Source organism: Rhinoderma darwinii, chromosome 4, assembly GCF_050947455.1.
Source record: "Rhinoderma darwinii isolate aRhiDar2 chromosome 4, aRhiDar2.hap1, whole genome shotgun sequence".
Taxonomy (NCBI): Eukaryota; Metazoa; Chordata; class Amphibia; order Anura; family Rhinodermatidae; genus Rhinoderma; species Rhinoderma darwinii.
The window spans coordinates 276,583,562-276,655,650 of NC_134690.1; the positions used below are offsets into that span (position 1 = coordinate 276,583,562).

A 72,089-nucleotide genomic window follows, 5' to 3' on the forward strand; every position below is an offset into this window, starting at 1 on the left:
CCTCTCTCTTCAGTATAAATTTCTTTAGTATCACCTTATATATTCACTATTACGGTCATTGTATACCCTCAAAGGTGTTGTTACGTATATGTGCAACTGTTTTTTGCACTATCATACCGTTAGGCCAGGATCCCCCCCACAATTTTGATTCCGTTTTTGGCTCTGATTTTTGAGCCAAAGCCAGAAGTGGATCCAAACGGACGACGTGTGCTGGCCGTGTTTCACGCATCAAATACATTGAAAAGCAGAGAAATACAATTTTTTTTTTAAAAACGGAAGTACTTGCATGAATGTGAAAAATACATGCCACACACAAAGCAGTGCTGAATGAAGCTAGGGCAGCCACTGATGTTTCTTCATTAGTGACAGTTTTCATGCGTCCACATTTGGGCAAATCCAACACTGAACCAGTTTCACAAAACTTGGCAAGCAGTTTGCAAACTGTAGCATGGGAGATGGGTGGTCTCGTAGGGTGTCTTGCATTGAAATCTGCTGCAATGACCCGGGTACTGCGTTCACCAGACATCAACACAATTTCTATCCGGTCCTCACGTGTTAACCTCTGCGACATGTCAATGGCTGTAAACAAAGAGAAGCTTGTAAATAACTCATGAAAGAATAAAGTAACGTTAAAACCAAACACACAATTGTTTTTCTTGTAAAATTCTCGATAAGTTTGAGGTGTCACATGACCCTCTTCCCATTGAAAAAACTAGTTGGATACAAAATGGCCGACTTCAAAATGGCCACCACCCAGCTTGAAAAGTTTCCTTCTCCCCTCCCATATACTAATGTGCCACAAACAGGAAGTTAATATCACCAACCATTCCCATTTTATTTAGGTGTATCCATATAAATGGCCCACCCTGTATATTAGTCTCATATGCGAGCAACTCACAAATGTATTTCATGGGGGCCCTACTTTGCTAAAAAGATTGTGGCACGATCCATTGGATGTCATATCACGGATCAATGCTTCTAGGTGGGAATAACCCAGTTAGGCCTCACGCCCACTTGTAATTTTCTTCTTGGCGCTGTTTTTTTTTAACGAATAGCATTAATTTCAATGGCGCCACGCACACTTCCGTTGTTTTAACGGAACCGTGTGGCCGCTCCGATAAAAACAGGACAGGTCCTACTCCTGCCCGTTTTTGACGGACCAGTCTTTTTCATCAATTTGGTCTGTGAAACAATGGATTGCACACGGAAGCCATCTGTGTGCGGTCCGTCCGTCATTAGCGGCCATGCGACGGAAGTGTGCATGAGGCCTTATACAGTGCGGCAGAGAAACATGGCAGCACATGGAATCCCTAGGGTTCCTTAGTGCGGAGCTGCACACAGCTCGAAGGCATGTATGAGGCCTTATCTGAGGGGAAATGATGCTCTGCTACATGAGGCTCTTGTCCCTTTGATATTTCAGACAGGTTTTACAGCATTGTGAGTAAAACTATAATTTCCTTGTCTGTACAGAACATAAAGTAACATTTGCAGTGTGTGGAAAGCCAGCTGCAGCGCTCTGTGCTTTTGACCTCTCTTCTTTCCTGCTAACGCAAGCGCCTTTGGCGAAGTGATTCAGCAGCATTATACAAGAGCACAGGAGGGGGGAGTATCAACACGAGGAGATTTTCCAAGCCATGACAGAGAACGCCTGAAATAATAGCTGGGGAGCGCTAGAAAAAAGCAGCACGTAACAGTAACGTCCTGTGGGAGAGGGCGGGCCCTGCCTGTGTGTGCAGAGCAGCAGAGACATTTCTGGAAGGATTTGGCTTTCCTCGACGCATTTGACTAATTATTAACCCCTTCTGGTTTCCATTCACAGTGAGAGAACGGTGACCCACCCTAACCTTCACACACTAGTACACAGACATGGACTAAGTATTGTAGAGGGAAATGAACGACCACCTCCATGCCTGGGCACCTCGTGCAACACTAGTGGACGGAACTAGCCTTCAGCTCTTCGCTGACATACGTAACATGGCCGCCATCAGCGGTTCATACAGTAGAAATAATAGCTGCAACCCCCAGTAATATAGAGGTAAGGTCACATATAGCGGTCCCACATTATACGAAAGAGAAAATGTGCTTGCATCACAAACACAAAGTCCTCGCCGCCCTCCCCCAACTCTTGCAACAGGGCATAGTAACTGAGTCAGTGGATCTCCTGCAGCAGCAGCTCTTGTTTGTTGTCTTGGCAGCAGTTCAAAGAACGAGGGGGAGGGAGAGCAGGCGAGGAAGCGTGGGCGTGCATGCCCAGTGACAGCTACTGCGCTTGCGCGAGGAGGCGGTGGCGGCTGGACGGGGACTGTCGAAGAATCAAGTAAATAGAGAACTTGGAATCACAACGGGTGTGACGTCATCGGCTTTGCCAGGGAGCTTGTGACGAGAGGCGGGAAGCCGTCGTACGGAGAGAGCAGTCGGTTGTAACGAGCTGCGGGAAGCATTAGATGGTACTAGTCGGCGCATATCGATGTTGTGCCAGGACTAGCCCAGCTTGCCACAGGAAAGGGTTAAGGCTGGAGTTGTTGTGAGCTTTTGGCAGTCTAGAGAGGGGGGCTCCTCTGGTGACTGAGGCCGCAGCCAATCGCCAGGTTCCTTCCCTTCCCCCCTTTCCTCTCCCTCCTCCCCCTTCCAGGAGCTGTGCAGCTGAGGAAGGCGAGAGAAGGAGCGCTTCACAGAATAATTTCTCCCCCTCCTTATCCCGGGATCCTGGGCGTAGTGTGCATGTCTCAAGCCGGACTTCGCATCAGCCAAGGCGGAGGGCGCCGCCGCCCAGCTCCCCGAGGCTGAGTACCCTCTGCTCACTCTCCCCCCTTGGAACACGGTTTTTCCTCGGACGTTATCTCCGCGCCTCTCCATTGGATTTGAGTGGCTTGATCTTTATTGCTATGTCATCCGCCACGGTGGCCGCCTCCCGGAGACAGTCGTGTTACCTGTGTGACCTGCCTCGCATGCCATGGGCCATGATCTGGGACTTCACGGAGCCGGTGTGCAGGGGCTGCGTCAACTACGAAGGGGCAGATCGCATCGAGTTTGTTATCGAGACAGCCCGACATTTAAAGCGGGCGCACGGCTTCCAGGACGGCAGGTCCCCGGGGCCGCCGACCTCTTCATCCTCCTCGTCCTCCGTTAAGCCGCAGCTTACCGCCAAGGAGATGGCGCAGATTGGACACACAGTGGGGGGCCCTGAAGGCGTCTCAAGGGCCTCGCAGCAGCCCCCTCCACCGCAATGTCTGGACCGCTACCCGCTGGTCTCGGAGAGGCCGCCGCCCCGCCTGGGCTCGGATTATGGCGTTGGGCGGCAGGTAAATGGTATCCTTCTCCCTAACGGTTTTTCCAAACCCGATGAACCGCCTGAACTGAACCGCCAGAGCCCCAACCCGCGCAGGACTAGCGCTGTGCCCTCTTCTCTGGGTGCTCTGATGAACGGATCGCCCATGGGCGGACGGGGTCCTCCTCTAGGGATCTCCGCGGCCTCTTTGGTAGCTGCCGCCACGACCTCTGCGGATATGGGCAGCAAGCGACCTGGCTCGGTTTCCAGCAGCGAGCACGATGTCAAGGAGAAACACCGGGCGGATAGCTACTCTGAGCTGGGAGATAACCACAAGGGGAGGGCGGAGGAATGGATCAACAAGCCTAAGACCGTCAGGGACACGCTGATGGCCATGCAGCACAATCACTCGCCATTTGACGCCAAATTCAAGAAGGATCCGGGCACAGGGAGGGTTCTTGGCTTTGAAGCCAGCAACCCGGCTTCAAAATCGGGTATGATCATTTTCACCGTATGCATGGCCATCGTCATACTGATGTAGCGCCGTAATGGTGCTGATGAGGAAGCGGGGTACTCTCTAGAGGGTGGGAGGATAAGGAGCGGGCTCCATGTGCTGATTATGGCTGCTCTGGGTGAAAACCAGCAACGTGTTATTGTGCTGATGCAGCAATTCCTGGCCGCGAGTGTAGTCCCTTGTGTACACAGCACAGGCGTTTATTTGTTACAGCCTGTGCTTTTTACCCTGTGTCTGAACTAATCTCTATGGCTGCTAGAGATATATACGTAGCTATGTAAGGGATTAGACGGATGTCTTCTGCTGACTCTCCTGTAGGCTTCTGAGTCCACTCCGGCCCTCACGAAGTTGAACTGTTAATGGCTGACAACTCTGTACAGTGGGCGGAGCTTGTGGCGAATAATGCTGTCATGGCGCAACTGCTTTCACTTTTGCACATTGCAGAGTAGTATATGGTGTGTCTGGGAGCGCGGGTGTGGACCTGCATTGTACTAAGGGGTCATATTGGAGAATTGTTATTTACATGTCCCCCTGGCCCTAGTGATGCTAGAGTTGGCTATGTATTTCCTGACGTGATGCTCTGATTTTAACCCTATACTTACACTGTCCTCAGCTTATTGATGTTTAGGTGGTCTAGTCTTTCCTCATTATATAGATATAGCTATAGAAGTTTTTTTTCCTACTATAAGGTGAGGTAAAGTACATGGCGGTATTTTTTTTTTTTTTTTTAAAGTGTTTTGGGTGTTTTTCTTGGTGGTGTCAGCAGCTGCAGACTTGGGGAATTTCCATGAATGTGATTTGGCGCTTCTGCTCTTTAATTAGAAACAACAGCTGTAGGCGGCTGAAGTGCAGATTCTAAAGTCTGATAAGCAAGGCCTCATTCACACACTGCAGGTTTTACCAGTATTTTAAAGCCGTAACCAGGACTGGACAAATAATTGGTGACATTCACCTCTGACTAAATCTGCAATGTGTGAATGAGGCCTAATAGCTTGTGCCAGGCCTGTAGCTTTTCTTCTCTCATGTAGATAAATATTGCCGCCTGATGAATTTCTCCTTCTTACCATTAAGGTTTAATTTGTTCTGTATTTCTTTTAATTGTTTTTTTTTTGCTACACTTGAGGTAATGTAATTGGTAGATGCAGAAACGTTTGCACGTTTATTAGGGTTTTCGCTTTGCAGCATCGGTGTCCTGGGTATGAATCGGACCAAGGACCACTCCTGCCTGAAGTGTATGTTGGCGCTGGTTTACCAGGTTTCCTCCCACTCCACCAACATGCTGATAGGTTAATTGGCTTCCTATGAAATTGGCCTGTGTGCGTCTGAGTCATGGCAATTAAATTGAGCCCCATTGGACTAATGTGCTTGATGACAATTCATGTACAGGACTGCAGAGTATATATAAGCAACACGTATAAATACATTAGGACTTGTATAGGGATTCCATTACCCCGAGTGATCCTTGCACAACACATTTGATAGTGGTAACGATCTGGTTTTATGGTCGGTATGTCGTGTAGAAAGGTCCGCAGTCGCACAATATGGTGTCTGGCAATAATACAGTTCTGATATTTCATCACCTTGTCTAATCCTTCCTAAGGCTCCATTATGTAGACTTCTTGTTTCATTCCACCTCCTCTACCTGCAGTGCTGCTGTTACACGCTTTTTGTTTTTAATTTGTATCTCTACTTATATTCTTTTTAGGGTGCTTAATTAGAACAGGTTTTTTTTTTTTTGTGTTAACTACAGAAGATTGGGGGGGAAGGGTAGTTTTCATTTGTTTGGTGTTTTCGCTACTATCACACATGCCTTGTTATAAGGTAAATGAAGCTCTTGGCTGTATCACATGGAACAACCTCAGGATTAAAGATGTTTGGCCCGTGGCTGTTGTATGCAATTACCGGCTACTGCAGCAACTGCTGTTGCCAGATCCTGATAGTAAGGGCTGCTGCTGCCATGGGCAGGCACAGCTTTCTGATATCAGTGGTCTGCTTAATCCTTAGGTTTCCTATGCAGTGCCTGAGAAGATCTAGATGTGTATGTATGTTGAGCATAAGCCCTGGGGGCATTCGAAGTGTAAAAGTAAGGCAGATGTGTTCTTTTAGTCGCCTGTCCAAGAATGTTTGTTTTCCTCTGTCTGTTTACGTACATATCCTGTTCTAATGGCATCTAGGGCTGGAAAGTGCAGTGTCAGCGGCTGATTCGACTTGCTGTATGATTGTAGCTTCGTTGCATTATTGTGACATGGTAGGCATGGGATATATTTCTCTTTGATATACCATTTCAAGTGCAGTGTTTTTTTTTTTTGTTTTTTTTTAGAACCTCGATTAAGCTGTTGTCAGAATACAGACTGCTGATTAATTTCATGTGCCAGACGGCAGTTTCAAATGCAGCTCTGGAGTTGAGGGCAACATTTCATACAAGTCCTGTACAATATAAAGGCGTTTCAGTACATGTGTAAATTTGAAAAAAAAAAGTTAGGGAAATTTGTTCTTGTATACATACATTCTAATCCAGAATGAAGAACCAATGGTTGTGATCGTAACATGACCAAGATAGAATACCAATCTATGGAAGCAAACCATAAGAATTCCCAGGGTGGATTAATCACGGATCAGAATCATGTAATGAAGCTTGATCATTCAAAAACAATAAAATATATTGTTAAATTCTATGTTGTAGGTTAGATGGGGAGTACACAAATATTTAAAGGGGTCATCGGGGAAATGGTGGTTGTTTTTTTTTCCAGAAGGGGCTGCATTTGAAAAAAAAACCAAATGCGATATCTACCTATCCTTGCCTCCGGTGATCCAGCAATGTCTCAATACGGCACTCCCGGTGGTTGCCATATTTGGAGTCGGGGAGGAATCTTTCCCCTAATGAGGTAATTCTCATGGGGTTTTTGCCTTCCTCTGGATGAACACGGTAGGATTATAGGTTGGACTTGATAGACATGTGTTTTTTTTTGTTTTTTTTTTCTACCTTATCAACTATGTAACTGCTGCATCCAATCAGAGGGGCTCACTGTTGACTAATCGTATTTCTGGAATAATGGCAGAAATACAACATGGCCGCTGAGCATTCTACATGCTTATAAACAACCGGAGCCTCCGCACTGGATCGCTGGGGGCACGTATAGGTAAGTATTGCTTTTTTGGATAAATTCTTATGCAGCTCCTAAAAAAAAATAAAAGGAAAAAAAAATCACTTCCCGGATAACCCATTTATAAACTGTGCTCTTTTACCAGCTTTTAAATAGTAACTGACCTGATCTTGCCTTCATGATTTACTTGTATAATAGAAGTCGTTGTTTTTTAAGTATAGTATTGCACTTGCCTTTTTAGAGTACATTTACATGGGGTGCTAATGGTGCAACAAAGAGCCATGCCTCAAACACACTACAACAAAACCACATGGAAATGCATTCAGTCTTATTGTGGTTTCACTACTAGCGTGATCACAATTGTGGTAAAACATGGCAAAATAAACCCCAAAAACAGCCCCTCGGCCACTACATTAGAGAAAAGACAAAAGTCCTTAGCACCAATCCATTCAAATTCCACTCCATTGGGGTAAATCCACATGTAGCAGACTCTTCCCTCTCTGGATTTGTTGGGCTAACGACGTGACTTTTTTGCAATGGTTTTTTCCGTAGACATTGCAGGTTTCTTTTTTTTGTAATCCGTTTTTATATACATCCTTTTTGCTATTTTAGAATTTTTATTCTTAAAGTTTGAAAATAATACTAAAAAAAATAAGCTTTTTTACGTTTCAGCTATTTTTTTTTATAACGGAGTTTTACCCTAAAATAGACCTTTAATTTGTGATCTTCATTGTCTACCGTAAATTTTAATATATTACATGTCTATATTAGGGTAATTGCGTCCGGGCTAGCGTTACGACAATGATTGGCGGGGGGGGGGGGGGGAAACGTTTTTTTTGCGGTGGGTATTTTATGTGTATTTATCATTACATTTTTTATTTTTTTGTACTTTACTTTTATTTTTGTATTACTATGGTCTGTCCCTCAAAGGTCAAAAAAGACCTTTGGGGAACTTTATATATTTTTTTCTTTCTTTTACACCACCTTTTCCACTGTAACTGGAGCTGCTCAGGGGAAATCGACCCTCTCATAGTGACGATTGTCACTAATAGGGCTGTGCTGGGTCTAGTAAGACCCAGCAGCAGCCTGCCACTAACGGCACCCGGCGAACATGTGACCAGTCACATGATCACCGGGAGGAATAGAGACAGCGGCGCAGCACTGTCTACAAGGGGGAGGTGGGGGCTGTGTAAAAGACATCGGAGAAGACGGAAGCAGTGACAGCTGCTTCTGTCCTCTCCTCAGGGACCCCGGCAGTCACTGACAGCCGGAGACCCGACATTCAGCTGCCCGATTGCTCGGGCAGCAAGTTAAAACCAGAGCCGTAAAAAGTCTATGGCTCGGGTTTTAAGGACCCTGACCGCTGGCCGTAAAAACACAGCCAGCGGTCGGGAGCCGGTTAAATAATGAACCTGATGGAATTTAAAAATTCTTTATTGACTTATGTATTTAATTTTAGTTTAATTTTGATTTAAGTTTTATAGAGAAGTCTCTTTTGGTTGTTTTTTTTAAAATTCTTATCAAACCTTCCATGAGGCCGGCCATATTGGAGACGCGCTAACTTCCTATGTAGTGTATACAGCAGGTTGTGTGTGCTTTATGGCAGACGATGTATGGGAGTAAATTTTCCGTTTTATTTTAGTCTCCAGGAAGTGATGGCGTACGGCCCCTTCTGCAGAGACCAGGGGAGATGCATTCCGAGCTTTATCTGTGTATATAGTGTTGCTATGCTACTCTATCTAGGCCTTCAGTAATACAATAGAGCTGTTATTAATTTGACCACCCCCATATGATCGTGAGATGATTCTCCTCATCCCGTGCCTGTATATACAGCAAAGCTGACAAGTGCGCTACAGAGGCCAGGACATATCCGCTTATTGTGACTGCTTTAGTGGCCAAAGTTTAAGCTGTAATTAAAAAAATAAAAACAAAATTGTGGATAGACACCTAAAATAAAAAATTCTGTATGATAAAAATTCTGATTTAATCTGTCCTCTTCTGACGATACATTAGTTTCAACATAAATATTCTTGCTCTGTCCCTCTACTGTTGTCAGAAGGCTGCAGTGAGGCACGGTCCTGTAGTCCCATGAGTCGGTAATAACACAGGACCACTGGCGATCGTTAAGAGAGAATGCGTTTTAACAGTATGTATACTAGACAGTCTCTCGTATGTAAATAAATAACTGCCAAATTTATTTTTTATCTTTTTTTCAATTATGAGAAGTCAATTTACTAAAACAGGCTTATATGCGGAATGACACGATTGCCAAGTAGCGTTTTCCTCTTTCATTGCACATAGCGTAGTGCAAATCCAGCTTTGAGATTAACGGAACCTTTTGAGACTGGTTGCTATGGTTACATGACATTACCACCTTTCTTTTTTACATGGGATTGTCAGTTGGTGTGTCCTGAGCAAATAGCTTGGTAGTAAGTCAAATAGTGTGAAAACATATGGTAGGGAAGAGACAAGGATTTGGTCACTCACATGGTCATCCTATTTTTGTAAAAATACACTAGCTGGTTCCACCACTCTCAGGCCTTATTCACACGGACGTGCTGGTTTTGCGTGCGCAAAAAAACGCTCAGTTTTGCGCGCGCCAAAGGTCCGTGTGGCATCGGCATATGGTGCGTGGCTGCATGATTTTCGCGCAGCCGGCATCATTATGACACTGTTTTTATGTTTATTATTGTTACTACTGTTGCGCGAATCACACGCGGTACCCGAAAGTGCTTCCGTGTGCGATTTGCATGCACCCATTGACTTCAATGGGTGCGTGCTGCGCGAAACCACGGGCAAGTATAGGACATGTCGTGAGTTTTACGCAGCGCACATACGCTGCGTGAAAATCACTGACAGTCTGAACGGTCCCATTCACTTTAGGGATGCACGATGCATCGAAACTTTGATACTGTTTCATGTATTTCGATACTTGGCTGTGCGTCCGCACAGCTCAGTATAGTAATACATGAATGTACGAGAGCGGGGCTGCGGCTGTGTAATACAGTCATTGCCCCGCTCCGGAGTCCTGATAAGTGCGTGCCGTCAGGATGATGCGATGCGGCCAGCGCTACACTAATGAGCGGCGGCACTGAAGACAGAACATGGCGGGCGCACTACAAAACACCCCCCTGTTCTGTCCTTATTATAGTGCAGCGCCGGCCGCATCACCTCATGCTGACCGCGCGCGCACTTCCAGTCAGGAGCGGGGCAATGGCTGTATTACACAGCCGCAGCCCCACTCCATAGCGGCGGAGATCAGAGAAACCTCTCATCTCCGCCGCTATTCCCTGAATGCTACGATCAAAGCAGACTGCAGCGTTCAAGAGGAAGTGAGTAGGGGGGATGCCCCTTGGATTGCGTCACAGAAATTCCCTGTGACGCGATTGAGGGACATACCATATATGGGCAGACAGCCCAGGGTCCATTGAGGGCATACTTCGGTATGTCCCAATAACTGCCTGTGTACTATCCGTACACAGGCTAATGTACTGGAATATAGATATATGCCTGTGTACTATCTGTATATAGATATATGCCAGTACATTAAGGCTATGTTCACACGGAGTATTTTGGGGGAGGAATATCTGCCTCAAAATTCCGTTTGGAACTTTGAGGCAGATATTCCTCTCCCTGCACGCCGATTTTCTCGGCAATTATCGCGCCGTTTTTCGCCCGCGGCCATTGAGCGCCGCGGGCATAAAACAGCGAGAAATACGCTTTCTCCTGCCTCCCATTGAAGTCAATGGGAGGTCAGAGGCGGAAGCGCCTGAAGATAGGGCATGTCGCTTCTTTTTCCCGCGAGGCAGTTTTACTGCTCGCGGGAAAAAGACGCTGACGCCTCCCATTGAAATCAATGGGAGGCGTTCTCGGGCCGTTTCTGCCGAGTTTTGCGACGCGGTTTCCGCGTCAAAAAACTCGGCAAAAGACCCCGTGTGAACATAGCCTAAAGTTTAAAAATAAAGTAAAAACAAAGTAATGTTAAATAAAAAAAAATACATACACCTTTTTTACAATAAACATTAAAATAAGTCTCAATACATAAAATATTCACATATTGGGTATTGGCGCGGCCGTAATAACCTGCGCAACAATTTTTTTGCGTCATTTATGATGTGTGTGCTGTAAAAAAAAAACTGCTTTCTATCAGTTATTGTGCGGCACGAGGTGCGATGAATTTAACCTCCATGTGCCTCACATTAAGGCTATGTTCACACGGAGTATTTTGGGGGAGGAATATCTGCCTCAAAGCTCCAAACGGAATTTTGAGGCAGATATTCCTCCCCCAAAATACTCCGTGTGAATAGCAATTATCGCGCCGTTTTTCGCCCGCGGCCATTGAGCGCCGCGGGCATAAAACACGCTTTCTCCTGCCTCCCATTGAAGTCAATGGGAGGTCGGACGCGGAAGCGCCCGAAGATAGGGCATGTCGCTTCTTTTTCCCGCGAGGCAGTTTTACTGCTCGCGGGAAAAAGACGCCGACGCCTCCCATTGAAATCAATGGGAGGCGTTCTCGGGCCGTTTCTGCCGAGTTTTGCGACGCGGTTTCCGCGTCAAAAAACTCGGCAAAAGACCCCGTGTGAACATAGCCTAGTAGTAATTAACCCCATCATGTACCTCACACATTAACCCATTATGACTGAGAAACATGATGGGATTAATTACTATTAGGCCTGGTTTACACGAGCGTGTGCGTTTTGCGTGCGCAAAAGGCACTTAACAGCTCCGTGTGTCATCCCCATATGATGCGCGGCTGCGTGATTTTCGCGCAGCCGCCATCATGACACTCCGTTTGGATGTTTGTAAACAGAAAAGCACGTGGTGCTTTTCTGTTTTCATTCATCCTTTTCAGTGCTGTTGCGCGAATCACGCTTGTGCCACGGAAGTGCTTCCGTGTGACATGCGTGTTTTCCACGCACCCGTTGACTTCATTGGGTGCGTGATGCGCGAACAACGCACAAATATAGGACATGTCGTGCGTTTTTGGCAGCGGACTCACACTGCGCAAAACTCACGGACTGTCTGCACTGCCCTATAGACTAACATAGGTCCGTACAACACGAGTGAAAATCACGCGCGTTGCACGGACAAATATCACGCTCGTGTAAACGAGCCCTTAATGTGAGGCACATTCAAAATTCATTAGATAAATGCTCATAACTTTGAAAGTAATAAACGTTTTTGAAAACAAATCACACTAGTTATCAGCCATTAGGTTAGTTATGAGATAGGGAATTGAAAAACTGGTGACCGATTATCTTTACACGACTGGACATGCTAAATTTATACAGACCATGCCAGCTAGACCAATACCAGGAGCCAATGAGCTTAAATATTTTGATACTGGTGTCTTAATTTTTAGGCTGGGTTCACATGGAGATTTTTGCAGGCAGAAAATCTGCCTCAAAGATTTTGCTCTGCCTGCACGCTGATTTTCGCTGCGTTTTTCGCCCGTGGCCATTGAGCGCCGCAGGCAAAAAAAACGCAGCGAAATACGCTTTCTCTCTGCCTCCCGTTGATGTCAATGGGAGGTCAGAGATGTAAATGTCCGAAGATAGGGCATGTCGCTTTTTCCCGCAAGACGGTTTTTCCACTCGCGTGAAAAAAAACTCTGCCTCACATTGAAATCAATGGGAGGCATTTTCGGCCGTTTCTTTGCGCAGTTTCCGTGTCAAACGTAAAAAAAGAACTCTGTGTGAACTTGCCCTTAGGCCGGATTCACACGAGCGTGTGCGTTTTGCGCGCGCAAAAGGTCCGTGTCATCAGCATATGATGCCTGGCTGCGTGATTTTCGAGCAGCCGCCATCATTATGACACTCTCTTTTTATGTTTGTAAACAGAAAAGCATGTGGTGCTTTTCGGTTTTCATTCATAGTTTTGACTACTGCAGCACACGGAAGTGCTTCCGTGTGCCGTGCGTGATTTTCACGCACCCATTGACTTCAATGGGTGCGTGATGCGCGAAAAACGGGCAAGTATAGGACACGTCGTGAGTTTTACGCAGCGGACATACGCTGCGTGAAAATAACGGACTGTCTGAACGGCCCCATGGACTAACATAGGTCCGTGAAAATCACGCGTGTAGCACGGACGTATTATACGTTCGTCTGAATAAGCCCTTTGTTTTTCTATTGGTGTCAATAGTTTTTATTGCTGACCACTAACTAAAAAAAGTTTGGCTCCTGGGGTGGTATAATGGTCTCCTTACTTATATGGCCACAGGTGGACTTTTGTCCACCTGTGGCCGTATAAGTAAGATTATGCTTGTTGGATAGCTCTAAGGGCTTATTCCGACGAAAGTCTAATACGTCCGTGCTACGCGCGTGATTTTCATGCGCGTCACCCGGACCTATATTATTCAGACAGTTTGTGATTTTCACGCAGCGTATGTTCGCTGCGTGAAACGCACGACATGTCCTATATTTGGCTGTGTTTCGCGCTGCACGCACACATTGAAGTCAATGGGTGCGTGAAAACCGGGCACGTCACGGACGCACTTCCGTGTGATGCACGCTACAGTAGTCTAAACTATGAATGAAAACAAAAGCACCACGTGCTTTTCTGTTTACAAACATAAAAACAGAGTGTTGTAATGATGGCGGCTGCGCGAAAATCACGCAGCAACGCATCATATGCTGCTGACACACTGAGCTTTTATGGACCTTTTGCGCGCGCAAAACGCACAGGCTCGTGTGAATCAGGCCTAAGAGTAGGGGAGAGGAAGACAAGTTGCTGTCAAGACTCCACCAATAGGGCCTTCTCTCAGCAGAACAAAGGATCTGTTTGTGTAAGTCTTCCTGGATGACTGTTCGGCTAGGTTTACATGTCGCACTCAACCGCAACTTTTTGCCTGAGATTTTAGCAAAACGCTGCGATGTGGTCGCGGCAAAAAAAACACATTTTGATGGCGACGTGAGAACCCAGGTTTAAAGGGCCTTTTCAATCCCATAGAAATAATTCAGGTTGCTGTGGTCCTGTGTAGTGTACAACACATCTTAACGCTAAGGGTGTTAACAAGATGTGGCAAGGGTCGCCTGCACTGGCATGGAGCAGCCACGGCCTAGAGTCAACAAGTTTGTGAGAAACTTGTAGTAGAAATCAGGTTTGTACTGCAATATGAGGCCAAAGCAGACCTACGATATTAAGGTAGGATTTGACGGGACTATGTAAATTTGAATATTTTTTTTCTGTGGTATTTTCTATATGTAGTTACTGCTAAATACCACTGGTGCCATTTATTACAAGGGGAACAAAAGATACTCTTGGCCAAAGGTCTGGCATAGACTGGTGGCGGATGAGGTAAAATTGGCCGGTTTCACCGACCAAAATCCGGTCCTGTTTTAGTTTTCTGATCCAGTATAGAATTCCTCTTTAAGGCTATGTTCACACGGAGTATTTTGCAGGAGGAATATCTGCCTCAAAATTCAGTTTGGACGTTTGAGGCAGATTTTCCTCTCCCTGCATGCCGAATTTCGCGAAGTTTTACGCGGCGTTTTTCGCCCGCGGCCATTGAGCGCCGCGGGCATAAAACACAGTGAAATACGCTTTCTCTGCCTCCCATTGAAGTCAATGGGAGGTCAGAGGCGGAAACGCCCGAAGATGGGACATGTCGCTTCTCTTTCCCGCGAGGCAGTTTTACTGCTCTCGGGAAAAAGACGCCGACGCCTTCCATTGAAATCAATGGGAGGCATTTTCGGGCTGGTTTTGCGACGCGGTTTCCGCGTCAAAAAACTCTGCAAAATACTCCGTGTGAACCCAGCCTTATAATCGCTAGATGTCAGGGCTTTGAGGCAGCAAAGCATCCCTACACCATCACATTACCACAGCCATGTTTAACTATTGCTGTAATGTTTTCTGCTGGGATCTGAATTCATTTTTTACTTGTGGGAACATTATCTGAAAGAATTTGGGTTTGAGACTTCGTAATCACTGGAATCCTTTCCAGGTATAAATGTCAGTTTTTCTTCATATCTTCTGGCGTTGTACTTGATAATGCCATATTGTTTCTGGACATTACTTTCTTGTTAACGTTTATTTGACTATCGTAAAATAACCTCTGACCCCCTAACTGCTTTTGTCGTGCAGATTTGGGTCCGTTTCCACGCCACACTCTTGGCAATGCTTTCCGCAGAGGGCTTGTACCGTGGAACGCGTATTATGGACCCGTAGCCACTCTGTGCCGTTATGGTGTTTCCATGAGCAGACGTATTCTCATTTAGTAGCAATACTACTAGGGGAAAATGCTGCTAATATCTCATAATTCCTTGTGGATTCTCAGTCGGTGACACATGGAGATACAGCATATGCACAGAGAATTCTATGGCTGCCATATTACGGATCTGTAAATTGTCTACAGCTCCTCTTTAGAACATTGTCTATGGTAATAGACTACAAATCAACCCTGTAGTCCGATTTCTTCAGCCATACTTCCTTCCGTCTTAGACTATGTTCACACGGCATATGTTCTGGCGTATTTCGGACCGTAAAACGTCCGTATTATGCTTTGAAGTGCACCTGCAAACAGCTTCCCATTAATTTCAATAGGTAATACAAGATGCAGTTTTGCGCTGCTAATTTAGAAATGCCTTGTAAAAATGCGCTGCTTACAAAAGTGACCTGTCTCACCTTGAAGAGTTTACAAGCTAATTTTCCCCAATGACACTTCAAAAAATACTTTAAAAATAAGCTGCAATAGGCCTGGATTTTAGAGGCTGTTTTCTCTTGAAATCAGCCTCGTATTTTTCAGTATGAAAATGCCATGTGAACAAAGCCGTACTGTCCTATTTTTGGTAGGTGAGCAAGTAGTAGGGGACGAATGTATGGCAATATGACTGCAGGAACAGACTGCACAGGGTTTGTTTGTAGTCTGTTACCATGGACACACGTAGGTCTCCATAGAACTGCAGACCTAAAACAATAGTCTTTAGGCCCCATGCACACGAATGTGCTTTTGCGGCCGCAAATCCCCCGAAAATCCATGGGAGAATTGCGGCCCCATTCATTTCTATGGGGCCATGCACACGACAGTAGCTTTTACGGTTCGTGCATGGCCCGGGAGCCCGCACCGCAGAAAGAACGGACATGTCTTATTACGGCCGTCTTCTGCGGTCCGGGCTCATTGAAAATAATCGCCGCGGCCATTTGCATTGCCCGGGATTTGCTTGCGGCTGACAGTCTGCTGCCGGTCGACCCAAAAATCACGGGCGTGCTACGGTCGTGTGCATGAGGCCTAAAACTTTGCAAAGTTGTTCTAGTTTTAAAATGAACAATAAGAAATTGGATGCAAATGTGGATTTACCCTTTAAGTTCAGTCTTACTGAATTTAGCTGCATACAGTATAAATTCTACCGCTTTTTTTTTTTTATTTAATTTTTTTTTAATAAACTTTTAAGGTGAACACTTGGTGTTCGTTTGACAGTCTGTTGCCATTTAGCTGCATACCAAAATACCTTGGATTTTTACATGTCCACAATTGTAACAATTATTTGAGACCATGGGGTTATTGTCTGTCTGATTACATGACTACAGTGGTTCATTGTACCTCATTTTTAGTAGATCATCTCATGTAAATAAGCCCTAAAACATGGCAAACATATTAGGGATCCTAAATGATAGTTTCCCTCTTCAGTTTGTGTTTTTTTTTTTTTATAGAACAGTAGTAGTAATTGTTTTTGTTTTATAACTTATGTAGTAGCCTTCTTCTGCGTATTAAGCTGGGGATGACATTTTGATTTTGAAGTTACCGTGTTTAATAGAATATGCGCTGTGTTGCACTAGCGTGTGCTATGTGTTGGGAATTTTCAATGACTGAAAAGTCCAAAGAATTTTGAACACTGCAAAGTGAAGTAGCTACTTGTTTGGGGATCTGAGCTCTCAACCTGCCCCGAGGAGGGTAAACTGACTTGCAGCTACTCATAGATGCTTGGCAGATCAAGCAGTCAACAAATCTTGGCTGCAATATCGAATGTTTAACCCCACCCTACACCAAGCTACTTTTAGGCCTAGTTCACTGTTTTTTGCAGGCTGAAAAAAATCTGAATTGCCAGTATTTTGATTCAACGCACAGCACACGGACGAGCATCACGCTTGTCTGAATGAGCCCTTAAACGGAAGGTGTTGAAAAACGATTTTACTGCTGGCTATGGACTGAAACCGTTTTGTCGGCTATAAGGCCCTGTTCACTTTTTTTTTTTTTTTTTTTTCCATTTCTTGCAGGCAGAGAAAAAAATCTGCAATTTTTGACCTGCCTGCACTATCTTGCCGTGGTTGTCGCGGCGTTTTTCACCCGAGGCCATTGAGTTCCAATAGGAGGCAGTTTCAGCAGTGTTTTGGCGCTGATACCATCGTGGTATCCACGTCAAAATCTGCACCGTAAAACTGTGAACTGGCCCTAAGGGTTCATAGTTTTTGTTCACCCTTGCACCTTGGTGAAAGGAGGATTGCCTGGACATTCTCCAACTAATCAAGTGAGTGACTGGAGAACCAGGCAAATATCACGCAAGTTCTGGGTGTACCTTTTTTTTTTTTTTTTTTTTTTTCTCTTTGCTACCTTTAGGACTCTTATAATGTCATGTCTTTGTAGTTGCAAACTTGTAGACCGCAAATTATATGGCTACTATGTGTGTTTTTATAAATTGATAGTGTATTAGGCTACGTTCACATCTGCGTCAGGGCTACGTTCCGTCTGAGCTTTCCGTCGTAACGGAGCCCTGACAGACCGGAAACCTTTGGTTTTAATTTGTGTCAGTCAGGGCTCCGTTCTGACAGAAAGCTCAGACGGAACGGAGCCCTGACGCAGATGTGAACGAAGCCTTAGTCTAGTTTTTTTTAAATGCAGTTTGGATTGGTTCTTCTAAAGGCAAACTACTTTATGTAAAGATATATTGTTACTACAGTGTGTGGCATAACATATATTTTATTTTTTAATTTTTTTGGGAAGATTTGCCCTGAAGCGGTTACTTTTGAAGATCTGACCTCTACGACCCCCACAATCTCTTGAACAAACATTTTTCTTTTTTTGTTGCAACTGCTACCCCCGATTTACCATAAATTTTGTTACGGTGTAAAACACTTCTAGACAGGCATATGGCCTTACTGGGGAACCAGACTAAAGGCCCTTTTACACTGGTCAATTATCGGGCAGACAAGCGTTCATAGAACACTCATTCTCGATAATTGCCCTGTGTAAACAGGGCAGCAATCGGCGGATGAACGAGCAAACGCTCAATCTGCTGATCGTATCATTTAAAAAAAGTAAAATATCGTTGTCGGCAGCACATCTCTGTGTAAACAGGGAGATGCGCTGCCGACATGATAATGTATGGGGACGAGAGATCAGCGTAACGACTGCTCATCCCCATCCATAGCTCCGTGTGACAGGAGCAAACGAGCGCCGATCAACGATGTCTCATTGATCACCGTTCGCTGCACCAGCCTAATATCGGCAGGTGTAAAAGGCCCTTTAGTGTGCTTGGTTGTCCCATGATTTAAAGCCAAAGATGGGTCTGATCTAAGGTTTGTGAACAGGTGGGCAGAGGAAATGGAGGATCTTCTGGGATACATAAGGGAGCACGCCAAACTGCTTGAGAAAGGGGTATATTTGGTTTCGCCCTCTTTATCCTAACCTTGCTACGTAACGGATTACCACTTCACAAGCCTTACCTCTATATTGCCATGGTTTCCATTTGTTGCACTGATGAAGGCCAATAAGGCCTTATTCATGTTGGCATAAACGGCTCCGTACTTCTGCTCGATCTGTGTACCGGGTGATCTGGATGCAGTGTTTGCCACGAGGGGCAGAAACTAACCATTTACATGACTTTGGAAGTGATTGCGTTTTGTTTTACAGGGGTTTCCTGAGTTATTAAAAAAAAATGGCATAGCTGCAGCGATGACGTGCTTGTATACCCACAAGATCACTGCAGCCAATTACTGGTCTCTGTAGGTATACGGCACAGGATCGCTGAGGCCAGTGATTGGCTGCAGGGATCACTTGAGAAAGACTAACTTGGATCTGCTGCAGTTTAAATTGCAATATGAGACAGGCAATGAATTGCTAGGATTTCATTCTATTTTTTTCCCCCTGTAATTTCTATATATTTAGCCCCAATATAAGGCCCCATGCGCGCAATTTTTATCCGCAATAATGGATCCGTAATTGCGGCTAAAAATACTAATCCATTCATTTCTATGGCTCACAGACACCTTCCCGCATATTTACAGGTAAGTGTCCGGGCCGTAGAAATGACCTGCAAAAAATGACATGTCCTATATGTTTTATTTTTTTTTAATTTACGGACCATGCTCCTATAATTTATAATGGGAGCACAGCCCGCAATTACGGGTGACAATCCACGGCTGTCCATGCCCGTAGTCACGGACCGTGTGCACGAGGCCTAACACAGTTGACAAATTGTAGTTAATTTCGGTTTGTGGTTCTTAAACTAGGCCGTGGAATTGGTAGTTAATGTACATACGTATGGTTGAGGATTCAATTCTCTTACTTTTTTCAGTGTTTCGTCGAGGTGTTTTCCTTACTCGTGAATTGGTTTAAGGGGTTTATCTAAAAGAGTTGAAACTCAGGAGTCCAGTGAGGGCTTTCTTCTGAAGTGAACATGCGGTCAATGAAAGGCCTGTCCGCATATAAAGGAGGTCACTAAATTATGTCGTTTTAGGAGGGTTGGACAAGGAATAAATCATGAGCAGCCGTCTTGATTCAGAGAAATTCTGGAATATTAGTGTTGTAAGTAAGGGCCTGTTCACATCAGCATTGGCTTTCCGTTGAGCGCTTCCGTCTGAGCTTTACGCTGAACGCCTCAACGGAAAGTCAAACTGAAACCTTCGCTTCCGTTTGCATCACCCTTGATATCAATGGTGACGGAAACCTTGCTAATGGTTTCCGTCTGTCACTGTTCCGTCAGGTTTCCGTTTTTTTGACGGAATCAATAGCGCAGTCGACTGTGCCCCTGAACTGAAAGCGAACGCTGATGTGAACCGGCCCGAACCCACCCATAGTGTAGAATGTATTCCAAACAGCTATCGTTTTGGTGCCATATGCTCTTTACTGTTTTCTGATATGTCATGAAGCTACGCAGCGGCTTATATTTTGAGTTACATGTGTTTTCAAAAATGTGTTAATTTAATAATGTTCTAGGTCTCTAATACTTTGCCAGTTGAAAGGACCAAATTAATGCAAAGGTGCTGGTAGTCCAGCAGCAGAAATTCTGCACTAAATATGCAAAGCTCCAGCAAATCTGGCTGGCTGTTTAGTCGGTCGTCTTATGTAAACTGTCAGTTTGCCCTGCCAGTAGGATTGACGAGATGCCATGTGATTTGTCCAATAAAAGATCTACCGAGCTGTCCATCTCACTGCACGGCAATGGCATGCATGAGATTACATGAGGCAGAGGTTATGTTATGATGCGATGTAGCGGCTTGTCTGGTGAGAAGATTCTGCAGAATCTTGTTTAAACTTTGTATATTTGGTGTGAAATGTAATTAAATGCATAATTTAGTAGATTTCATATTTACTAAAGCCTTCTATCGTTCTGTTTATTTTCCATAGGTGCCCGTGCATCTCGTAAGAGGAAACCTTCTCCAGAGCCGGAAGGGGAAGGCGGTTCTGTTAAGATAAATGGTGATGGACAGTCATGGATGCCAGCAGCTGACGGTCTTAAAATTTCTCCAATGACTAGTAGTACTTTTATATCTCCCCCTTCTACTGTCTCTCCTCATTCCAACCGTACCACACCACCAGAAGCCGCACATAATGGCCAGTCGCCAATGGCTGCTTTAATATTGGCGGCAGATAATGCTGGTGGCAATCATGCTTCAAAGGATGCTAACCAGGTTCATTCTACAACGAGGCGAAACAGTAACAGTCCACCATCCCCTTCCTCTATGAACCAAAGAAGAATGGCTGCAAGGGACGTGCCAAGCCAACTTTCTAGTGGAGGAACCTCATCCCATGCAGGAATGGAACAGGTGCACCCCCCAAGCATTCCTGATTCTTCCATACCAAACAGTATACCATTGTGCTGCACTCTTTGTCATGAGCGTCTCGAGGACACGCACTTTGTTCAGTGCCCTTCAGTACCTACTCACAAATTTTGTTTCCCATGTTCAAGGCAAAGTATTAAACAGCAAGGATCATCTGGAGAAGTGTATTGCCCAAGTGGGGAAAAATGTCCCCTGGTGGGATCAAATGTACCATGGGCCTTCATGCAGGGAGAAATTGCTACAATTCTTGCCGGGGATGTAAAAGTGAAGAAGGAGAGAGACTCTTGACTTTTTTTGTAATTTTTTTTTGCTTCGTAGCCACCATAATCTCTTACTAAACTTCTTACAGTGGGGATGCGCGTGTGTGTGTGTGTGTGTGAGATACATTGAAAATATATATAATATATATACACACACACAGGATAAATGTAGACTGCATAAACATGGCTGTATAATTTTTAATTTTTGAATACATTGTGTTTCTATTTTTGAAGACAAAGGTATGTACTGATCAGAAAGGTATTCTTTGTTATTGTTCTTTGCAAGTATTTGTTCCTATCCAGTGACAGTTACTGTTCAGTGTAGGCTGTGACTTGAGATGCTTTTTAGAGCACTTGGAAAACAGAAATGCTTCTAGCTGTATTTGTATGCACTTGTTAAAAATGCCAAATACATTTTATGACATTGTTAATTGTCTCTGGTTACTCATTTTATTTGAGATTAAGCTTTTTTTAATTGTAAAATTTATTGATGTAATTTGAACCACTGGGTGATGTTTATTAAAAAAAAAAAATCTTGTTCACCAAAGCAATATTTTGAGTACGACAATTATTTAGTTGATCAATACATATTGTTTATAATCAATCATTGCATATTAGAAGTCAACGTAAAGTTGTAGTAAAGAGATTCTACTGATTGCATTTGTCTGTATGCATTACACTTTTGATCCAAAGTTTAATAAAGCCGTATATTGTGAAAGCATTCTGGGAGGAGGGGGGTGATATAGTTTAATTCTTTATAATATACAGTCTTTTTAAATTGTGCAACTTGCAAATCTGTGTGGCAACGTACATAACATTAGAAGGTCTGACCATTGCGGATCTATTTTTGTTTCTTTAAACTACAGTGTGAACTTTACGCTTCTCGATCTTCAGTTCTGATGTGTCAACTTTTTTTTTTTTTTTTTTTTTCTGGACTAAACCGCTAATTTTGTACTTTTTATTTTAAATGAGTTGTATGAGACAAAAAAAACGGGGCCCCACTTGTTAAAAAAAACAAAAAAAAAACTCTCTGATATTGCAGCTCAACACCATTCCAGACACAGTCCTTGGAGAAGGATGGCACAGTTTCTGGGGGGGGGGGGGCGGGGGGGAGCAGTCCGTTCTCACTGACCTTAAACATTCACCGCTATATAACACTTTTGAAGAATTAACTGAACAGATGTATGAGGGGGGGGGGGGTCTCAAGTTGTCGCCCACTCTTAGAGTTATAACCTAATAGATAAGGGTTGTATATGTTAAGGTATGAACATTATTGTACAGAATTGTGGGAATCGGTGGCACTTCTAACAGTCTTGTGTTTTTGCTCTTATTGTTGGCTGAATCTATTCTCTGTGGGAATTAAAGCTAATGTATGCATTTGATGCAGATCTACAACATTTTTTCTATTTTGTGTGATATCCACTTCAGTTTTACATGTCATCATAACGTGTTGCCTTTTATTGCTCAGTCAGTGACTTATTGTAACCACGTGTAATTACATGTTTTTCATAGTCCCTTGTACTCCAAATGACATTTGTATCCTTCTGGCTCTGCTATACTGTGTTCGTGTCTCCACCCTAGAGGGGTGCTTCTTTTATGTTTTTTGTTTCTCCAGTATTTTTCAAAATAAAATTATATAATGGAAGATTTATAGTGTAGAAGCCTAAATAGTTATACACATAAATTTCTACGGAAACAATGCTGTGAGTTTTCCAATCAATTTTCAATAAATCAGTCAACATTACGACAGGCTTAATTGTGATCTCTTGAATGCATAACTTGTTTTGTTTTTTTAGCAGAGTAAAAAAAAATATTTTATATTTAGAATTTTATACATGATGTAAGTTTCTACCGATCAATTTACTTTGGTAAATTAGAATCTTATCAGGTCTATTCACTTGTATCCAAATCTCCCCTGGGTGGTCTCCTCTTTGGTGTTCTCTATTAGGTGCTTGGATTGGAGAGAGGAAACCTGATAGGATGCTTCTTGGCGCTGTATAAAATGAATCCTTTAAAAGAACCAACTACTTTACAAAAAATATATTTGGACATGACTGTCCATTTTAAAATAGAGCAACTTATCAGTCCTGAAACAAGACGGCTTAACTATACATAAAGTAATTGCTTATGGTAACCAGTCAGATCGCTGCTTTCATTTTTCAAAGCGCCTTTGGAAACTAAGTGAAATTTGACTGGTTGCCATGGGCAACTACTCCACTCTTCTTTTGCCTTAGTTTTCCTACTTCTCCCCTATTGCTTTTTAACAGCATTGAGGCAACCCTATTAAATGTCAATTAGCTGGCACCATTGAACTTACTAAATGGCTCACAGAAGTGTGAAGATGTGAACCCCATTCTAGTTTGTTGAACTAAACCTGAAAATTGATGACTATAATCTGTAGGTATTTTCTGCGGAAAATACATTACATGTATAATGCAATTGGGTCCTGTGTTTACAATGCCTACCATGTGTACGCAGAATTGATGTATAAGGTGGATTCTTAGTTGCATTAACTGGCCATGATGTGAATGATCGTGACGTGCAGGGTACCTTCTGTCTTAAAGGAGTTATGCAGCACATAGCCTTTGAATCTATATACACGTTTTGAAATATATGGGTTGTTCTTTTTCTTTTTTTTTTTTTTTTTTGTAAATCTGTTTTGTGCAACTTTCTAAATACTTATTTATTAATGCATTTTTACTTTGATACAGCTGCTTTTGTATCCTGTATACAGAACAGCAGTATCTTGCGCTGAGACCTGAATCGATCAGCAGTATCTAAAAGTTAAAACAATTTTTAGTAAGTATTTAGAAAGTTGCACAAAACAGCTTATTTTTTTTATTTTTTATAAAAGTGTACATAGCCTTTAACCTTGCAACCTCTGCCGACTTCAACGATATCAAATGTATGTGCATTTATTACACGCTGGGCGCAAGGTGGCGCTTACAATGAATGGTGCGCAAACTGGTTTTTAGAGAGAATTTCCAATACTGGTTCGCTGACACCATACGAACATTACAGATGTTGTGACGTTTCCAGTCCACAAAAACTGATGCCCTATCCTCAGGATAGTATCTGATCGGTCAGGGTCCGACACCTGGCACCCCCGTCGATCGGCTGTTTTGAAGGGGCTACAGTGCTCGTACGAGCGTTGCTTCCCCTTTATTTCCATTACTGCTCACATTGTGAATCACGGACACACTTGTAACGGTGGTTCAGTTTTACGGCCTTCTCCCATTCAAGTGTGTACTGTAATACTGTGAACCGCCGCTACAAGTGTCCGAGATTTACAGTGTGAGCCGTAAAGGAAATTAAGGGGAAGCGACGATCGTACGAGCATTGAGGCCCCTTCAAAATAGCTGATCTGTGGGGAGACGGGCCACCACCGATCAAATATTGATGGCTTATCCTGAGGATAGGCTATCAATTTTTGTGGACTGGAAAACCCATTTGACACCCCCAAAATATGATTATTTTATGGAAAGTAGACCCCAAGGTATTTAACGACTGATCAAAGACTTGAAAATCTGCCGTGTAAAATGTCCGCAGCATGCAGATGAGTTTTGTAAAATTTCATCTACTTTCCTTGTACTGTAATCCGCTGCAGACATTGCCTGTGCAATGCCACAGGTAAAAATTACAGTGAATCTGCCACATCTAACGTCACCCTAAGGCTCAGTTCACAGGTTTTTGGCACTGATTTTAATGTGGAAACCGCATCTGAATCAGTGCCAATATATGGCCGAAATTGTTTTTTTTCCCCCCGGGAGGCAGAAAAGGCATTTTACACCCGTGGTCCTCAATGGCCTCGGCCAAAAAACACAGCAAAAAAGTGCAGGCAGGTCAAAATCTGCCTGAAAATTCCTTCAGGAATTTTCAGGCAGACTTTTTTCTTCCTGCAAAATACTCCGTGTGAGTTACATGGTGATTTTGGCTACGACACAAGTCGTCGGACCAAAGATCATTATGTCCCATAGCCTACCCCGCAAGTGATGAAAGTCAATGTGGTTGCGTTGCGACCTGCAAGTAACTGCGACACGACAGTCCTGGGATTTCTTGCAACTGTCATGGCAACTTACGTGTTGCGACACAACCACATTGACTTTTACTAAATGCAATGTAGGCTACGGGACGTAGCGATCTTCGGCTGGTCGACCTGTCGTGCGTGGCCAAAGTAGCTGTGTAGGAGGTAGACAAATGTATAGAGAATTAGACCGTTTTCATACATGATGTCCGGTACTGGGCATTTGTTAAACCTAAATCTTTTAAGTGTATTTGGTTTTCTGATTTAATTCCTTTATACTTTCTGAAAGTTACCCAAGCGCTACTCCAGAGATTTCTAATCCATTGAGACTCACAAGCCTGGATAAGATATGCCAGTGTGAATTGATGGCTGCATCAGCTTTTGAGTGAAGCCGTATGGTATTTGCATACATTAGAACGGTTTCAGGTTAATGTCTTGCTCAATAATATGATTTAATCACTGCATAATATGGAAAGGTAACGGTTTCTGCTTCATTATTCCTTAACATTCCCCTGTCTACTTACTAGCGCCATACAACTAGATTTCCTCAGCCACTCCTCCAGCATCCCTCTTTTTCCCCTCCACATTTCTGTTGCAGCTTTGCCCAAACGTCACAATCTTGGAGGTTATTCAAATCTCCATAATATGGCTTAGTGCAGGCCCCAAATATTTATTGTGTTAGATGTTTATTTTTGGAGGAACACTCGGGTGAATTTTAATCCTCTTATTGGGTGCTTTGTTGCCAAACTTTCACCTCCTTTATCGGCTGTGGTTATGTCACGTGACTGCCCGATTCCTACAACTCCTCCTGTGTGGTCAGGAAATTGCTTTCAATGTGCATTCCTACGAATCTCACATTGAGCATCTCATGTGAAAGTGACATCCGGTCCACACAGCAGACGCTGTTGGAATTGACTAGTCACATGACATAATAGCGGCCGGAATCGGAGGAGATGGTTTAAGAAAGCGCCCACTGATAAGACTGTTAGCTGCCCTACTGTTTATTGGGTGTCCTTTCTAAATGGGGCCATGATAAAAAAATTATAATAATCATGGAGTGCTGTTTTAAGATCTTCCCTCCCCGCCACTCAATACAGATCCCTCACTTCAGTCTTTTCAGTTTACTAGTTTCAAATATGGTCTCTATTTCCTCAGCAACTCTGCTGGGTAGGCTAGTATCCCTGAAACGTTTTATTGTTGCAGATGACAGTGGTATGTGGAAATCACTATTTTTAATTTTTACCATTTTTGAAGAGTATTGTAAAACTTATGTTCAGATCTCGCAGATATTTTGCACTTGGGATGTACAGTAAATTGACGATAGAAAATATTTGTGGCATTGGCATGCTGTAAAATAACTGAAGTATTTTTTTCTAGTTGCCCTCCGTGACTGCATTGTTGGAGGTTGTCTCCATGCCTTAAAATCCTAATAAAAGTCTCTTCACCCACTTCCTCCAGTGCTTTTCAGTCCCTACTGGGACATGGCAGAGTTATCGTGGTCGGTGGTGGGATCTTGCCAATGTTCATCAGTGCTGCTTCCCGGTCCGTCGTCACAGCGCCCAGGCCTCATTACAGCTCTCCGGTGCTTCCTAGGGTGTTGCGCTGAGCAGTATGCTTGGCAATTTTGAACATCTCAGTTTACAGCGGCTTGATGCTCTGCAAGGGAGCTTGCAGGCGCAGTGGGGGCACATCCTCCCATGTGACCGAGCAAGTTTGGGCAGGTTCAGGTGGCAATGTTTAATTGCCATACTTGAAGGTATGAAGGAAATTCTCCTTTATCCTTGTGGTCTGGATAGTGTGAATATACCTGGAGTAAAAGATCTGGCATATTGCTCGGATCTGCAGAGCACAGTGTAAATCCCAGCCTAGTTACTGGTTGTTTTTGTTTGTTTTTTTTATTATTGAGGTCTATTGTAAAAATTTATTTACTGCCCGTAAGAATCCACTGTCAAGCTTGTACAGCAAAAATCCTTGAACAGCAATCTCCTTTAATATATAATATTAATACCAAGGTAAAGCAAAAATTTCAGTCTACAGAATCTCCCCGAGTCGTCCTCTAGAATAACACCACAGGAGAGAAGATACATTGGCCCTAATAGAGACTGGAAGCACAGATTGGTGAAAAAGCCCCTCCACCCCTAGTGTCGTTCCCTAGCTGCTTCCTCAAAACCAGAAGTCGCAACCACCTTGGGAGAGGTGTCGGACAGAGACAATTAGTCTCATCTTGCAAGATTTATACCAGGAATATGTATCTCTCAACAACCCCAGTGCTACATTCAGAAACGTGCTGATCTGAGGTCTGGAGAAGCAGGATCGTGGCACATCGTGGTGCTATTTGTGAATGCCCTACTCTAAGGTCTGCCATAAAGCTATGAGATTTTTGGGGGAAACGCTGCTTCTGTGTTTCTGGTAACCTCACTGCCAAACTAGAGGGACAGTCTGCTTCACGCTCTGAATCTGCAGGCTTAGTAACCATACTGAAAAGTTATGTATGTGTCTGGTTTACTTTTCGGTTTACGTTTCTGTTCACTACTACTTAGGCTCTGTTCACATCTGCGTTTGGGTTTTCCATCGGTTTGTTCTTTCATAGGACCAGAACAGCGAAAAACCAGTGCCGTCAGATCCGTTTCATGATGGAAACCAATGGCGCCTTACCAAACCCATTGACTAATTCCGTTGGGTGTCTGTCGTTTTGCTGTACACAATCGCTATTTTGTCCGGCAGAAAATTACGACATCTACGATGGAGGCCCCTAACGGAGCCTCTGACGCAGATGTGAATAGAGCCTTTCACACATGAGGTACACTTAGGTCCTTCTTTTCCCTCAAAACCCTCATGTGAAAAAGTGCCATTTGTAGTAAAAAGTCATCTACATCTTACAATAAGCCATTACGTATATCCTGTACATGTAATGTGTTAAAGAAAACGGTAATTCCAATTGAGGACTTTACTCAATTTAGAGATCTGATGGATAGAAATGGAGGGTGTCACATATTTGGGTAAACGAGCTAAAACCTCTAGGGATCAGATCCTGGTATTCATTCTGTTATTATAGAAGGCAACTGTGTTTATGGCTAATGCCTTTGTGGAATCAGTCCGGATAACAGGAAAGATCAGCAGTTTGGGCATTATGGTTGAAGTCTTTGTCTGCAGATACAGTGTCTAAATCCAAACTTTTCCATTCCCTCTGAGGGTCAATATGTGTTTAATCAGGCCCTTAATGAGATATGAGAAAAGGCTGCGGACAAAAAAAAACAAACCCTGAAACTATAAACTTTAGTGGTCATGTCACAGAATCAGGACTTTAAAAGTTAAGGCAAGTCAGGGAAGTGAAGCTGAATATAAAGTTCAACCCCAATAATAATACCCAAGCAAGGTAAACAGTGATGCCATGTAAGTGGGGGGCAGACTGAAAGATTATGTGGAAGACTAGAAGAGAGTCACTTCAAATCCATGGATCATCAAAACCATAGGAGGTTTTGATGATCCATGATGATACTATTTTTAAATCAGATTTATAATTACCTCTGTAATCCACCACCATTTAAAAAGAGCTGGAAAAGATGGGTTTATAGTAATTAAAAATGGATGTAATTAGCCCTGCACCCAGAGAAGAACTAGAGAGGACATTATTCACTCTGGTTTCTGGTTAGAAAGCCCAATGGGAACTACAGGATGACCATAAACCTAAAGTTTTTAAACAAATTTGTGAAATACCACAGGTTCAAGATGAAATAGGGGTCTAATGTCACCCATCACAGAGTTTCTCTTTACTAATGGAAACATGGATCTGATCTATGATGTCTACTACTACCTTCTATCTATCTATCTATCTATCTATCTATCTATCTATCTATCTATCTATCTATCTATCTATCTATCTATCTATCTATCTATCCTTCTAACAGAAGATCTTTTGGGGGATTCTAGTGGACTTGGAACATCAGCTCTTTATATTCCCCAAATACAAGATTGAGTTGGCCCTTCAAAAGATATATTCCTTTAAAAAAAGAGTAAGGTGTTTCATAAGACTTGCCTTGTCCATCCTGGGGACTATGACCTCTTTTATCCTAGCGGTACCATGGAGCCATGCACATTCAAGACCACTTCAGAGGATGATCCTAACTGCTTGGAACAGGAAAGTGTGTTCTTTATATACGAAGATCCTTCTATCCCTAAGGGTATGTTCACACGCACTAATTACGGATGTAATTCGGGCGTTTTTGCCCCGAATTACGTCCGAAAATAGCGCCTCAGTAGCGCTGACAAACATCTGCCCATTGAAAGCAATGGGCAGACGTTTGTCTGTTCACACGAGGCGTAATTTACGCGCCGCTGTCAAATGACGGCGCGTAAATAGACACCCGCGTCAAAGAAGTGACCCGTCACTTCTTTGGCCGTAATTGGAGCCGTTATTCATTGATTCCAATGAATAGCAGCGCCAATTACGTCCGTAATGGACGCGGCGTTCAAGCGCCTGCACATGCCGTTACGGCTGAAATTACGGGGATGTTTTCAGGCTGAAACATCCCCGTAATTTCAGCCGTTACGGACGCCCTCGTGTGAACATACCCTTAGGGTAAAATAATCTTTCAACTGGTGGAAAGACCGAATAAACCTGAAAAAACGAATTCAGTGGGTGCCGTCACTCTTGAAAATGATATCAACAGACGCCAGTGGTTCAGAATGTGGAGCCACGATTCTTCACTCAGTTCTACAAGGAGCTTGTCACAGTGAATAAAGACTTAGTCTTTAAATTTTAGGGAACTAACAGCTGTAAAACATACCCTAAAGGATCAAAAAGTTAGATTTAACCCCTTAGGGACCAACAATACGCCTTTTCACGTTCATCACTAAGGGGCCTTAGGCTAGGCTGACGCCTTTTCACGTGAGCCTAGTCTAAGTCCTGCACGGGTCGAAGTTTACTTAGATCGCGGCCGTTTAACCCGTTAAATACCGCCGTCAATAGCGACCGCGGCATTTAACTTGTTTACAGAGGGAGTGAGCTTCCTCTGTCACCCATCGGCGGCCCCCAAATGCAATCGCGGAGTGTCATAATGATGGCGGCTGCGAGAAAATCTCGCAGCCGCGCATCATACGCTGATGACACACGGAGCTGTTAAGTGCCTTTTGTGCACGCAAAACGCCGCGTTTTTTGCGTGTGCACGCTCGTGTAAATCAGGCCTTACACTGACAGGCAATAATGCTCTGGTATACGAAGTATACCAAAGCATTATAGCAGCGATCTGAAGATCGCACAGTAAAGTCCCCTAGTGGGACTAATGAAATAAATAATACATGTGAAATAAAGATTTAATAAAAATTACAGTAAAAAAATAAATAAAACCATTTTTTTCCATAAAAGTAAAAGTAAAAGTATAAAAAAATAAATAAAAGTAACATATATGGTATCGCCGCGACCGTAATGACTCCATTAATAAAGTTAATATGTCATTTAAACCGCAAGGTGAACACCGTAAAAAAAAAACACAAAAAACAATGGCGAAATTGCAATTTTTTTCCATTTCCCCCCATAAAAGTCATAATAAAAATGAATCAATAAGTGCCATGCACCCCAAATCAGTACCAATCAAAACTACGTCTCGTCCCGCAGAAAACAAGCCCAAAAAATCGCTACATTGATGGAAAAATAAAAAAGTTACGGCTCTTGGAAAGCGACGATGCAAAAACAAATAATTTTAGTTCAAAAGTGTTTTTATTGTGCAAAAGTCGTAAAACATAAAAAAAACTCTACATATGTGGTATCGCCGTAATCGTACCGACCCATAGAATAAAGGTAATGTGTTATTTACGCCGCACAGTGAACGGCGTCAATTTAAAAACGCATAGAACAATGATGGAATTTCAGTTTTTTTTATAATCCCCCCAAAAAAAGTTAATAAAAGTTAATAAAAAATGTATATGTACCCTAAAATGGTGCTATTAAAAAGTACAACTAAGCCTGCAAAAAAACAAGTCCTCATACAGCTATTTAGATGAAAAAATAAAAAAGTTATAGCTCTTTGAATGCGACTATAGAAAAACGAATAAAATAGCTTGGTCATTAGGGCCTAAAATGGGCTGGTAACTAAGGGGTTAACCCCTTCGCGCCATTTCACGTGCAGTTACGTCAGGGGAGATGGCCTTTTCCCGCATCTCCACGTAACTGTACGTGAAGGAGATGGAGCTGGCTCAGGAGCTGAGCCAGCGACATCACCGCCGGGTGACAGCTGTATGTTACAGCTGGCACCCTGAGGTATCGGCCAGGACCGGAGCTAGCCTCCGATCCGACCGATTAACCCCTCACATGCTGCGTTCAATAGAGATCGCAGCATGTGAGGAGTTTATAGCCACCGGCGCCCCAGCAACTTGATCGCTGGGTTGCCAGTGGCTGCAAAGGCGATCTGAGGGCTAATACTTACCTCCCGGTCCGCCAGTACCGGAATCCTCCTATGCCCCGTTGTCGGCGGGGCCCAGGAGGCTTCCGGTACCATCGGCAAGATGGCACCGGCTCAGCTTCCGGCTCAGAAGCTGAGCCGGCGTCATCAGCAGTGGGTGTCCGCTGTATGTTACAGCGGACATCCCGATCTATTGGCAGGAACCGGAGCTAGCTGCGATTCCTGATATTAACCCCTTCAATGCAGCGATTCAATGCAATCGCTGCATCAAAGTGGTTTGTATGCAATCGGCAGCCTTGCCATGCGATGGCAAGGCTGGCTACTATGGCAACATGATGCCTAACAATGGCTTCCTATCTGCCATTACGTTAGCCGATTAGGCCCCGCCCAGAGGCAGAGCCGCATCGGCTTGCTGTCAGTGAACAACTGACAGTTCTAATACATTGCACTACATAGGTAGTGCAATGTATTAGAACATCAAACAAACAGTTGGACCTTCAAGTCCCCTAGTGGGACTAAAGAAAAGTGTAAAAAAAGTAAAAATAAAAGTTGTAAAAAATACAATAAAAGTTTCAAATAATAACACAAAACACAATCGCCCTTTTTCCCTTATCAAGTCATTTATTATTGAAAAACATAATAAAGCCATACATATTTGGTATCGCTGCGACCGTAACGACCTTAACTATAAAAATATTATGTTATTTATTCCGCACAGTGAACGCCGTAAAAAAAACCCTAAAAAATACTGACATAATTGCTATTTTTTGGTCACTTTGTATTCCAAAAATTGAAATAAAAAGTGATCAAAAAGTCGCATGTACCTAAAAATGGTACCTATAAAAACTATAACTCGTCTCGCTAAAAACAAGCCCTCATACAGCTCAGTCGACGAAAAATGTAAAACCGTTATGGCTTTCACAACTTGGCGACAGAAAAAATCCATTCTCTTTACAAAAGTTATTTTATTGTGCAAAAAGTTGTAAAACATAAAAAGTGCTATAGATTAGGTATTACCGGAATCGGACTGAGCCGCAGAATAAGGGCAAAGCCACACGTGGCGGAATTGCTCTTGAATTCCGCTGCGGACACTCCGCAGCGTTAATCCGCAGCGGAGCCGTTTCTCCATTGACTTCCACTTCTATTTAGTAGGGTTCGTTTAGACGAAGCGGAAAATTCCGCTGCGGAGCATAGGCTGCGGTGTGGAATTTGGTGTCCTCAGCATGCACTGGATGTTGCGGAGTTGTGGCGGACTGGTTGCGGACTCATGGCGGAATTTCTCCATTGACTTCAATGGAGATTCTAAGTTCCGCAATGAAGTCCGCAGCTGTCATGCACATGTTATGTGTGCTGCGGATGCGTCTTGCTTTTTTGACATGACATTTCTTCATTCTGGCTGGACCTATGTATTTCTAGGTCTACAGCCAGACTGAGGAAGTCAATGGGGCTCCCGTAATTACGGGAGCGTTGCTAGGAGACGTCAGTAAATAGTCACTGTCCAGGGTGCTGAAAGAGTTAAGCGATCGGCAGTAACTGTTTCAGCACCCTGGACAGTGACTACCGATCCCAATATACAGCAACCTGTAAAAAAAATAGAAGTTCATACTTACCGAGAACTCCCTGTTTCTTCCAGTCCGGCTTCCCAGGATGACGTTTCAGTCTAAGTGACGGCTGCAGCCAATCACAGGCTGCAGCGGTCACATGGACTGCCGCATCATCCAGGGAGGTCGGGCTGGATGCCGAAAGAGGGACGCGTCACCAAGACAACGGCCGGTAAGTATGAAATTTGTTTACTTTCACTAGGGAAAGTGCTGGTCCTTCTCTCTATCCTGCACTGATAGAGAGAAGGGAAGCACTTTTACCGCAGTCCGCAGCAGCTAGTCCGCATCAATTTACTGCACATTTTGGGCAGATCCGCCGCAGAATCTGCAACCCAGATTCTGTGCGGCATTGATGCGGACAGTTGCGGAGGAAATCCGCCACGTGTGGGCATGCCCTAAAGCTAACATGTAATTTATAATGCGTGGTGAACGCTGTATAAAAAAAACTAAAAAAATATGCCAGAGTTGCTGTTTTTTGGTCACCTTGCCTCCCAAAAAAAAAAGGATAACAAGTGATCAAAAAGTCGCATGTTCCCCAAAATGGTACCAATAAAAACTACAGCTCGTCCCACAACAAACCAGCCCCCATACCACTACGTCTATGAAAAAATAAAATTAATCAAGGCACCAATAAGCCAGGAAATAAAAATATGCAGTTGTGCCGGCCCGAGGGGAACGTTTATTCTGTTTCAAGTGGCGAATTATCAAGGCCCCTAAAATTAGGGAACCAGGAAGGGGAGGGCCCAAACATATCTGTTGGAAGTGAGGGCGCCCGTATTATACCAGGACAACACTTCCGAGCAAAATTCCCCAAACTTCAAAGGTGCCGAGTGTGGACCAAAAGGGGAATAAGTAAAGACCATTTATTAGTGCGACACCGGCCTGTGTAGAAAGGATTGTGTCACAGCATAACACACATCTATGGATTATTTTATTGTTTTTTTTTACCCCACTATACCACCTGACTATGCCCCTTGTATACTCCGCCCGCCTTACATGTACCCCCACATTATAAACAGAAACACAAGTAAGACTCAAAACAAAACTACTACAAGCAAAATCCACGCTCCAAAAGCCAAATGGCGCTACCTCCCTTCTGGCCCCTACAGTGTGCCCCTACAGTGTACAGCAGTTTACTTCCACATATATGGCATCGCCATACCCGGGAAAACCCTTTTAACAATTTTTGGGTTGTGTGTCTCCAGTGGCGCAAGCTGGGCGCCACATAGAGTGCACACCAATTTCTGCCAATCACCTGTGGGGTTAATATGCTCACTACACCCCTAGGTGAATACCTTGAGGGGTGTAGTTTCCAAAATGGGGTCAGTTCTGGGGGGTTTCCACAGTTTTGGTCCCACAGGGACTTTGCAAATGCAACTTAACGACCAGAAACCAATCCAGCAAAATCTGTACTCCAAAAGCCAAATGGTGCTCCTTCCCTTCTGAGCCCTACTCTGTGCCCAAACAGCAGTTTATGACCACATATGTGGTATTGCCGTACACAGGAGAAGTTGCTTTACAAGTGTTGGAGTGCTTTTTTTCATTTATTTGTTGAGAATATGAAACATTTTCAGCTAAAACTACGTCTTATTGAAGAAAAAGGATTTTTTTTATTTTCACTGCCCAATTCTAATAAAATCTATGAAACACCTGTGGGGTCAAAATGCTCACTACACCCCTAGATGAATTCCTCAAGGGGTGTAGTTTCGTGAATCGAGTCACTTTTGGGGAGGTTCCACTGTACTGGTACCTTAGGAGCTTTGCAAAAGTGACATGGTGTCAAGAAACCAATCCAGCAAAATCTGTGCTCCAAAAGCCAAATGGCACTCCTTCTCTTCTGATCCTTGCCGTATGCCCAAACAGCAGTTTATGACCACAAATGGGCTATTGTCGTACTCCAGAGAAGTTGCTTTACAAATGTTGGGGTTCTTTTATTCCTTTATTTGTTGAGAAAATGAAAAATTTTGAGCTAAAGCTACGTCTTATTGGAAAAAAAGGATTTTTTTTATCTTCACTGCCCAATTCTAATAAAATCTATGAAACCCCTGTGGGTTCAAAATGCTCACTACACCTCTAGATGGATTCTTCAAAGGGTGTAGTTTCCTAAATGGGGTAACTTTTTTGGTGTTTTCACTGTTTTGGTCCCTTAGGGGCTTTGCAAATGCGACGTGGTCTCTGCAAACCATCCCTGCTAAATTTGAGCTCCAAAAGCCAAATGGCGCTCTTTCCCTTATAAGCTCCGCCGTGTGTCCAAACAGCCGTTTATGACCACATGCGGGGTATTGTTTTACTCGGGAGAAATTGCTTTACAAATTTTGCAGTGCTTTTTCTCCTTTAATCCTTGTGGAAATTAGAAAAAATTCGCTAAACCTACATTTTCTTTGAAAGAATGTAGATTTTCATTTTCACGGCCTACTTCCAATAATTTCTGCAAAAAACCTGCGGGGTCAAAATGCTCACTATACCCCTAGATAATTTCCTCAAGGGGTATAGTTTCCAAAATGGGGTCATTTTTGGGGGATTTCCACTGTTTTGGCGCCGCAAGAGCCTTTCAGACCCGACATGGAGCCTAAAATATTTTCTAATAAAAAGGAGGCCCCAAAATCCTCTAGGTGCTCCTTTGCTTCTGAGGCCTGTGCTTCAGTCAATAAGTGCACTAGGGCCACATGTGGGGTATTTCTAAAAACTGCAGAATCTGGGCAATAGATATTGAGTTGCGTTTCTCTGGTAAAACTTTCTGTGTTACAAAAAAAATAGATGAAAAATGAATTTCTGCAAAAAAGAAAAAAGAAATTTGAACATTTCACATCTACTTTGCCTTAATTCCTGTGAAACATCTAAAGGGTTAAGAAACTTTCTAAATGCGGTTTTGAATACTTTGAGCGGTGAAGTTTTTAAAATGGGGTGACTTATCGAGGGTTTCTAATATATAAGGCCCTAAAATCCACTTCGTAACTGAACTGGCCCCTGTAAAAAAAGCCTTTTGAAATTTTCTTGAAAATGTGAGAAATTGCTGCTAAAGTTCTAAGCCTTGTGATGTCATAGAAAAATAAAAGGATGTTCAAAAAACGATACCAATCTAAAGTAGACATATGGGTGATGTTAATTAGCAACAATTTTGTGTGGTATTACTATCTGTCTTATAAGCAGATACATATAAATTTAGAAAAATGCTAATTTTTGCAATTTTTCGCTAAATTTTGGTATTTTTCACAATTAAATACTTAATGTATCGAGCAAATTTTGCCAGTAACATAAAGTCCAATGTGTCATGAGAAAACAATCTCAGAATCGCTTGGATAGGTAAAAGCATTCCGGAGTTATTACCACATAAAGTGACACATGTCAGATTTGAAAAAATAGGCTGTGTCCTTAAGGCCAAACCAGGCTCAGTCCTTAAGGGGTTAATGTTGTCCCGTAAAGATCCGACAACATGGCTACAAGCATCGTCAATGGGGATAAAAGCATCAAGAACTACGAAATCTCAAATACAGTCAACCGCTCTCATCTGGAGCTTTCCCTTCGTCTTTGCCCCTATTAGAGCTGAGCGAACCGATACGTCACAAATCAAGTTCAGTCTAAATTTCCTAAAAGTTTCGGATTCAACAAAATCCCATTGCCAAGATTTTACAGCTTGTAAAAGAAAGGGGAGAAGAGGAGATAAAAAAAATACTATACTCTCCTTTTCCCCGGTCTCCCGTAGCGATGCATCCCTGCCTGCCTCCTGTGATGTCGTATTGTTCCTAGTGATTGCTTAAGCCAATCACAGGTGTTGCTACGGAAGGCCAGGGTGGTGAGTATGGTGTTTTTTTACAATTTTAGAGTGGAAGTGCCCCGATTGCCCTGTTTGACTCCAACTTGAATACAGTCCTAGAAGACATCAGAGTCAGACAGGGCAATCGGGGCACTTGCGATTCATGGCACATTTATCCGGACCAAATCGAATTTCGGGGAGATTCACACATCTTTATGCTCTAGTCACCCATATTCTCAAAAAGCCCACTGTTGACCCCTCCTCCCCTGCAAACTATTGCCACATTTCTCACCGTTCTCTTTGCTTCCAAACTTCTAGAACGTCTGGTGTATACCCATCTGTTCAATTACTTCTCTACTAACTTTCTTATAGACCTCTTACAACCTGGTTTTGTGCTTTATATTCTAATGAAACTGCATTAACCAAAGTATATAATAATCTCTTATCAGCCAATACATTACGTACTTTCAATCCTACATACATCCGTTGCATTTGACATGGTAGATCACCCAATACTTCTTCGCACTTACCGCTCCTTTGGCTTAAGGGACACTGTCCTATCCTGGATATTTCTCCTCTCTCTGACTGCACTTTCAGTATGTCTTTTGCTGGGTTTACTTCCTCTCCCCTTCCTCTCTCTGTTGGAGTTCCCCAAGGTTTCAGTTTTGGACCCCTCCTGTTTTCTATCTCTACAATTCCAGTTGGGCAGACTATCAGGAATTTCAGGGCCCCATACAGCTAAATTTTCTGGGCCCCCCTTTTACTGCTCGCGGGAAAAAGACGCCGACGCCTCCCATTGAAATCAATGGGAGGTATTTTCGGGCCGTTTTTGACGAGTTTTGCGACGCGGTTTCCACATAAAAAAACTCGTCAAAATACTCTGTGTGAACATAGCCTTACACGTATAAATTCCCTGCGAGTGGTGCAGCACCCCAGCCTACTGTATAATGACATTCTGCAGCTTTCTGTCTTCCTGTTTCAGTTCCTCATGATTTTTAAGATCTCTGCCTGCTGTCTGTGAATGAGAACATTAAAACCAGTCCTGGCTTATTACTTTCACAGCTGATGGTCTTGTTACAATGTATCAGTGTAGATAAGAGCCATCTGCCTGGAGTCCAGCACAGGAGAGGGGTTTGTGCTGTTGCTGCGTTTAGCTCACAGATGATTGACTGATACATTGTAACAAACTTTCTTATATACAACTTTAACGCCATACAGCCCCCACTGTAGAGAACGCCATACTGCCCCCTTCTAGAGAACGCCATACAGACCCCCTGTAGATAACGCCATATAGCCCCCCTTTAGATAATGCCATATAGCCCCCTTTGTAGATAACGGCATACAGCCCCCTCTGTAGATATCTACAAAGGGGGCTGTATGGCGTTATCTACAGGGGGTCTGTATGGCGTTATCTACAGAGGGGGCTGTATGGAGTTCTCTACAGAAGGGGCTGTATGGAGTTCTCTACAGGGGGGGCTGTATGGCGATCTCTATGGGGGGGTGTATGGCGTTACTCACAGGGGGGGCTGTATAGCGTTATCCACAGGGGGGGGGCTGTATAGCGTTACCTACAGGGGGGGCTGTATAGCGTTATCTACAAAGTGGGCTGTATGGCATTATCTACAGGGGGGACTCTGTATGGTGTTGTCTACAGTGGAGGCTGTATGGCGTTATCTACAGAGGGGGCTGTATGGCGCTAACGCCATACAGCCCCCCCTGTAGGTAACGCTATACAGCCCCCCTGTAGGTAATGCTATACAGCCCCCCTGTAGGTAACGCTATGCAGCCCCCCTGTACGTAACGCCAATGACCTACAGTGTGTCCTACAAAAGACATGTATAGGGGATACATGTCTTTTGTTTAATGGCAGAGCGGGGAGATACCTCCCTTCTCTGCCGTAGTGTTCAGTGGCGTCCCGCTGTAGCAGCCATAGCGGCTGCTAGCGGAGCCTCCGGCCATGGTGGGGGCCCGTGCCGGCGGGCGACACAGGCCCCCTCATGCCGCGGGCCACTGGCCGGGCTCCTTACAGAAGTACCCCTAATACCGCCCTGATGGCGGCCCTGATCAGCAGATTTGGTTTCCAGCACCATCTTTATACTGATGACATCCAACTATATTTTTCCTACTAGGACATTTCTCCAGCTCTTCTAAATAAACACTAGTAAGTGTCTGTCTGCTGTCTCTCCTGTCATCTCCAATCTAAATATGAAATGTGATCTTTTTAAAACTGATCTCTTTTTCCTTTATCATCTTAAAGGGAATGTGTTGCGAATTAAACCTTGTTTTTTAAGTAAGTTACTTATTTCTATTATATTTTTTAAGTTTTTTTGCTGTATTTTATTTTTTTTCTTCCACATGGTGGAAAGTATTAAAAATGAAATAATAATTTTACATGTTTTCCTATGTTGGCCACCAGAGGGAGCACTTCCCAGAATTACAGCAAGGTGAATAAGGCAAAGAAACCTGACTCACGTAAATGTGGGAGGGAATCTCACCTCCCCCCTCCTACAAGCCAGGAAAAGGTGTCTTCAAATTGCTAAGCAGTGTCCGGCTGCCATTTTGGGTGTGATTCTGCAGCTGGCAGAAGCTATAGGACACACCAAAAGTCTAAGTGTATGTTCACACGTTTACAAAGGAAAAACAGCTCCTGATTCAGCGCGTTTTTGGCTGCGTTTTTTACGGCCATTTTTGCAGCTGTTTTTCTATAGAGTCAATGAAAAACGGCTCCAAAAACGTCCCAAGAAGTGATATGCACTTCTTTTTGGCAGGCGTCTTTTTACATGCCGTTTTTGGAAAACGGCCACGTAAAAAATGCCCCGTTGGAACAGAACGCCGTATTTCCCATTGAAACCAATGGGCAGATGTTTGTAGCCGTTCTGTTTCAGATTTTTCAGCCATTTTTCGGGACGTTTACGGCCCGAAAAACGGCTGAAAACACTGCATGTGAATATACCCTTAGAATGATGAAAGTGAAGTGACTGACTTTTCAGTTGACCAGTTCACACAGCGTGCATTTGCCACATTTTTTTTTTGCGCATTTTACGTGCCAAAAACCGCATCAAAAAATGCTTGATTACGCTTGATTACACTTGATTTTGCATGTTTGGGGGGATTTGTGTGTGTGGGTGGAGGTGCTCGCCGCTGATTCTTCAAAACAGCTGATGAGCGGCTATAAAGTATCAGCGGCGCCCGTGCATACTCTACTCTGCTACACACACACACACCGCACTGCTACACACATACACACAGCACTGCTACATACATACATACATACATACACACACACACACACACACACACACACACAGCACTGCTACATAAATACACACACACACACACACACACACACACACACACACACACACACACACACTCAGCACTGATACACAGACACACACACTCAGCTCTGCTACACAGACACACACAGCCTTACTACACAGACACACATTCAGCTCTGCTACATACAGACACACTCAGCACTGCTACATACATACACACAGTCAGCACTGCTACATACATACACACACACACACACACACACACACACACACACACACACTCAGCACTGCTACATACATACACACACACACTCATTACTACTACATACATACACACACACACTCCGCACTGCTATACAGACACACACACTCAGCTCTGCTACACAGACACACACTCAGCTCTACTACACAGACACACACACTCAGCACTGCTACATACATACACACACATTCAGCACTACTACACAGACACACACACTCAGCTCTGCTAGACAGACACACACACACACTCACTCAGTACTACTACATACAGACACACAACCACTCTGCACTGCTACATGCAGACACACACTCAGCACTGCTACACATACACACACACACTCAGCTCTGTTACACAGACACACACTCAGCTCTGCTACACAGACACACACTCAGCACTGCTATATATATACAGACACACACACTCAGCACTGCTAGATACAGACAGACACTCAGCACAACTACATACAGACACACACACTCAGCACTGCTACATACATACACACTCAGCATTGCTACATACATACACACACACTGCACTGCTACACAGACACACACACTCAGCTCTGCTACACAGACACACACTCAGCTCGACTACACAGACACACATTCAGCTCTACTACACAGACACACACTCAGCACTGCTACATAGAGACATACACACTCAGAGAGCTACATACATACATACAGACACACAGACACACTCAGCACTGCTACATACATACACACACACATACACACACACACTCAGCACTGCTACATACATACACACACTCAGCATTGCTACACAGACACACACACTCAGCTCTGCTACACAGACACACACTCAGTTCTACAACACAGACACACACACTCAGCATTGCTATATACAGACAAACACACACTCAGCACTGCTACATACAGACACACACACTCAGCACTGCTACATACAGACACACACACACACACACACACACACACACACACACTCAGCCCTACTACATCTGACAAGCTTAGCTCCGCACACCATCCACATTGACAATACAGCAAGCGACAGGGGGAGGCTGGGGCCTGCTGGGGGGGCCGTCGGGGGTCACGAGAGCGGGGGTCTATAAGAGAGAGGGAGGGACAGAAAGAGACAAACACCTTACCTGCAGTGCAGCTGGTCTTCATAATGGTGCCTGCTATCTCCCTACAAACCAGCTTCTCTGCTGTGTGACTCTGACCTGCATCTGCGCAGTACAGAGCCAGCTAGCAGAAGCAATGAACGGGAGCCGTTCATTGAGTCCTATGCATTGTGCTGCCGTATTCCATCACTGTATGTGTCGTTAATCGACACATACAGAGATGAAAAAAAAAAAAAATGGCAGCCCCATAGAGAAGTAAAAGTATGAATACATTAACCCGTTAGTGACCGCCCCATAGTGTTTTTACCTCGGTCACTAACGGGCTTTATTCCGATGCAATAGACTTTTTACGTCGCTGCATCGGAATAAATAAACAGAGCAGGGAGCTCCCTGTTCTCAGCTGCCAGAGGTAGCTGGGGGGCGTCCCTGCTCGAACGTGTGAGATCGATACTAGTATCGCTCTCACCCATTTAACCCTTCAGATGCGGTGCTCAATAGCGTGCACCGCATCTGAGTTGTTTTGGAGAGAGGGAGGGAGCTCCCTCTCATCCCACTGACACCCGGCAATGAGATCGCTGAGTGTCTGTGTCTCCGATGGCAGCCGGGGGCCTAATAAAGGCCCCAAGGTCTGCCTGTAGTGAATGCCTGCTAGGTCATACCTCTGGCATGACCCAGCAGTTGCCTGTCCGTTTTACACGGACAAGCATAATACACTGCAATACAGAAGTATTGCAGTGTATTATAAATGCGATCGGATAATCGCATAGTGAAGTCCCCTAAAGGGACTAGTAAAAAAGTGAAAAAAAAAGTTTCATAAAAAGTGAAAAAAAAAAGTGAAAAAAAATAATAAAAACCCGCTTTTCCCCCTTACAAACTGTTTTATTATTAACAAACAAAATAACACTATCTACAAGGTGCTGGGATTTTCACCTCCCCCTTGTAGATAGTGCCATACAGCCCCCCTGTAGATATCGCCATAAAGCCCACACTGTATATAGCGCTATACTGCTCCCACTGTATATAGTGCCACACAGCACCCTCACTTGTATACAGTGCCACACAGCCCCCCTTAGTAGAAAGTACAACACAGCCCCCCTTAGTATAAAGTGCCACACACAGACCCCTGTAGATAGAGCCACAGCTTTCCCCCTTGTAAATAGTGCCATACAGTTCCCCATGTGTATAGTGCCACACAGCTCCCCTTTGTGTATAGTGCCACACAGCTCACCCTTGTGTATAGTGTCACACAGCCCCCCCTTGTGTATAGTGCCACAAGGCAATGGCGCATCCGAGAAAGTTGTATCAGCCAGGGAGAGGTGGGTTTAGAGGCAAGTCTATGTGACACTTCAAGACAGCGGCACCGCCCCATGACTCTCTAATGAGTAATTAGCAAATAGAGTGCGCCGTTTTAAAAGTGGATCTTAAGGATTTTGCTGCATCTGAAAAAGAATACAAGGGAATGTTTTGAAATATTGTCAGGTCATGTATTACCGCATGGTGGCGGTTCAAGGGGTTAAAACTACCTGACAGATTCCCATTAAATCTACAATGAATTGAGAACAATTCCATCTGCCCTGCAATTTTGTTATTATAAATATATCCTATAGAACTACAGATCCAGAACCAAGCTCTGACATACATACAGTACCACAACCAAGCTCAGTACATAAATACAGCGCTAGAACCAAGCTAAGTACATATATACAGTACCAGAACAAAGCTCAGTACATAAATACAGCACTAAAACCAATCTCATACATATATACAGCACCAGAACCAAGCTCAGTACTTACATACAGCATCAGAACCAAGATCAGTACATATATACAACACCAGAACAAATACAGCTCAATTTAGTGCAACCCCTGCCGTATAGGTTTGCACGGTGTAAAACTACAGCTCCCAGCATGGCCCGAACAATGGTAAGGATATGCTGAGAGATGCTGTTTCACAAAAAAAATAATACCACCATCATCTCGCTGCAGATCACACAGTGACTACAATACTGATTAGAGGCTGAATAAACATTTACATTAAGTGATTCACTGGTGGCGTCTCAGATTCTAGTTCTTTACTTCTCCCTCCGGTCCAGACATCTATGAAGGAATTTCTACCGGCCATGACCCATTTCTGCAGTTTTCCCGCTCAGATGCCTCCAGCTTCTCACTTTTAAAACATTTCTGCACCTATAAACAAAGTTAAAATTCTCAATACCTCGAAATATAATAAAGCACCATACACCACACCTCTAACTATAATAGCGCCATACACTGTGTCCCTGATTATAATAGTGCCATACACTGTCACACACACACACACACACACAAACACCCCGTTCCCCCTGTAGATAGTGCCCCCATAGCCCCCTGTAGATAGTGACCCCCATAGAGCCTCTGTAGATAGTGACCTACCTAGAAGCCCCTGTAGAGAGTATCCCACATACAACCCTCTGTAGATTGTGCCCACATATGGACTCCAGAGCTGTAAGGCAATAGTGCTAACCACTGAGCCACCGTGCTGCCCTACATATAGCTTCCCCTATAGATAGTGCTCCCCCTGTATATAGTGTCCCACATATAGCCCACCCCTGTAGACTGTGCCCTACATATAGCCACCCTGTTGCTAGTGCCCCACAGGTAACCCACCTCTGTATATAGTGTCCCACATATAGCCCACCCCTATAGAAAGTACCCTAAAAAATAGCTCCCCTATAGATAGTGCTCTACATATAGCCCACCCCTGTATAGTGTCTCACATATAGTGCCCCACATATAGACCCCCTGTAGATAGTGGCCCACATATAGACTCCCCTGTATATAGTGGCCCACATCCCCACATATAAACCTCCCCTGTAGATTGTGCCCCACATACAGACCACCCCTGTAGCTAGTGCCCCACATATAGACCCCCCTATATATAGTGGAAACAGGTATTTGAAGCCGCTGGTGCCTCTGGAGTCCCGCGAACCTCAAGGTGTAGGATCCTCCAGAGGTTTGCAAGTGTGCATAAAGCTATTATTCGGCCACCCCTAAACAATGCTCAAAAGCAGAAACGGTTGCAGTGGGCTCAGAAATACATGAAGACTAATTTTCAAACCGTGTTGTTTACTGATGAGTGCCATGCAACCCTGGATGGTCCAGATGGATGGAGTAGTGGATGGTTGGTGAATGGCCACCATGTCCCAACAAGGCTGTGACGTCAGCAAGGACGTCAGCAAGGAGGTGCCGGAGTCATGTTTTGGGCTGGAATCATGGGGAGAGAGCTGGTAGGCCCCTTTAGGGTCCCTGACGGTGTGAAAATGACCTCTGCAAAGTACGTAGAGTTTATGACTGACCACTTTCTTCCGTGGTACAAAAAGAAGATCCTTGCCTTCCGTAGCAAAATTATCTTCATGCATGACAATGCACCATCTCATGCTGCAAAGAATACCTCTGTGTCATTGGCTGCTATGGGCATAAAAGGAGAGAAACTCATGGTGTGGCCCCCATGTTCCCCTGACCTCAACCCTCTTGAGAACCTTTGGAGCATCCTCAAGCAAAATATCTATGAGGGTGGGAGGCAGTTCACATCAAAACAGAAGCTCTGGGAGGTTATTCTGACATCCTGCAAAGATATTCAAGCAGAAACTGTCCAAATACTCACAAATTCAATGGAGGCAAGAATTGTGAAGGTGATATCAAAGAAGGGTCCTATGTTAACATGTAACTTGGCCTGTTAAGTTTTTTTTGATTGAAAGAGCTTTTGATTTCTGTAAATATGACCTCCTGATGCTGCAAATTCAACAAATTACCATTTGAGTTCTCTTTACAACCTTTCAAATGTTTTGATCTCTGTTGTGCATAATAATTTGAAACAGTGCATTTTGAGTTTTTTACTTCTAAAAAAAATCTGTTATCATTAGGATATTTGTTCAATAAAATTCGCATTATACTCCAACGGTTGATGGCTTGAAGATTATACTGACTGTCATTTGCATCGACTATTTAGGAAAATCAGCGAAAAATAAGATTTGCATAATAATTTGGACTGCGGTGTACTCACATGTTCCCATTCCCACGCTGTTCGCTGGCAATGCAGATCTGCTCTTTTCTGAGCAGGTCTGCTGGAGCTGAACGAGTGTCGTCCAATGACACTGATTAGCAGGGCAGAATGACTTGCCCCATCAATCAGTGCCTTTCAAGCATGGAAGCGGCGCGATGATGTCATCGCGCAGCTAGCTAATCAGCGTCATTGTAAGGCACGAAACATGCCCAGCCATTCAGCGCTAATGCATGTATTTGGCTGTCGCTAGCATCAAGGTCCCCTCCGGTGCTAGTGACGCCTACAGGCATGAGAGGGCCTGTGTGGCCCGGCCCATACTTATTGGAGGCTCGGCGGCGGGGGCCCCATAGTAGCGGCGCTACCACTGTAGCAGCCATAACGGCTGCTAGCGGCGCCACCGGGCATATGGGGGGGGGCGTATCGGCTGGCGGCCCTCAAGCCGCGGGCCCCGTTGCAGCCGATACGGCTGCTACCGCGGTAGTTACGCCATTGCCGCTACGGCTGCTACTGCGGTAGTTACGCCACTGCCTATAACTTAAAACACCTTTCCTTTAAACTTGATGTTTTGATCACCACCATTCTCCCTAGACATCAGGCCTGGAGTTATACTTGACTCTGACCTGTCCTTTCTTCCTCACATTCAATCCATTGCCAAATCCTGTCGCCTTCACCTAGAAAACATTTCTCGTATTTGTCCCTACCTCACCAATGACAAAGCTAATACACTTATACAGGCCTTACCGTAACATGCTACTGATTGATATTCGACTAAACAGACTGGATCTGCTTCAATCCATCATGAATGCATTACCCAGGTTTATTTCTCTGCCTAGTGGTTATACACCTCTGCTCTCTGTCGCACATTACACTGGTTACCTGTTTCTTGCAGAATTCAATTCAAAACTCTACTCCTAGCCTACAAAGCTCTCCACAATGCTGCACCATCATACATCTCTGCTCTGACCTTTGCATAACTACCCATTAATGCTCTTCGCTCAGCCAATGACCTACGACTTTCTTAGGGTATGTTCACACGCAGTGTTTTCAGACGTAATTCGGGCGTTTTACGTCTCAAATAATGCCTGAAAAAACGCTCCTAATACGCCTACAAACATCTGCCCATTGCTTTCAATGCGTTTTACGGTGTTCTGTTCCCACGAGCCTTAATTTTACGCGGTGCTGTCAAAATACAGTGCGTAAAAAGACGCCAGCGAAAAAGAAGTGCATGTCACTTCTTGGGACGTTTTTGGAGCCGTTTGTCATTGACTTCATTAAAAAACAGCTCCAATAGCGGCCGTAAAATACGCTGCGAAAAACACAAGTTGCTACAAAAACGTCTGAAAATCACGAGCTGTTTTCACCTGAAAACAGCTCCGTACTTTCAGAAGTTTTTGGTCACTGCGTGTGAACTTACCCTCAGACTTAGCGGAATTGCTGTGGAATTCTGCTGCGGACAGTCTGCAGTGGAAATCCGCAGCAGACAGTTTGTCCATTGGTTTCCACACCTTTTTAGTTATCTTCGTGCAGACGTTGTGGAAAACTTCTCTACGGACCATAGGCTGCAGTGTGGAATTTTCTGTCCGCAGCACACACTGTCTGTTGCGGACTTGATGCGTACTTGTTGCGGAATTTCTCCATTGACTTCAATGGAGTTTCAAAATTACGCAATGAAATCCGCAGATGTAATGTGTGTTGCGTTGCGGATTGCTTTCAGGAACAGGATATTTCATCATTCTGGCTGGACCTACAGTGAAGGAAATAAGTATTTGATCCCTTGCTGATTTTGTAAGTTTGCCCACTGTCAAAGACATGAACAGTCTAGAATTTTTTGGCTAGGTTAATTTTACCAGTGAGAGAGAGATTATATTTAAAAAAAAAACAGAAAATCACATTGTCAAAATTATATATATTTATTAGAATTTTGCACAGAGAAATAAGTATTTGATCCCTTTGGCAAACAAGACTTAATACTTGGTGGCAAAACCCTTGTTGGCAAGCACAGCAGTCAGACGTTTTTTTGTAGTTGATGATGAGGTTTGCACACATATTAGATGGAATTTTGGCCCACTCCTCTTTGCAGATCATCTGTAAATCATTACGATTTCGAGGCTGTCGCTTGGCAACTCGGATCTTCAGCTCCCTCCATAAGTTTTCGATGGGATTAAGGTCTGGAAATTGGCTAGGCCACTCCATGACCTTAATGTGCTTCTTTTTGAGCCACTCCTTTGTTGCCTTGGCTGTATGTTTCGGGTCATTGTCGTGCTGGAAGACCCAGCCACGAGCCATTTTTAATGTCCTGGTGGAGGAAAGGAAGTTGTCACTCAGGATTTGACGGTACATGGCTCCATCCATTCTCCCATTGATGCGGTGAAGTAGTCCTGTGCCCTTAGCAGAGAAACACCCACAAAACATAATGTTTCCACCTCCATGCTTGACAGTGGGGACGGTGTTCTTTGGGTCATAGGCAGCATTTCTCTTCCTCCAAACACGGTGAGTTGAGTTAATGCCAAAGAGCTCAATTTTAGTCTCATCTGACCACAGCACCTTCTCCCAATCACTCTCAGACTCATCCAGATGTTCATTTGCAAACTTCCGACGGGCCTGTACATGTGCCTTCTTGAGCAGGGGGACCATGCGGGCACTGCAGGATTTTAATCCATTACGGCGTAATGTGTTACCAATGGTTTTCTTGGTAACTGTGGTCCCAGCTGCCTTGAGATCATTAACAAGTTCCCCCCGTGTAGTTTTCGGCTGAGCTCTCACCTTCCTCAGGATCAAGGATACCCCACGAGGTGAGATTTTGCATGGAGCCCCAGATCGATGTCGATTGACAGTCATTTTGTATGTCTTCCATTTTCTTACTATTGCACCAACAGTTGTCTCCTTCTCACCCAGCGTCTTGCTTATGGTTTTGTATCCCATTCCAGCCTTGTGCAGGTCTATGATCTTGTCCCTGGCATCCTTAGAAAGCTCTTTGGTCTTGCCCATGTTTTAGAGGTTAAAGTCAGACTGATTAATTGAGTCTGTGGACAGGAGTCTTTTATACAGGTGACCATTTAAGACAGCTGTCTTTAATGCAGGCACCAAGTTGATTTGGAGCGTGTAACTGGTCTGGATGAGGCTGAACTCTTAATGGTTGGTAGGGGATCAAATACTTATTTCTCTGTGCAAAATGCATATAAATATATATAATTTTGACAATGTGATTTTCTGTTTTTTTTTTTTAAATATAATCTATCTCTCACTGGTAAAATTAACCTAGCCTAAAAATTCTAGACTGTTCGTGTCTTTGACAGTGGGCAAACTTACAAAATCAGCAAGGGATCAAATACTTATTTCCTTCACTGTATGTGTGTCGAGGTCTATACCCAGACTGGGATGGAATGTTTGAAAGAAAGCAGGGTGTGATCTGCACCTGAATGCGCAACGACAAATCCGCAGCATTATACTTAACATTTTAGCCAAATCCGCAATGGAATCTGCAATGCGGATTATGTGCGGCATTGATACGGACAGTGTCTGCAGCAATTCCGCCACGTCTGAACATGCCCTTACTCTCTTATTATATCATCTCAAGCCCGTCTGCAGGACTTCTCCCGTGCTGCACCCATTCTGTGGAACTCACTGCCCAGGACCATGAGACTTGCTCCTAACATTCCCAGCTTTAAGCGCGCCTTGAAAACTCATTTCTTGAAGAAGACATGCCACATAACCATAGTTTACAGCCAATACACAATCCGACCCGGACTCAAATATCTACACTTCACTCTATTTCTTCAACTAGCTACCCTTGTTGCATCATACTGAACTTTATATCTGTGGTGGCTCAAATACTTTAACTTTATTTATATCCCTTTTGCCAAGACAAGGGGCTGGTCAGTCACAGTACATTTGATTGTAAGAGTTTATGAGCAGGGAGCTCTCTCATTTTGTCTCATTGTTAATTTTTTTTTGTTATTTATCATTTTACTTTTTAGTTACTTCTGCATTTGTTTTTTTTAAACTCGTTTTATTGAACACAAAGCTTATACATGAGTATACACATTACACATGAAATGTCATTGTACAAAAAAGGAAAAAGAAAGAAAATTCCCAATAAGTAAAGAATTACAAGTAGAAATACCTCAGTAATTATTACAGTACATAAAAACCCTCCTCCCAGCCCCCCCCCCCCCCGTTTGCCCTACATTAAATCATATGTGAGACAAGAAATCTTCACAAATTACTTATCCACATGAAAGTACAAAATCAGCGATAGAAGAACACACGGAATGCAACGAACTAAGGGTCAAAGGTGAGGAAATCCACAGGCCCCAGATCTTTTCAAACTTCCATATACATTTTCTATTATGATACACAACCTTTTCATAGGGTATGATATTATTAACTAAAGATTTCCATAGTTTCAAAGAAGGAGGCCTATCCGCCATCCAATGAATAGCAACTGCTTTCCTTGCCAGAAACAAAGACTCTCTTAAAAATATTCTGTCATAATGAGACCAGCTTTCCTCTGGCAAAAGTCCCAACAAGCAAACCGCCGGAGTAACCGGTATCTCAGATGAAACAATCCGACTCAACATTGACGCCACCTCCCCCAGAAGGAACTAATACAGGAACAATCCCACATGAGATGCATAAAGTTAGCATCCGGCGCATGACACCTATGACACTCAGTATGTGGCAGATGACCCATCCTGTTAAGCCTGATTGAGGTAAGATAGCATTGATGAGTGATATACAATTGAGTCAATCTATTATTAACTGAAGGGGAAACATAGATATGTGACTCCAAAGCTTCCGCCCAGTCCTCTCCGGATATAGACGAAATGGCAACCTGCCAAGCTGCTTCAGCCAAAAGCGTTTGAGACTTCACCTTAGCATTCAGCAGGTATGTATACAACGCTGAAATAATACACTTGGGTCACTGTGTCTGCAAAATCCAAATCAAGGGAAATTTGGACAGAATAGGTCCTCCCTCCTGAAACCGAGAAGCAAGTACATGCCGAAGTTACGATAGAAGTGCATCCTATCTATACCAAACTGCTCCTGTATTTGCGTAAATGACAGAAGTATCCTATCCCTATATATGTCATGCAAAGTAAGTACATTGTAGGATTTCCAAACCTCAGCCCCCTCCAATTTCTGCAACTGTGAGAACATGGGATTATCCCAGAGAGAGGTTTCCTCAGGTGGATCTACAATTTTATCAAGTTCTTTAGCCATCTTCCATACCTGACATGCCAATTTATGCAGTAGCAACAATCTCCCCCTAAACAATAATGGTTGTTCCAGAATCGGCCACATATCTCCTGATTCCACCACCTCTCCGAAAAGGTATTCAGAAAATTGTAAGGACTTAGTTACGGACACCCATGTAGCCTGATATCTCAATTGGCCCCCCAAAAAATACAGATAAAAATCGGGTAACTCCAAACCACCCTCAGCTTTGGGACGCAGCAAAATTGCTAAAGCCAACTTCTTCCTACCCCTACCCGATATAAAGGAGGACATCAAAGAGTTCAGAGTCGTAAAAAACTTCTTAAAGAGGCTCACCAGATTTTGCAGCCCCTATCTCCTATTGCAGCAGATCGGCGCTGCAATGTAGATAAGAGTAACGTTTTGTTTTTTAAAAAACGAGCATTTTTGGCCAAGTTATGACCATTTTTATATTTATGCAAATGAGGCTTTCTAAAGTACAACTGGGCGTGTTTAAAGTTAAAGTACAACTGGGCGTGTATTATGTGTGTTACATCTGGGCGTTTTTACTTCTTTTACTAGCTGGGCGTTGTGAATAGAAGTTTATGATGCTGACGAATCAGCATCATCCACTTCTCTTCGTTAACACCCAGCTTCTGGCAGTGCACAGACACAGCGTGTTCTCGAGAGATGACGCTGTGACGTCACTCACTTCCTGCCCCAGGTCCTGTGTCGGACGAGCGAGGACACATCGGCACCAGGCGACAGAGGCTACAATTGATTCTGCAGCAGGATCGGCGTTTGCAGGTAAGTAGCTACATCGACTTGCCTGCAAACGCCGATGCTGCTGCAGAATCAAATGTAGCCTCTGGTGCCGATGTGTCCTCGCTCGTCCGACACGATGCAGGACCTGGGGCAGGAAGTGAGTGACGTCACAGCGTGATCTCTCGAGAACACGCTGTGTCTGTGCACTGCCAGAAGCTGGGTGTTAACGAAGAGAAGTGGATGATGCTGATTCGTCAGCATCATACACTTCCATTCACAACGCCCAGCTAGTAAAAGAAGTAAAAACGCCCAGATGTACATACACAATACACGCCCAGTTGTACTTTAACTTTAAACATGCCCAGTTGTACTTTAGAAAGCCTCATTTGCATAAATATAAAAATGGTCATAACTTGGCCAAAAATGCTCGTTTTTAAAAAAAAAAACACGTTACTCTTATCTACATTGCAGCGCCGATCTGCTGCAATAGGAGATAGGGGTTGCAAAATCTGGTGACATAGCCTCTTTAAGGACAGGGCCATTAGCATGTTCCAAGGCATATAATCCCTTGGGAAGGAGGACCATTTTGATTAAGTTCACTCTACCAGCCACTGACAAGGGTAAGGTACACCACGCCTTAAATTTATCCTGAAACAATTCCTCCAGTGGATATATATTTTTAGAATGCTAGATTCTCGGATTGATCCTTTGTAATATAAACCCCTAAGTACTTGAACACCTCTACCACCTGCAAATTAAAATACACATCTGGCCATGTTACCCTCCACAACGGCATCAACGCCGACTTAGACCAATTAATAATAAGACCAGAAAAGGTTCCAAATCTAGTCACTAAATCAATAGCTCTGGGAAGCGTGTTTTCAACGTCTGACATAAAAAGAATCATATCATCCATTTCTAAACCTATCCAACTCTCCCTCACCCCCATCTGTATACCCTGATACTCGCTGTCTTCAGGAATTTTCAAAGCCAAAGGTTCTATAGCTATTGCAAATATTAGAGGAGACAAGGGGCAACCCTGTCTGGTCCCCCTACCCAAATTAAAAAAGGAAGATCCCATCCCATTAACCAGAACATTCGCTTTCAGATTACGATACAAAATACCCACCCATTTAATAAAACCCGGGCCAAAACCAAATCTCGAAAGGACCCTATGCAAGTACAGCCACTCCACAGAGTCAAATGCCTTGGCAGCATCTAACGATGCCAAAGCCCTCCTTTTCCCCCCATGCACACCCACCTGGCAAACCGCCTGAACCCTCCAGATATTTTCAGAAGTAGAATAAATCCTGTTTGATCCCCATGAATCAGGGAGGAAATAACTTTATTAAGTCTGCGTGAAAGAATTTTGGACAAGACCTTGTAGTCAACATTTCGCAATGAGATGGGTCTATAGGATCCACAGTCAGTAGGATACTTGTCTGGCTTTAATAGAACAATAATCGTTACTTCATACAAAGAGGTGGGAAGATAACCTTCCGCAAAGGCTGTACTATACATCTGTAGTAATTCAGGACCTATAACATCCACACATTTGCTATATACCTCCAACGGGATACCTTCGGGTCCAGGCGATTTCCCCCAGACATATTCTTAATAGCTTCCAGAATCTCCTCCAGCGTAATGTCCCTATCCAGCAGATCACTGTCTGGCTCCGACAGTAACGGAAAGTCACCTCATCCAAATAACTCCCTAAATCTTGCCCAGAATAGACACTACGGGAAGTATACAGATCAGCATAGTATCTATAGTACCTCTCCACAATCTGCGCAGCATCGTGTATCACCCCACCATTCTCCCTCAAAATCTTAAGTACCGCAGGCGAAGATTGAGATCTATGAACCAAACTAGCCAGCAATCTATTTGACTGATTCCCTAGTTCAAATGCATTTTGTTTAAAGAGGCTCTGTCACCAGATTTTGCAACCCCTATCTGCTATTGCAGCAGATAGGCGCTGCAATGTAGATTACAGTAACGTTTTTATTTTTAAAAAACGAGCATTTTTGGCCACGTTATGACCATTTTTGTATTTATGCAAATGAGGCTTGCAAAAGTCCAAGTGGGCGTGTTTAAAGTAAAAGTCCAAGTGGGCGTTTATTATGTACGTACATCGGGGCGTTTTTACTACTTTTACTAGCTGGGCGTTCTGACGAGAAGTATCATGCACTTCTCTTCCGAACGGCCAGCTTCTGGCAGTGCAGACACAGCCGTGTTCTCGAGAGATCACGCTGTGACGTCACTCACTTCCTGCCCCAGGACCTGCATCGTGTCGGCCACATCGGCACCAGAGGCTACAGTTGATTCTGCAGCAGCATCAGCGTTTGCAGGTAAGTAGCTACATCGACTTACCTGCAAACGCCGATGCTGCTGCAGAATCAACTGTAGCCTCTGGTGCCGGTGTCCTCGCTCGTCCGACACGATGCAGGACCTGTGAGTGACGACACAGCGTGATCTCTCGAGAACACGGCTGTGTCTGCACTGCCAGAAGCTGGGCGTTCTGAAGAGAAGTGGATGATACTTCTCGTCAGAACGCCCAGCTAGTAAAAGTAGTAAAAACGCCCCGATGTACGCACATAATACACGTCCACTTGGACTTTTACTTTAAACACGCCCACTTGGACTTTTGCAAGCCTCATTTGCATAAATACAAAAATGGTCATAACTTGGCCAAAAATGCTCGTTTTTTAAAAATAAAAACGTTACTGTAATCTACATTGCAGCGCCTATCTGCTGCAATAGCAGATAGGGGTTGCAAAATCTGGTGACAGAGCCTCTTTAAGGAAAAACATCTTCCTATCACTCTTCTCTTGTAACTAGAAGAGGAGAAAAAGACAACACACGGCGCCACATAGTGCGGATTATCCACGAATAACCGGTCAGGGCTAGGGTGAATTCCACTCACCTAGGAGAGTTGTGCTGATCAGGCACAACGCTGATAAGGGGTATAAATCAGACTACACATTTTTCACCGCTGTCTGGAGTGTGTTTGGAAACAGACACACCCAGGGTGTGTGTAGGCAGATCACGGATACAGCTGCTGCCCAGGTCCAAACCGGTGAACGGAAATTCACCGCCAAGTATAAAGGAAAAAGGAAAAAGAAAAAAAGGAACAAAATTTTCAGGCGCTGCTATAATAAACTTATAGCCTGTAAATTATGTCATATTAAATACGTTTATTATAGCAGCGCCTGAAAATTTTGGTCCTTTTTTTCTTTTCCTTTTTACTTCTTCTCTTGTAAATGAATCAGATATTTCCTTTCCTCCAACATCCATGCCTCCCTCCTAGCCTCTGTGGGATCTGACAGAAAGGCCATTTCTAAACTCTGACAGGACCTAGCTAATTCGTCCTCAACCAGTTGTGACTCTTTCTTAATAAAGGATATAGTAGATTTCAAACAGCCCCTCAAGTAGGCCTTTAAGGTATCCCATTTTAGCAGTGCATTCCTTTCAAAGTGATATATCTCAAGAAATTGATCCAATTGGTCCGGAATACGATCATTGGAACCAATCAGTGAGATCCAGAATGAAGGTATTCTCCAATTCAATTTACTGGCAGTTCTATCAACTAACCGTAACTTGACCTGTAGGGGAGCATGATCCGAAACTCCCCGAGGGGCATACTCGACACTAGTGGCCATAGGAACCACCGAGGGGGACACAAACGCGTAATCTATCCTGGACAAGGCACCCCTGGAGGGTGTAAAACAAGAATATTCCTCTACATTAGGATGTCTAACCCTCCATAACTCCAACCACCCCAACTCAGACATTAGTCTATGCAGGGAAGTAGGATTCAGCGACACCTGGGCCACCCCAGACGGATGGAACTTATCAGGAGTCTGATCCAAGAGCATGTTATAATCTCCCATACATAAAATCTTAGCCTCAGGATAACTAAACACAAAATTCATGGCAAGTTGTAAAACAGATAAAGTAGCCGGCGGAGGGAGGTACACCCCAAGATTCACAAAAGGTATACAGTTAATATAAGCATGCACAAAGATGTATCTACCCTCACTATCAGAGATAATCCTGGACACCTCCCATCTGACCGAGCGATGCACCAAGATCGACACCCCACGGGAATAAGAGGTATGCAATGAATGACGGGCCCACTGAACCCATGACTTCTGCAACCTACCAATAGTATCTGGTGTTAAATGGGTCTCCTGGAGACACAAAATATGGGGACCAAATCTTCGAATATGTGCAAAAATCACTATCCTTTTACGAGACTGCCCTAGCCCCCAGATATTCCAGGACATTACTTTCAGGGTCGACGTAATAGGAATGATAATATATAATCACATAAATGATACCACCACACAGAAAGGAGGCAGACACGGATAGAAATATTATGAGAAATACATTCCATATATACTCGTACAATGTAAAGCTTTAACATACTAGAACAGGCCAACTTAACATATTCCATCCCAAGACCTGCATACACATATGACTCAATCAATGCATACTACAAGATTGGAATATCGTGGCTTAAGGTTAAGGGGGACCTGTGTATACAAGAAATACAAGCATGGAATGCTCTACACAGATTGTTCTTCAAACAATCATGTAGCTCCCGCTATTTTGAAAAGCAGGCCAAAACCTCCAGCAAAGATGAGAGGAGGATACAGTCCCGGAGATGTGAAAGTTTTATCCTAAATCCGACCAGAAGAATTACAATCGTCTCCCTTATAACAGGATAAAGTTATAATCACCATACGACATCCAACACAGCTGCTTGCAAAACGACGAAAACAACTCCAACACCCACCAAAAAGGCCTTTAGGATGGGCCTCTTGGGTGACGACGAATCCAATCCTCAGCTTCTCTAGGATGCATGAAGAATACAGCTGTCTCTCCATCTGTGATCCGGAGTCTTCACCGAGATAAATGTTGCCCTTTTTTTTGCAATTCTGCTGAAAAGTCCGTAAAGAGAGAGATACGCATATTTTCAAATTTAATCTCTTGTCTCTTCCATTCCATCTGAAGGATCAAATCCCGAACTTTCCAATTCAGAAGTCTAGCCATGAGAGGTCTCGGGGGCATTCCCGGTTGTGGTGATCTAGCTGGTACACGATGTGCACGTTCCACAGCGAATGCCGATGAGAAGGAGGCCTCTGTAAAAGTAGAACACAACCACTGCTCAATAAAATTCTCCGGAGAAGAGCCTTCAGCCCGCTCAGGCATAGCTATTATGCGCACATGTTCTGTCGCAAACGGTTTTCCGGGTCGTCACATTTCTGTCTCCACAGCTCCACTGACCTCTCAATAGTCGACAGACGATCCGGCAATGGCGCCGCTCCATCCTCCAGGGAGGAGATACGATGCTCAGTCTCCTTCACCCTCTCTCTAAGACGCTGCACGTCATGGCGAAGCAGGCCGAGGTCCACCCTCACCTCATCAATCTTTCCAGTCAAGGAGGTAGTGGAGGATCTGATGGCCTGTAAAAGTTGTTCATACACCTGTTTCAGGGTGAGTTCATCCTCTGTTTCAGACTCCTCCTGAGTACTAGTAGAGGAATGACACACGACTGTTTTCTCGGTGTCTGAGAGTCTTAGGCTGCATTTTGGGATCCGTCCCTCGCATAAACTCGGAGTTTCTCTGCTGCAGAGGACTGTTTTGTTGGTCCCATAGTTCTCACCCTCCGGTACACAAGTTGTAAGCCGTCACTGGCAATGGAAATGGCCTCAGGATGTCTGCAGGATGACTGCTAAGTGTCATGGCCACAGGGTATGTGGACCCACTAGGTCGCTCCGCTGTAGTGGGGAGGCAGCTAACCAGGTCACAGTCTACACGAAAGTCAATAGCAGATAGCAATGCTTGGGTACCTGAACTAGTCCAGACGGTGGCAGTTGCTTCAGCATGGCTGGTGGCCGATGCGGCAGGTTGCGCCAGTCGTGGCGGGCAGTATCCGATGTGGCAGAAGACACTGGACGTGGCAGAAGGCACGGGACGTGGCAGAAGACACTGGACATGGCAGAAGACACTGGACGTGGCAGAAGACACTGGACGTGGCAAACGACAGCAGGTGCAGTAGACCCGACTCCAACACCGGTAGGCACAGGAACAAGAACAATACAGAATACAGGAATGGGTAACAGGGCACGGGTAACAACTGTAATGGGGAAACACTAAGGGACCATTTGCAAGACAGACTGGGATAGACTAACAAAGCTCAGGCAAGGATCAGAAGGCCTGGGGCCTTCTTATAGACCAGGAAATCATGGCAGTTGATGATGATGACGATTTCCTTTGTGCGCGCGCTGGCCCTTTAAGGCTGTGCATGAGCGTGCGCACGCACCCTACGGGACACAGCAGAATGGAGCGGAAGTGAGCGCTGGCGTCTCCTAGGCAGGAGATGGGGACCAGCGCTCACAGATCCATGGCCGCGGGCGTCGGGAGGTGAGTAAATCCGACGGCCCGCGGCCATGGACGCTACACTAAGTAAGTATAAACGCGGGAGCTCCTTCTAAGTGCGACCGCTCATGCCGCTAGCTGGCCACGCCCGCTACTTCTCCAATTGTAATGTGCTGCGGAGTATATTGACACTATATAGATAAAGATTATTATTATTTATTATAACTTTTGTGTGTATAAGGGGCATTTCCCCACCAATAATAAAAATAGTATGTTCTTTACTTATTTATAAACAAAAGACACACACATGTAATATCAAGATCAAAAACATCTAAAACATATGGACACCAGTAAAATAACATCAGATGTATAGTGAAAGTCATAAATAATGTATAATAAGATCAATACATCACTGTACCATTAGCATCTAACTGGAACCCTATGTGTTTTGCAACTTTCTGCACCTTGTGGGGCAAGTTCATGTCTTCCCAGGCATATATACACATGTATATATATATACACACTACCGTTCAAAAGTTTAGGGTCACTTAGAAATTTCCTTATTTTTGAAAGAGAAGCGCAGTTTTTTTCAATGAAGATAACATTAAATTAATCAGAAATACACTCTATACATTGTTAATGTGATAAATGACTATTCTAGCTGCAAACGTCTGGTTTTTAAGGCAATATCTACATAAGTGTATAGAGGCCCATTTCCAGCAACCATCACTCCAGTGTTCTAATGGTACATTGTGTTTGCTAACTGTGTTAGAAGGCTAATGGATGATTAGAAAACACTTGAAAACCCTTGTGCAATTATGTTAGCACCGCTGTAAACAGTTTTGCTGTTTAGAGGAGCTATAAAACTGACCTTCCTTTGAGCTAGTTGAGAATCTGGAGCATTACATTTGTGGGTTCGATTAAACTCTCAAAATGGCTAGAAAAAGAGAGCTTTCATGTGAAACTCGACAGTCTATTCTTGTTCTTAGAAATGAAGGCTATTCCATGCGAGAAATTGCCAAGAAACTGAAGATTTCCTACAACGCAAACAGGCTCTAACCAGAGTAGAAAGAGAAGTGGGAGGCCCCGCTGCACAACTGAGCAACAAGACAAGTACATTAGAGTCTCTAGTTTGAGAAATAGACGCCTCACAGGTCCTCAACTGGCAGCTTTATTAAATAGTACCCGCAAAATGCCAGTGTCAACGTCTACAGTGAAGAGGCGACTCCGGGATGCTGGCCTTCAGGGCAGAGTGGCAAAGAAAAAGCCATATCTGAGACTGGCTAATAAAAGGAAAAGATTAATATGGGCAAAAGCACACAGACATTGGACAGAGGAAGATTGGAAAAAAGTGTTATGGACAGACGAATCGAAGTTTGAGGTGTTTGGATCACACAGAAGAACATTTGTGAGATGCAGAACAACTGAAAAGATGCTGGAAGAGTGCCTGACGCCATCTGTCAAGCATGGTGGAGGTAATGTGATGGTCTGGGGTTGCTTTGGTGCTGGTAAAGTGGGAGATTTGTACAAGGTAAAAGGGATTTTGAATAAGGAAGGCTATCACTCGATTTTGCAACGCCATGCCATACCCTGTGGACAGCGCTTGATTGGAGCCAATTTCATCCTACAACAGGACAATGACCCAAAGCACACCTCCAAATTATGCAAGAACCATTTAGGGAAGAAGCAGGCAGCTGCTATTCTATCTGTAATGGAGTGGCCAGCGCAGTCACCAGATCTCAACCCCATAGAGCTGTTGTGGGAGCAGCTTGACCGTATGGTACGCAAGAAGTGCCCATCAAGCCAATCCAACTTGTGGGAGGGGCTTCTGGAAGCATGGGGTGAAATTTCTCCCGATTACCTCAGCAAATTAACAGCTAGAATGCCAAAGGTCTGCAATGCTGTAATTGCTGCAAATGGAGCATTCTTTGACGAAAGCAAAGTTTGAAGGAGAAGATTATTATTTCAAATAAAAATTATTATTTGTAACCTTGGCAATGTCTTGACTATATTTTCTAGTCATTTTGCAACTCATTTGATAAATATAAGTGTGAGTTTTCATGGAAAACACAAAATTGTCTGGGTGACCCCAAACTTTTGAAGGGTAGTGCAATGATAACTAATATAAATAGTTACTTACTCAAATCCTGATTTGGTGCAGGTGATTGCCACACTGTGTTCTGGCCACTGGGCCAGCGCATGCTGTGTAATTGCCACACCTAGTGCAGTGGTCATAATTCATGTCATCCCATGCATATTGGCCTGACGTATCCACATTATCCCAAGCATATTGGCCTAATATATCCACAATATTACATACATATAAGCTGAAGCATGAGTACAGGTTGCCTAGCAACCTTTTTGTTAGCATATCCAATTTACTTACAGTTGTGGTCAACATTATTGGCACCCCTGAATATTACTGTCACGCCTGTGGGGTATGTGGACCCACTAGGCTGCTCTGCTGTAGCGGAGAAGCAGCTGGCCAAATGACAGTCTATAACGGTCTCTAGGGCAAGAGTACTTGTGAAGATGATCTGGCAGATACTCGGAGTAGCAGACACGTGGCGTAGCAGACACTTGGCACAGATGATGCTTGGCGTGGCATGGCAGATGACACTGGCCGTGGCAGATGAGACACACACGACTCCAACAATAGACTTTGGCTCAGGAACACATACAGCAACAGGATACGGGAAGCAGGATACAACTAAGGGGCCATTTGCTTAGATGAACATGGGAATACAACAACGCTCAGGCAAGGTGTGGAAGGGCAGAGCCCTTTTTATAGTCCAGGGTGATTTGGGGATTGGTTAGGGAACTTCTTACCAGTGACCTTTAAGGCCGGGGATGAGCTCGCACACCCTAGGAGAAGCTGCAGGGCAGTACAACCGTGTGTGCTGGCGTCTCCGGGGAGGGAGATGCTGGCATGAGTTCAGAGGTATGTGGTTGCAGCCTCCGGGAAGTGAGAGAAGGCGGCGGTCATTTTTTAATAAGGGTAGGGGCATTAAGATTCTCTTCTGGCTCCAAAGACCTCTCCTCAGGACCAAACCCTTTCCAGTCCACCCTTTCCAGTCCACCTACTCTCTTGTAGTCCAGAATCCCCTTCACCTCGAAGGCGTCAGAAGAACTGCTTGGGAGCAACTTCAGAACTAGGAGGTTTACTGTAGCGATTCAGAACCACAGGCTTTAGGAGGGACACATGGAATGAGTTTGGAATCCTGAGAGTAGGTGACAGCCAAAGCTTATAGGACACAGGGTTTATTCATTGCAAGACTTCGAAAGGGATAAGGAATTTTGGAGTGAATTTGTGAGACAGCATCTTGAGATAAATGTTTCTTGAGGATAGCCAGACCTTGACTCTGGGAGAAAATTTAGGAGGAATTTTTCTTTTTCTCTCGGCATACCTTTTCATGCAATCAACTGCCTGAAGGATCGCAGACTTGGTTTGCTGCCAGATGTGAAGGAAAGTCCAAAATGAAGAATTAGCTGCCGGTACTTGAGTCATGGCTGGCACAGGAGGAGGGACTCGTGGATTTTGCATGTACACTATGTAGAAAGAAGAAGAGGCAGTAGACTCACTTGTATGGTTATTGTAAGAGAATTCTGCCCAAGGCAGAAGTTGTACCCAATTGTCATGTTGGGCAGAAACAAAATGATGAATATTTGATTGGTTCTCTCCACTTGACCATTAGACTGTGGGTAATAGGCAGAAAACAAGTCCAGCTTCACATCCAGCAGATTACACATGGCTCTCCAGAATTTGGATGTGAACTGTACACACCGGTTCGAGACAATATGGAGAAGCAGTCCGTGCAGACGAAAGATGTGTAGAATGAACAGATTTGCCAGCTGAGGAGCAGAAGGAAGGCCAGTCAAAGGAACGAAATGTGCCATTTTAGGGAAACGGTCCACCACTACCCAGACAGTAGTACATCCAGCCGAAGGAGGAAGGTCTTTCATAAAGTCGATAGCGATATGTTGCCAAGGGGCATCAAGCACCTGCAGGGGTAAGAGCAGACCAGCAGGTTTGGAATGAGTAGACTTGTTTAAGGCACAGTTCGTACAGGAGGAAACATAGTCCACAACATCTCTAGGCAGCGTGGGCCACCAGTAGTGATAAGATATCAAGTCCCGTGTCTTAGGGACACCAGAGTGCCCAGCCAGTTTGGAATTGTGTCCCCAGTGGAGAATTCTCTTCCTGTCCGCATGACGAACAAAAGTCTTTCCGGGGGGAATGTCTCTAATTTGCAGAGGGTTAGCGTCAATAATCTGGAAGGATCTATGCTATAATGAGGTTTTTCCTCAAAGTCATCAGTTTCAAATGACTGAGACAGGGCATCAGCCTGCACATTTTTGTCTGCAGGACGGAAGTAGTGCAGGAATTGGAATCGGCCAAAAAATAGCAACCACCTGGCTTGCCGAGGATTTAGTCGTTGTGCAGATCGTAGGTACGTGAGGATCCGTATAAATGATGATAGGATGAAGGGCGTCCTCCAGCAAGTGTCTCCAATCCTCCAAGGCCAAATTGATGGCCAGTAACTCCCGATCCCTGATGGAGTAGTTGCGCTCTGCAGGAGAGAATAGTTTGGAGGAGAAGCCACAAGCCACTGTCTTACCTTTGGAGTTTCTTTGAAATAGAAGTGCTCCAGCACCAATGAAAGACGCATCAACCTCTAGATAGAAATGTTGAGACGCGTCAAGATGGTGAAGAACTGAGGCTGAAGTGAAGGCGGTCTTGAGACTGGTAAATGCGGACTCTGCCTCCGGAGGCCAAACCGTGGCATTCACTCCCTTTTTAGTGAGAGCAGAGATTGGGGCTGTCAGAGACGAGAATTTCAGGATAAATTGCTGGTACAAATGTGAAAATCCCAGAAATCGCCGTATAGCCCGAAGGTACTATGGATGTGGCCACTCTAAGACGGACTTCACCTTCTCTGGATCCATCTTGAGTCCACAATCGGAGATAATGTAGTCCAGGAAGGGCAGAGAGCTCCTCTCGAACACTCACTTTTCGAGTTTAACATATAGGCAACCCTCGTACGCAACAGGACTTAGTGAACATGCTTCCGATGCGTCGTCCGATGAGTAGATCAGGATGTCGTCCAGATACACCACCACACAGACATACAGCAGATACCGGAAAATATCATTTACAAATTCCTGGAACACAGCTGGGGCATTGCACAGTCCAAAGGGCATTACGGGATATTCAATCTCCGCCCCGGGTGTTGAATTTGGTTTTCCACTCGTCACCTCGTATCTGCGGATACGTATCAAGTTATAAGCCCCACATAGATCCAGCTTTGTGAAAATCTTGGCCCCACGAATTATGTCGAAGAGCTCTGAGATTAGTGGCAAGGGGTACTTGTTTCTGACCGTGATTTGGTTCAAACATCGGTAATCGATACATGTTTAAAGATATCCATGCTTCTTCTTTACGAAGAGGAATCCGGCTCCGGCCGGGAAAGAAGATTTCCAGATGAACCCTCTCTCAAGGTTCTCCTTGACGTAAACCTGGGTCTCTGGCAAGGAGACAGGATAGACTCGTCCACAAGGGGGTGAGACGTCAGGGAGCACTTAAATCGGACAATCTTATCAACGATGGGGTGGAAGAACTTCTGCCTCCTTCTTGCTAAAGACATCTGCGAAGCTGGCATAATGTGTGGGTAGATCAGAGAATGACTGAGGCAGAGGAGGCAGAACAGGATGAACCTGTGACAGGCAGCGATGAAGACACTTGGATCCCCATTGGAGAACCTCTCTGGAATTCCAGTTGGGAACTGGAGCATGTAGACGTAGTCAAGGAAGACCCAACAGGATAGGGTTGATAGCTTTTGGCAAGACGAAGAAGCCAATGTGTTCCGAGTGGAGAATTCTGACTTGTAGTGTCAGCGGTTCAGTGATGAACAGAATAGGATTGGGCAGTGGTTGCCCATTCACAGAGGTGACTGCCAGTGGTCTCTCTAGACGAACCGTGACCAGATGGAGCGACCTACTAAGTCCTGCTGAATAAAATTTGCAGCCGCTCCAGAGTCCAGATGGGCAGGGACGGTGTTTGATTTTTCACCAGAGACAGTGGGATGGACAGTTTGGGAAAGGATTTGGTATTTGGCGTCGCTCCACCTAGGATTGTCTTCCCAACCCATCCTAGGTGCTGGAGTTTCCCGGCTTCTGTGGACATTGATGCACAAAATGTGTCTGCGCTGTCTCTCCTGATCGGACAACTTGAGTCTGTGCACCTGCATTGGCTTCTCAGGTGGGTGGAACAAGTGGAGAAGGCAGTAAGGGTCTCTGGAACCTGGGTACCAGTCTATAGGACTATCTCTCCCAACGAACCTCTTGAGCACGTTCCTGCATCCTTAAGTCGATCTGGGTCATCACACAGGATAAGGGCCCCCAGGGTGGAAGGAAGTTAGCGAGCTGCAAGCTCATCCTTGATGTGTGGAGACAGTCCTTGCCAGAAAGTTGCCACCAAGCATTATTCCACGCCAACTCTGCCACCAGTGTACGGAAGGATATGGCGTACTCCCCTACAGTCGAGTCTCTCTGTCTGAGGGTCAGCAGTGAGGCAGCGGCAGAAGATGTTCGGCCCGGTACCTTGAACACCGTACGGAAAGTCTCTAGAAATAGTGGTAGGTTAGAGAACTCGATTGGGTTCGCCCATGCCAGGACTTTGCCAGCGAGAAGAGAAATAATAAATGCAACCTTGGCCTCATCAGAGGAGAACAGATGAGCACGTAGCTTAAACTGGATCATACGTTGATTGATGAATCCTCTACAGGCCTTAGGATCCTCGTCATATGGAGGCGGTAATTCAGTGAAATAATAGAACCAGGGCAGGCAGGAGGTTTAGCAGGTAGTGGAGCAGCGGGAACAACCAGAAGAGGTACAGGAGGATGATCCAAACGATTTATGAGTTCACCGCCTGTAGCAGTTGATCCTGACGGGCCCGGAGATCACGCATGTCCGTTTGCATCATCTAGACCAGCGTCTATGGTTGACCAGCGCAATCCATGGCTTGAGTGTACTGTCACGCCTGTGGGGTATGTGGACCCACTAGGCCGCTCCGCCATAGCGGTGAAGCAGCTAGCCAAATGACAGTCTATAACAGTCTCTAGGGAAAGAGTACCGGGGAAGATGATCTGGCAGATACTCGGAATAGCAGACACGTGACGTAGCAGACACTTGGCACAGATGATGCTTGATGTGGCAGATGACATTGGATGTGGCAGATGAAACACACATAACTCCAACAATAGACTTTGGCTCAAGAACAAGCACAGCAACAGGATACGGGAAGCAAAATATGGGAACTCTGGGAGCAGGATACAACTACACCGCATTCCAAATTATTATGCAAATGTTATTTTTCGCTGATTTTCCTAAATAGTCGATGCAAATGACAGTCAGTATAATCTTCAAGCCATCAACCGTTGGAGTATAATGCAAATTTTATTGAACAAATCTCCTAATGATAACAGATTTTTTTTTAGAAGTAAAAAACTCAAAATGCACTGTTTCAAATTATTATGCACAACAGAGATCAAAACATTTGAAAGGTTGTAAAGAGAACTCAAATGGTAATTTGTTGAATTTGCAGCATCAGGAGGTCATATTTACAGAAATCAAAAGCACTTTCAATCAAAAAAAACTTAACAGGCCAAGTTACATGTTAACATAGGACCCCTTCTTTGATATCACCTTCACAATTCTTGCATCCTTTGAATTTGTGAGTATTTGGACAGTTTCTGCTTGAATATCTTTGCAGGATGTCAGAATAACCTCCCAGGGCTTCTGTTTTGATGTGAATTGCCTCCCACCCTCAGAGATATTTTGCTTGAGGATGCTCCAAAGGTTCTCAATAGGGTTGAGGTCAGGGGAACATGGGGGCCACACCATGAGTTTCTCTCCTTTTATGCCCATAGCAGCCAATGACACAGAGGTATTTTTTGCAGCATGAGATGGTGCATTGTCATGCATGAAGATAATTTTGCTACGAAAGGCACGGTTCTTCTTTTTGTACCATGGAAGAAAGTGGTCAGTCATAAACTCTACGTACTTTGCAGAGGTCATTTTCACACCGTTAGGGACCCTAAAGGGGCCTACCAGCTCTCTCCCCATGATTCTAGCCCAAAACATGACTCCGCCACCTCCTTGCTGACGTCGCAGCCTTGTTGGGACATGGTGGCCATTCACCAACCATCCACTACTCCATCCATCTGGACCATCCAGGGTTGCACGGCACTCATCAGTGAACAACACGGTTTGAAAATTAGTCTTCATGTATTTCTGAGCCCACTGCAACCGTTTCTGCTTGTGAGCATTGTTTAGGGGTGGCCAAATAATAACTTTATGCACACTTGCAAACCTCTGGAGGATCCTACACCTTGAGGTTCGCGGGACTCCAGAGGCACCAGCGGCTTCAAATACCTGTTTGCTGCTTTGCAATGGCATTTTAGCAGCTGCTCTCCTAATCCTATTAATTTGTCTGGCAGAAACCTTCCTCATTATGCCTTTATATTGACGAACCCGTCTGTGCTCTGAATCAGCCTCAAATCTTTTCACAGTACAATGATCACGCTTAACTTTTCTTGAAATATCCACTGTTTTTATACCTTGTCCAAGGTATTGCACTATTTCACGCTTTTCAGCAGCAGAGAGATCCTTTTTCTTTCCCATATTGCTTGAAACCTGTGGCCTGCTTAATAATGTGGAATGTCCTTCTTAAGTAGTTTTCCTTTGATTGGGCACACCTGGCAAACTAATTATCACAGGTGTCTGAGATTGATTACAATGATCCAAAGAGCCCTAAGACACAATACCATCCATGAGTTTAATTGAAAAACTAATAATTAAATGTTTATGACACTTAAATCCAATATGCATAATAATTTGGAACACGGTGTAAGGGAACATTTGCTTAGACAAACATGGAAATATAACAACAACACTCAGGCAAGGGGTGGAAGGGCAGAGCCCTTTTTATAGTCCAGGGTGATCTGGTTAGGGAGCTATTTACAGATGCACCCATCCTAGGAGAGGCTGCAGGACAGTACGACGTGTGTGTTGGCGTCTCCAGGGAGGGAGATGGCGGCATGAGCTCAGAGGTCTGCAGTCACGGCCGCTGGGAAGTGAGAGAAGGTGGCGGTCCGCGGCCGTTACTATTATGTACACCATGTAAACTATCTGAATTAAAATATTTAGTGAAACTGCTTTGTTATATAAACTTATGTGTTTGATACAGAAAAGCACAATACACAAAAATTACAAAATAAATACTTTGTAGGAAAAAAGGATACAAAATTGAAAACAATGCCAGGACACGATTAGGCTCTGTTGACATCTGAGTTGGAGGCTCCGTTAGGGGCCTCTGTCGCAGATCCGGCAGAGATTAACGGAAACAATAGCGCAGAATGCTGCGCTTCTGTTTCCAGTAAAACCATGAAACAATGACAGAAAGCCGACGGAGCTCATTAAAGTCAATGGGTTCCGTTGGCCACTGATGGTATCCATGGTGCAATGGAATTGTCGCTTTTGGTTTTCCCTTGTTCTGCTCCTCTGAGCAGCACAACAGAAAGCCACAATGCAGAACTGAACAGGGCCTAAATAGCACCCTTTGTTCAGCTTGAAATAAAGGACAAAATCAGACTAACCTGTTATTAGTTAAAAATTAGGCTTATCTGTCCCCACCTTGTCAGTGCTCTCATGACTTTAATTTGCCTATGAATGGTGGCTTTGATGCTTAAAAAGGCCAGTTTTATTCCTTGTTCACAATGGCAAGGACAAGATAACTGCCTGAGCAGACCAGAAATGCTATTATCACCAAACACAAGCAGTCTTAGGCCTGATTTACACGAGCGTGTGCGTTTTGCGCATGCAAAAAATGCTGCGTTATGCGTGCGCAAAAGGCACTTAACAGCTGCGTGTGTCATCAGTGTATGATGCGCGGCTGCGTGATTTTCGCGCAGCCACCATCATTATGACACTCCGTTTGGATGTTTGTAAACAGAAAAACACTTGTTGCTTTTCTGTTTACATTCAGAGTTTGACAGCTGTTGCGCGATTCACGCAGTTCGCACGGAAGTGCTTCCGTGCGGCATGCGTGGTTTTCACGCACCCATTGACTCCAATGGGTGCGTGATGCGCGAAAAATGGCGAAATATAGAACATGTCGGGGGTTTTACGCAGCGGACTCACGTGCATGCCCCCATAGACTAATATAGGTGCGTATGACACGCGTGAAAAGCATACGCGTCGCACGCGCGTATATTACGCTCGCGTAAATGATGCCTAAAGGGTACAAGACTATCTCCAAAGACCTTGGCATCAAGGCTTCAGCAGTTTGCTACTCATGGAACAGTGCTGCACACTGAGAAAAACAGGGCTCTATGGGCAAAGGCTAAGGGGGACGGAACTTTACCAAAAGTTACATAGACAAACCACAATCCTTCCATGAAAATTTTTTATGTAGTTATGAAGTTATGTTTATAGATGACCAAATAAAGTCTATAAAGAAAAGTGCACCCTACCTACAGTGAAACGTGGTGGAAGATCCATAATGTTGTGGTGCTGCTTTGCTGCCTCTGGGACTGGAGACTTTGAACGTGTTACAGGAACAATGAAGTCAGAGCGTTATCAGAGCATTTTAGAGTGAAATGTGCTACCAAGAGTAAGAAAACTAGGCTTAAGTTGAACAAAATGGGTTCTACAGCAGGATAAAGACCCAAAGCACACATCTAAAAGTATACAAGAATGGTTAAGAAGGAAACATAGACTGTTTTATGCTGGCCAGAAATGAGACCTGAACTCAATCCAAATGAAAATCTCTGAAGAGAGCTGAAATCTGCTATTGGGAAAAGGTATTGGGAATGAAAGCATTCAAGAGCTTGAGAGACTTCTAGTGGAAGAAACTACCAGCACACAGGTGCAGTTATACATGTTTGTATAATTGGTTCTAAATAAATAAAGCATATACGTTTTTATATTTTTGGTGCGCAAGTGCCCGTTTTGAGACACTTTGTTTTTCTTTTTTGTGTTTGTGGTTCATATTGGTGTGGGTGGCTTTGTACCTGACATTGGTTGATTTATTAGCGGTGCTCACTTCTGCGTTTATATTTACCTGAATTAGAAAGCCTACAATAGAGATCTTCAAATGGGAAGAAGTTCACATTTTGTCCCTTACAGATACTCACCTAAAAGGGATATACAACAGAACCGGCTATACCCAGGAAAGTGGTGTCTAAACGACCAAGAGTTAAAAATGCTAGTAAAAAATTAAGTTTGCCCGAACTTACTTGCCTAAAAAAATACAAAAACCCCCCCCCAAAAAAACGGAAATTGGCTTTGTTCTTTTCCTTAAATCTCCAATCAAATCCTGTGAGGGTAGATGCCTTAAGCCAACCTTGCGGATTTTGTATGTTTATGCTTCTGAGATACATGACGGTTATACACTTTTAGACTATTTAAATATGTTATGACTTTATAAGGTGTGTTGATGTGGATCGGCACACTGCATATTTTGTACTACTTACATTGAGCAAATTGTATATGTTTCTTTTTATATGTCGGTCCCTGGGGAAGGGGAGTGAAAAAGGATTTTACGTTTCTCCGTTTTTTGTTTTTTTTAAAAGGCTTTATTTTCCAAAAACGTTTTGTTGTACAAAACACGTATCAATATACAATTAAGACAAAACAGAAGATATTCAGAAAGGCATGAGTATCAGAAAGAAATGTCAAGCCAAAATAGATGCATTACATAACATATACAAAATAAATGAGATTATCTTCCCCAAGAGCCTAACTGAATCCAACTACCATACACACACATTCAACCTTGTGCTCAAATCCCCCCCCACCTCCCTACACTTTCGAGTGACAATTAAACCGCAGTCTCCAGAGTCTCCAACCACCTCGACCAAATTTTCCCGAATTTATCCAGACATTTCCTACTTAGGTAGCGCTTCTTATACATAGGTACAATTTTATTTACTAGTTGCAGCCAGTGTGACAAACTCAGGCGTTCTGGGCTCTTCCAAGCCATAATTACAATCTTCCGGGCACAGAACATGACAAAGCGAAAGAATATCTTATCATAGTGGTTGTGTATAACGTCATCCATAATGCCCAAGAGGCACATCTGAGAGGTAAAAAGTCGCGGAAACTCATAATGGGTATGAAGAAATTCCACCAACTCTGGCCAAAAGGGGGCAACTCTGGCACACATCCACACACAATGTAAAAAGTTACCGACGTCTGACTGGCAGCGAAAACAACTATCCGAAGTCAATGCGCCCATCCGCTGAAGCCTAACTGGTGTGTAATAGATCCTATGCAAGAACCTAGACTGTATTAGAAAATCCCTTGCACTCACCACTGAATTAAAAAAAGAGGATTCCACCTCCCGTCAGTCCTCCTCTGTCAAGGTAGGGACATCATCCCTCCATCGTAAAAATGCCTTATCAAATGGTCTAGTTCCCATGGATGTAATGAAGGTGTATAATTTAGTGAGAACCCCTGAGAGATCTGGAGCACCGATTAGGTCCTCTAATCCAGAGAAACCCATCTGAGGCGACGAAGAGCCAAATTGGGCACAACAGGCATGTCGTAGCTGGAGATAATGAAAAAAATATGTCCCTGAAATGTTATATCTCTCCTGAAGTTCAGAAAAAGATACCAAGCCAGAATCTGCATTACATACCTGCCCCAGGAATTTGACCCCTGCCCCTGACCACATCACTGCTCCCGGTAATGATTCAAGATGAGGCAACCAAGGATTATTCCATAGTGGAGTCCCAGGTGAGTATGAGGGGAACGTAGTAACCTTTAGCAGAGCATGCGCTGTCCTCCAGGCCACAGCTACCATCCGAAGTGGGATTTGTATACAGCCCAGGGATTTAAATCTGTAAAGCAAATTTGTCAGACTTTCATACGATGACATAAGCGCACCTGCCAGTGCAGTGGCTTCATTACTAAGATCTATATCTATCCACCAACGAGCAATCACCAGTTGAAAAGCTAAATAATAGGAATGAAGATTTGGCGCCGCCATTCCACCCCGACATTTAGGGGCCTGCAACAGACTCAGGCTAAACCGAGGAATTCCACCCTGCCAATAAAATTATCTCAGTATGCTATCCAGCTGTTTAAAAAACATTTTTTGTAACACAACAGGACAGGCTCGAAACAGATACAAAAATGTAGGTAGATATATAATCTTAAACAAATTAATCCGTCCATACAGTGACAGAGGAAGGGTCCTCCAGGTATTCAACTGTCTCTCAGTTGCCCACCAAAGGGTCAAGATTCAGTTCCCTATATCTCGTTAAATTAAGGGAGATCTCAATCCCCAAATATGTAAATTGGGACACTATATGCAACGGAACAGGGAGGTCCTGGTTGGAGCAATAACTAGGAGTAAGTGGAAACATAATGGATTTGGCTCAATTTACTGATAGACCAGAAAAACCACCAAATGTATCAATCAACTCAAAGAGAGAAGCCAAGGAAGGACCATCATCCGCCAAGTACACCAAAGTGTCATCTACATATAAAGAAATTTTTTCCGTTATGCGGCCTCTCGTTATACCGTGAATATCAGAGGAATGGCGGATAGCCACTGCCAGGGGTTCGATGGCCAGGGCAAATAACAGAGGGGAAAGTGGGCAGACCTGACGGGTACCACGTCCCAATAAAAAGGAGTCCGATATATCCAGATTCGTCCTCACCCTAGCAAAAGGCCCTTCATAGAGGAGACGAACAAGTGGCAGAAACCTTGGACCAAAATTTAACCTGGAAAGAAGCATCCATAAACAGCGCCACTCAACCGGGTCAAATGCCTTATATGTATCCAGAGAGAGAATGAACCCAGGAGACTCACACCCCCCCCCCCCCCACGCTTCAATATTCAGAAACAATCTATGTATGTTAATGTCCGTACACTTCGCCGGCATAATACCTTTTTTGTCAGGGTGAACTAAACACAATATAATCTTCTTTAACCCCTTCCCGTCGTAAACAACTTTCAGATTTTCATTTTAGTTTTGTCCTCCCCACATTCCAGAAGCCATAACGTCTTTATTTTTCCGTGGATATAGTACTATGAGGGCTTGACTTTTGCGGGACGAGTTGTAGTTTTTCG

The 72,089-nt window shown here is 44.1% G+C and overlaps 1 protein-coding gene across 1 annotated transcript; it reads left to right on the top strand.

Moving 5' to 3' along the window:
- Nucleotides 1–2,536: 2,536 nt before the first annotated feature.
- On the top strand, nucleotides 2,537–21,691 carry IRF2BP2 (interferon regulatory factor 2 binding protein 2). Its single transcript, XM_075862535.1, has 2 exons — nucleotides 2,537–3,762; nucleotides 20,451–21,691. Exons 1-2 carry the CDS (start codon nucleotides 2,886–2,888, stop codon nucleotides 21,170–21,172), a joined length of 1,599 nt encoding a protein of 532 aa, XP_075718650.1. The 5' UTR covers nucleotides 2,537–2,885; the 3' UTR covers nucleotides 21,173–21,691.
- The last annotated feature ends 50,398 nt before the right edge of the window (nucleotides 21,692–72,089 follow it).

Coding starts and splice junctions, on each gene's coding strand:
- IRF2BP2 (XM_075862535.1), top strand. CDS start 2,886: ATGTCATCCGCCACGGTGGCCGCCTCCCGGAGACAGTCGTGTTACCTG. Junction 3,763..20,450: donor CAACCCGGCTTCAAAATCGG/GTATGATCATTT, acceptor TATTTTCCATAG/GTGCCCGTGCATCTCGTAAG.